Here is a 72,089-nt window from a genome sequence, read left to right as displayed (position 1 = left end):
AAAAAATCACTATAATACTAAGATACTAACAAACTATGAAGCTATAGTGTCAGCAGCTTTCTAATATAGGAAATACATGACATAGCAAGTTAAAGTACCATCAAACTATATGGTCATATATAGTACATGCTTATTTGTACTCTTCAATAGTAAGGAATATTCTACTTTGCTAGAATAATTTCAACACGAAAAGTATTCATTGTAAAGATGACATCCTAACATGAGAGCTGTTAGAAAGCACATATTTTGTCTGACCTGCGACAAAAGTCATTGAATGCAAGACAAAGGGATAATAATCCAATCATGTAATTGATCAGTGATTCAGATAAACTTTGCTTTGTCAAGTCAGTATCTCTGGTTCTATTAGACAGTAGATCAACTATATTTCAAGTATAGAATAATTGTAAAGGAAGTAGTTGTCGTTTGTTGGTGTGGTTCATAAGTGTTTCTTTTCTTGTTTTTGTCTCGCCTTGAGGGAGTCAAAAAGCGAGACATGGGTGTGCTGTTTCCGGCGATTATTTGGCTTTGAAACTTTTGCTTAGTTTACAGGTATTAGTTTGTGATTAGGTCAGTTTAAGGGGAACCATTAGTGGCAGCCAATGTTAACTTGTATGCAATTTTATAAGGATTAGCACATCTCATTTCCATGGAGAATATTTGGCTCTGCCTCCTCAGTCATGGTCTCTTGACTTCAATGCTTTTGCTGAGTTCACGTGTGTTAGTTTGTGATTAAATCAGATTAAGATGAACCCCTAATGTTAAGTCAATGAAATGCATATTTATTGGCATTTGCAAGTCTCGTTGCCTTGGAGATTAAATAGTCGCACCCCCTCATCATGGTTTATTGACTTTGAAACTTTTACATATATCTATAGTTTATAAGTTAATGTTTGTGTTTAGGTTTGTTTAAAGGGAACGACTTATGATAAGTCAATGGTATAGAGACTTGGTGTAGTGGTTAGTGCATCAGACTACTAACACAAAGGTTCCTGGTTCGATCCCGATTTGGGGAGAAAATTTCAGGAACTGAATTTTTCGGCTGTCCCTTGACACCATTTGCGAGTAAAGGTTTGAGAAACGATGATAGTCCGTCGAAAGGCAACGATAAATGGCTGAGACATCCATACCTCTTGCCCGTAAAGACACCCCTGTAGATTTCGAAAAAGAGCAGGCTAATACCGCTACAGGGCAGCTCTTGCACCTGCAAAGTGCATAGGAATTAATATAAATTGCAATATTTCCAATCCACTATGAATAAATATGTTTAAATTAAGTCAATGGTATTTCGTTTGCAGTTGTATAAGCATTGCCACAACTCATTCCCATGGAGATGGTTAGCCATGTACCGTCAGTCATGGTTCATGGACTTTGAATATTTGCAAAACTTACATGTTAAAGTATTGCTTTTTTGATTTCAACATTTGCATTATCAAAATTACAAAAAGGCGACCCATATCTCTGTGTTAACAGTTGATTTATAGAGATTAAACCATTGGTTTTCTTGTTTGAATGGTTTAACACTAGTCATTTTTGGGACCCTTTATAGCTTGCTGTTCCATGTGAGCCAAGGCTGGCTCCATGTTGAAAACCGTACTTTGACCTATAAACGGTTCTTCTTTTACAAATTGTGACTTGGATGGAAAGTTTTCTCCTTGGCACTCAAACCATATCTTATGTCTATGTCTGTTTTGCAGTTTTCATCTGACCTTGATATAAGAATAAGAAGATGTGGTTTGATTGTTAATGAGACAAATATCCACCAAAGTTAAAATAAAGTGGATGTAAGCAATTACTGTGAACGTTCTGTTATTCGTGGGGTTCCAATTTTTGTGGTTTTTGTGGATGACTTTATCTACGAATTTTAGTGCCCAACAAAATAAAACAATCATTGTCCAAATCAAGACATGGTAAGATCACCATCGGTAGGTTTGACTACTGATATGATCTAGAGAATATATTATTGAATAACGGGAAATCTGAGAATACTGTAATAACTTTTGATCTTTTAATTCTCATAAAAAATATTTTTAATCGATGAAAGTCAGATTTCCGGTATTGATATTCTGGTATGATAAAGTGTTCAAATTATATTCTCATAGTTCTCGTACATACGTGAAATAATAATTTCATGCTGGGCTTGATTTTGATAAGACATATTTGACAACTCAAGATACATTTATAGCATTTGTTTATGTTACTGTTTTCAGGTGACAAGTTAATGGCCTAATTAACACCTTTGATGGTCTTTATCATGCGTTAATTAGTGATATCACTACGATTTCCACGATTTACACGGGTCAATATTTACTTTGCAATTTCCTTCATCAGACTAGTTTGTAACCTTCGTTTCTAAAGATTTTAATTTTTCAATCATTCAGCAATGAGAATAGGCCCTGACATGAAATTTATGAAACAATTCAGTTGAGAAAACTAACAGCCTAATTTTCATTGTTGATACATGTAGGTCAATGTTAATTGTTTGTGTTTTTCCTCTATCGCTGTGTTCCTGTAAGCAGCAGGTCAACTATATTGTGTTTATGGGGTGATTGTCATACCTGTCAACCTGTGACGATGAATTGAAGAATGAAATCTCAGGTCATAATGCGTACAAACTTTTTCCAAACTGAATTTCAGTATTTAGGAACATTTTTCTTATAATATAAATCAAAATCTTCAAAACATGTTCACTTGGTTAGGTAATTTATTACTTTTATTGCACTTTTAGAAGCTTTTGATACATTTGTTTTACACTTAGTACCTTGTGTCTTTTTGATGTATTAAAACCTCATTTATCAACAATGAGATTGAATTTTGATATGTATAGTAATGAAGAGACAGACTCTTTTTATTTGGTCTATATTGGATGAACCAGACTAATTTATCTTTTCCTCTACAAATTAGAATATATATAGTAAAATAAAGTAAGACTTAAAAGAAGTATAAATATATATATATAGATGAAAAAAAATAATTTTTAACTTTTTTTTTTATAATTGTATTCAGGTGTAATACCACCAAATCATGGAACGTCACATCCGGTTGTATAGGAAAGTTGGTCGAAAAAAATATTCCCTTGAATTTGACAGTTGTAGGTAATTAATCCTACATTTTATTGCAGTAACACCATTTCTGTGTCATAAACATATGTCTTGGATATTTCAAAACATCATTATTTTTTATTTGGGATTTCTATAGAAAATTTTGTAATCTTGAGGTTACATGGTGACTAAACCTTGTACACAGATTAAATAAGGGGAGAAATTTGAATGGTTAACTTCCAATGATGGTTATTTTCTTATATGCAATGAAATGTTATGTGATTTTTTTCTATAGAACTGGACAGGATAAAACTTTACTCATGCCAAGTATTTCTTTATTTGAAACAAAGATAAATTCTGCACATTTTTTTGAAAAGTGCAAATTTAACAAAGACTAATAGGAGAAAATCAATGGTGGTATTACACCTACTATGGGAAGCTGTACATGCACTTTTGACCTTGTGAGTAATCTCATGTGTTAAAATTTCTTGCTATTTAAGTGAAATAATTCAAAAAATGAAATATCCTGAGTGAATTGAGTCTCCAAAACACATTTTATGATAAAATTGTCTTGAATGGCCTCTACCATGAATATTCAGTTGACAGAACAAGCCATACTAACAGGGGGAGGGGGGGGGGGTTGTCTCCTTATTTCTTATATTCTGCTATGATAGAACATTTTCCTAGGAAACAAATATATAGTTATAAGTAGATGAAATTATTTTTAATGCCATAACGACAAATTGTTTACTAAAAGAGACGCCTTTTATGTCCCTCTTTGGAATGCGGAGTAAATTTAATTTTTACGTAAGGACTTATTGAAACCTCCTTGGAGACAGGAAACTTTTATATGGATTGTTCATTCTGCTAAAATGCTTCAATTACTCATTTCTCATAACATTTCTACCATAACCGAGTGAAAGTTATCCCATCATTTTTATTTTTTGGCCTGAACATTTGAAATTTTGAGGAAATGAGAGGTATAAATTGACCAAAAGAGACCTTATAAAGAAAACAAAGAGGTCCATTAGTGGTATTTATCCTCCAAAAATCATCTTATGTATCATATTCAACTGTTTGTAGGCAGATAAGATAGATTATTGATCATTTATTGGTCCACACTCTATTCTATCTTGATGTGGCTTGGTTAGGATTTGTCGAAGAAATTTTGCTCGAATCACTGTAGATGTCGTCTTTCATTATACTAGATTTTTCTCAAACTATTGAACTGATTATGACAAAACTTAAAAGAAATGCTTGAAATAACTAGTATAATAAAGGAAAAAAAGTCACATTCAGTTTTTTGAACAAAAATGTCTTCTTTATGTGTAATACCACCAACTCATGGTACGTCACATCCGGTTGTATACGAAAGTAGGTCGAAAAAAATATTCCCTTGAATTTCACAGTTGTAGGTAATTAATCCTACATTTTATTGCAGTAAAACCATTTCTGTGTATTTCAAAACACCATTATTTTTTATTTGGGATTTCTATAAAAAAATTTGTAATCTTGAGGTTACATTGTGACTAAACCTTGTACACAGATAAAATAAGGGTTGAAATTTGATAGGTTAACTTCTTATGATGGTTATTTTCTTATATGCAATGAAATGTTATGTGATTTTTTTCTAAAGAACTGGACAGGATAAAACTTTACTCATGCCAAGTATTTCTTTATTTGAAACAAAGATACATTCTGCACATTTTTTTGAAAATTGCAAATTTAACAAAGACTAATAGGAGAAAATCAATGGTGGTATTACACTTAAGGTATGAAAAAAATAAAAAGTTAGATTTCAATATGTATTTAAATTCTATTTGTTATAGATTTAATCTTCTTTACCCCAAAAAATCGTAAAAATGGGGAACAATTTTGAATGGTGACAAAAAAAGGGGAAGTAACTCTAGTTGAAAAATGTTTGCAATACAACAGTAAAATTTATTTACGAACTAAGAGAAGGTAATTAGTGTTAATTAACAAGCTGAACTTCCTGTTCATGAAAGAATTACGAATTTGCCGGTATTTTAAATGAAAATCACTTAGGAAATAAATCTTAAGGCTAAGAAATCCAGGTGAAAATGGGTCATTTTTCGGATTTCCGGGTTATTCAATGACCCGGCGGGTGTCCCTGCGATCCCTAAGAATTGTGAAAATCTCGGGTCACACCCGCAGAATACGGGTCAGTTTTAAGGGATGGATTGTAAGGTTTACAAGTCTGTCTGGCAGGTTTCATCTGACTTTGATCTCATTTTCATGGTCTATTAGTTAATATTATGTTTTGATGGTTAAGTCCTTAGATACAATAAGCAAAAGTTTAACTATAATTGGTGTATAAAGATATGATAGGGAATAGCGTAACATAAACTTTTGGCTCAGTAGGTGGTCAATTGTCCTTGGCTGGAATTTGACGATTCAGCTGGTTTATCTCACAAACAGTAAAAGGGAAAGTGCCATAGTTTGTTGGACAAAAACCGAAAATTTGACCCCTTAAAAAATCATGAAATTACCTCCCAGCATCTTTCTTCATCTTGCCAAAAACAGTGTGTTCTTAAACAGCAATTGTACAAAGTGTACATGAACAAAGAAAAATACAAAAAAATTATCTGATGACTTAAACCATATATTCTTCTTCAAATTTTCTCTTTGGTCACTATAATCCAAATAATTATGATGTCTTGAAATGTTATTATGATACTTTGCTTAAACATCTAATCATAAATATTTGAACTTAGGTGGAGCAAATGGTTTTGTTTTCAATTTTGCAAATGGGCTACATTTTATTCTGTTTTGAAATGCATTTACATGATTTTATATCCATAAATGGCAGTTAACATTTATGAACCATTATATACCTATATGGAGTTATTTTCTTTCAGAACGTCAGGTCATTCTTTTTCAGAATCAACCCGGACGATACCATGTTTCAATGGTATATGCTCCAAGGCATAAAATAAATTAATGACCTGTGTAAGGTCATTATTTTCTTTGATAAACATGCAATCTATGATTTAATTTCATTCGTCTAATAGTTTTTTTGTTGCCGATTTGGAAATTTATTTTCTAAAGTTCAACCAATGATAGATGTAAAAGAAACCGTCATTGTAGACCCGCAATTTAATTTTAGAAACAAATTACGTGAATTAAGTTTTGTTGATTTATCGCTATAATAAAGAAACATTATCATATAGGTCAGATGAATTTTAATGTAGACTTTCATAAAATAAATCCAGATTTAACATTTTCGTGTGTAAGATTTTGGAAATCTTATTGAGTCAAAAGAATAGGTAATTGATTTTTGGTTGCTTGCTTAACGTCCAGTGGCAAATATTTCATGCATGTTTAGAACGATACACACTGAATAGGAAATCATACTGTGACCTACATGTATTTATATTCGTCTTCGTGTCAGTTCTTATATTTATAAAATTTATGTATACTTTTTACTCTATCAAATGATCAACTAATTAAATAATCTTATATTCTATCGAATAACATTAATATAACTCACGAAAGGGTCGGGTGCAGAGGGTATATAATTTTATCCTGTCCTGACTATCTTTTAATAAAATGTATTGCTATTCGAAAGACAATTTTTCTGATTTTTCATTCGATGTAAGTAAAATGGTTTAATAAATAACAACTTCTCCGCGATAGAAATAACATAGCAAATAGAAGAAAAAAAACATACCCCTCCCCCTTTTCCATAAGGTAAGTGGTACAATAAATAACTTACAATGTGTCTTGTATTTCCCATACACCGTTATCGGATGGTAACAATACATTTGTGTCTTACTTTATGCAGTTACAGTAATATTTTTATTGTGTATGGATAACAATTTTTAAAAGGTTTATATCTAAATTATTTAGTGAGTTTTATTTCACATTTCAAATGAGCCGCAGGGCGTATTAAAACCTGAACGCATTAGAAAGGAATATCCCACTTTAGTGTTGTCGGTAAAAAAGGATACTAAATTTTACAAATCTTTATAAAATTAATATTTTTTGACGGTATATAAGTCAGATAATGCATATTTTAAGGTTTTTCTTGTCGTAGAACACACCTCGGGTGTCAGGTTGTTCAAAGAAAGACCTCCCTCCGGTCGGTCTTTCATTTGATCAATCCTGACAACCCTCGGTGTGTTCTACGACAAGAAAAACCTTAAAATATGCATTATCTATAACAGAACAAAATTTGGACAACAAGTTTTCTCTCTTCATGCTCTCGTACAAGTAATGTATCATGGTCACTTGCCTAAAAGGCAAGTTGTTAAAAATGTCAGTTTCGAACCTTCTCCTGGTATATCAACTTTCAACTTTAACTAAGTATAAATCTTAAAATTTAGATGATTAGATCTATTTAAGGCTGACCAACAATGTTTGATATGCAGTTGTATTAGAATAAGCACATCTCATATACATTTGGCCTTTGTCTCCACAGTCATGGTCTGTTAACTTTTAAAAGTATGCATATAGTTTACATGTTAAACTTTGTGATTAGGTCAGTTTAAGATGAACCACAAATAGTAAGTCAAAGATATTTGCAGTTATAATAGATATCTGGTTCCTGATACAGATTGCTGTATTGGTATGGCTCAGAACATTCAGAACCTTCTGTTCTTCATTCTAATATATGATCAAACATGAGAGTTCCATGTTATAGCAACTCTCCGTATCAGAACACAGTTATTCCATAGTGCATTTTTTTAGAACAATACATGTCAATTAAAACAATCATGTTTTATCAATAAAGAGATTACAGTGTAGTGTACCACTTTTAGGTTAATTATAACCCAGCTTTAAAAAGGTGGGGTATACTGTTTTACCTCTGTCTGTCCATCTGTCAGTCCATCCATCAGTCCGTCAGTCCGTCCCATGAATATTGTTCGTTGCATCTTTCTCAGGGACTGCATAACAAGGATTTCTGAAATATGGTCTAGGGTTTATTATATAAGTCAGCTATACAGTGGGACGGGTTTTCAGATTCATCACTCAACAACTTTCGGTTTACCAAACACTTGCATCATTTTATATATGGCATCCAAACTGAAAAATGTCGTCCCATTTTTCTCAAAAAATTACATTACAAGGATATCTGAAATTTTGTTTCAGGGTTTATATAAGTCAATTTTACCGTGTGATGCGTTTTCATAATCAGCACTCAGAAACTTTCTGTTTACAAAACATTTTATCATTTTACCCATGCCATCCAAGTTGAAAATTTTCGTCATTTTTTTTCTCAGGAACTACATTACAAGGTTTCTGAAATTTGGTTTCAGGGTTGATATATTAGTCAGCTATACCGTGTGATGTGTTTTCAGATTAATCACCCAACAACTTCCTGTTAACCAAACACTTACATCTTACATCATTTTACACATGGGTTGTCTTCAGTCTGTCCGACCGTCTAATTAATATTTTCGTCGCTTTTTTCTCAGGAATTACATTAAATGGATTTCTGAAATTTGGTTTCTGGGTTTATATAAGTCAGCTATTCCGTGTGATGCGTTTTCATTATCATCACTCAACAACTTCCTGTTTACCGAACACTTAGAATTAAGTTAGATTGATAGTAACTACTTGTTATTTACAGTAATAGATCAATATTTTTTAGAAAGTTACATAACTATCAGCTCATATTAGTTTAAAGACTGTTTATGTACCATAGCCCATGTCGAAATTAAGTGATTGCCCTTTAATAAATATTTGTTATAGATATAAGAAGATGTTAAATGTATGAGTGTAAATGTGACAATTCTCCTTCCATGTCACAGTTTGTAAAAGTTAACCATTATAGTGTATTTTGGCAACACTTTAGTAGAAAGAGCGAAACTGTAAAAAGAAAAAACTCTCGGTCATATAAACTCAGAAAGAGATATTTTAGTCATGATTTATATTCTGGTCTATGATGTTAAAGGGTGTCCATTGTTGAAGATGCATATAAATCCAGGTGAACCGTACAGGTTATTTAGAGCCCCAAGATTTCTTTTTTAATTCAGTTGTTTAAAGTTCATCAAGTTTATCCTTTAACTAAATTTCACATTATAAAATTGTTTCCATTTACTCAGCCAGTAAGCTTCTGTTTCTTTTACAAAAAAATTTCTCCTCTGAAACTACTGGGCCAAATAAAATCAAACTTGGCCTCAATCATCCTCAGGATGTTTAGTTTGAAAAAATATCCGATTACCCTGCCCATCTAGCCAGATGGCGGCCATAGCTTAAATAGAACATGGGGGTAAAATGCAGTGTTTGGCTTATATCTCTGAAACTAAAGCATTGAAAGCAAATCTGACATGTATAAAAACGTTTATCAGGTAAAGATCTTCTGAATTGAAATTTAAGACGCATCAGACAACCTTTTCTATGGTTGCTGCCTTAGAATTGGTAATTTTATGGAAATTTTAAAAATTTTGGTTAGTATCTTGAATATTATAATGAATGGAGATAAACTGTAAACAGCAAAATAAGATCTACACATAAGTTCACAAGACCAAAATGGTCAATTGAATCCTGAGACAATTTAACCAACCTTGGCCAATATCAGCATCAAGGTATTTAGTTAAAAATGTGTCAGATAACCATGATAACCCTGCCTACCAACCAAAATGTCATTGCTAAAATTTAACATAGGGATCAACAGTTTTGTCTAGTTTTTTTTAACCGTTATAAATAGAGAAAATATGAAAGGAAACATATGTTCAGAATAAGGAGCTCTACCAATTGTCCATATACAAGTCTTTTAAATTGTTAGACAAATTCTTATAGAAGTTATTGCCCATCAATGGCAATTTTTTTTCCATTTCTATACGCCTGTTTATGGGACTTTTTATGGTATACTGTTGTCCATCTGTCTGTCCATCCAACTTCAACATGTTAGATATTAACTCAAAAACACTTTAACGAATTTGCATACGACTTTGATGAATTATTTATATCTATTGACATGAGCTCCACTTAGTTTGTTTTTTTTCATTAGAAAAAGATTGATTTTTCCAGTGTTCAGACAATAACTCAAGAATGCTTTCACCTGAACTTGCAAGCAATGTTAGTGAATTATTTATACCTATATCTATTGACATGAGCTCCCTTTCAAGTTTTATACATTTTAGATTTTATGTTTTCGAGTTACAGGGTTTTATTCATAAAATAGGGGGAATGTTCCAGTTTTTGGACAATAACTCAAAAATGCTTTCAGCAGTTCTCATAAAAATTTGGTAAATTGTTTAAATCTATTTATGTGAGCCTCATTAGTATTTTTATAAATTTTAGATTTTAATGTTTACGAGTTTTGGGGTTTTGTTCTTATCACAGGGGTGATTTCCCGGTATTTGGACAATAACTCAAAAATGCTTTCAGTAATTCTCATTAAACTTTGATGGATTATTTATATCTATTGATGTAAGCTCCACGGCCTCTACAATAACTTTTTTTTCAATTTGTCCAGTAGGACAAGTACATACCAAAACTTACTTGTCCGAATGAAATTGTTACTTGTCCAATTTTTTTTTATTACAAATACCCTTTTTATATTTTAAGTTCATTAAAGTAGAACAAAACGAATTCAAACAATAGAACAGAATTGGATGCATTTCTTTTGAAATACTCTTCAAAAATATGAGTCAGGTACAACTTGTTATGTCACAGTACTTAGGATCTAGTTTTCATCAATGCCTGTCTCATTAGACTCATGCGGCACCATCTGATAGGCCTTTACACTCATTGGATTTGTATCCTGTTTTTTTCAAGTTGAAAAAAGTGTATTCAAATGCAATTAATAAAAAGAAGAAGATATATATAAGGTCTGATTGCCAATGAGACAACTCTCTGCAAGAGACCAAATGACATAGATATTAATAACTATAGGTCACCATATTGCAAGTATTGTTTTTTTTATACTTATGATCAAATATGATTTTGTGAATTTTATGATAAATAATTAAAAAAAAAACAATATTTGTGTGAAAAATTACTAGTATGGTATTTCTTATTATAAGGAACAAAATAAGGTAGCAAAATGAAGTACTGATTTGTCTTGGTCCCGAAATGTCTCCTGCCTTGCCAAACAGTCTATCAATCATGTCTACTAAATATGTCTCATACGGTGCCTAACTGTCTGCTAAACTTGGAGCTGAATCTTTCCAAGTGACGAACTGTCCTGTAAAGTTAGGTCCTACTAAAATGCGCGCGGGAGCACCCGGGGAAAAGAAAAAGTGCCCGGGGAAGAAAAAATAGCGCCCGGGGAACAGAAAAGGCGACCAGGGAAAATGTATAGATATTTCATTGGTATGAGACAACTTTGTGTTGATGAAATAAGTTATGCACATTATTTTTTTTTAATTTTAGAAAAGTAATTTTCAAATTCAGATAGTAGACATTTGTTATAAAACAATAATGAATGTTTCAATTTTAACAATAATATAATTTATGAATACTATTTCGAAAGACTGATTATAATGGATCACAGTTTATGTGGAAGATTTATAAAATGTAAGACATCAAAAAGCATGTTTTTAAAAAACGATATCAAAATGAAAAATGTAAAAAAAACGGCGACTTAAATTTCACAGATAAATATTAATTTAAACAAAATTAAAAGAGTTACACATAATACATCAGCAAATAAAGCAGTACTATACATGTACCGTAGTTAAAACAAGGGGGTGAAAAGCAGGAGTTTGGTTTAAATTTAAAAATAAGCATTAAAACCCTGAAAAGCACAGCCATTGAAACAGTTTTAGTTTCATAAAAAAGATATAATAAATGTATATCAGCATCTGCATAAAAAAGTGTTCACCATGCAGTTGCGAAAATATTAGACTTCAGGCATCGTATCCACATGTATATTAAGGACAAAACAAGCAATGATTTTTTTGTTTTTTAATGAAAACATTTATTGTTATAAAATGTTATTATTTTATTCTCTCGGGCGCTAATTTTCCTTCCCTGGGCGCTTTTTCCTTTCCCCAGGCGCTTTTTCCTTTTCCCGGGCGCTTCTTCTTTTCCCATGCGCTCTCGGGCGCTTTTTAGTAGGACCTGTAAAGTTACCTTATCTACAAAGTGCATCATTGATTCGAATCAGTAAGACTGGTTTTCTAAAATAGTATACCTTTTAACTGTTAAAAAGTGCCTGACAAAAAACCAGTTAAAAATTATCCATTGCAAGTAAACATGCTGAAGAAAAATGTATTGCATTTGAATAAACAGAATACAGAAACATGTCAAATTATTTTTTGATTTTTGTTTAATATTATACTTGTTCATCAAGGTTGGATGAAATTTGTTTTCTGCAGAATAATTGTACTTGTCCCGACGGACAAGCGTGATACAGCTTTAAAATTTACTTGTCCAACCTTTTTCCCTCTGGTACAGGACAATCGGACAATGTTATTGTCGAGGCCTGAGCTCCCTTTTGATTTTCATAAATGTCTAATATGACATTGAAAATTAATTGAACTTAATTCTCTGAAAATGTGACGGGCACATCATGCGATAATAGCACACCTATGTATTGCCTTTTATCATGAAAAATATGATATTTAGAGAGAGACATGATTTTTAGAGAGAGAGACATGATATTTAGAGAGCGACATGATATTTAGAGAGAGACATGATATTTAGAGAGAGACATGATATTTAGAGAGCGACATGATATTTAGAGAGAGACATGATATTTATAGAGAAACATTTTTCTGTTAAGCCTCATTATGATTCAGTGTTGAAATCTTAGTTGACTTCTTATTACAGTCAGCGTAATTAAGTGTAATGACAATTTGTACCATTTTTGCGGTTTTGCCTCGACATATCTTAAAATCAACAATAAATATATTGAATCTTTAATAGAAAATAACTAGAAAGACAAGATCTACAAATATGTCAACATGACCAAAACTGTTTACGACTATTTATTGAAGTTATTGCCATTTAATGATGATTTGTTTGCACATTATTTGGTCTGTATTTCTGAAAACTGTAAAAAAAAAAGACCATACACTTTCGACCAGCAAGTAGAAATCCACAAATAAGCTAGAATGGTCTTTCTGTGGACTATTTTCCTTTAACATACATATGTAATGATATCATTACCATAGTTTTGTCAATTATCTTAAAAATTCTAACATATAATATAAATAGAAATTTGAAAAAGAAAAAAAGTTCAGCAGGATACGATCCACACATTTGTCACATGATTTAAATTATCATCTAATTATTCATAGAAATATTCATCATTAATGACGATTTGTAATAAACAATGGCCATTGTTGAAGACCATGCCAGGAGGGGAATCTAGTATAAGGCATTTGGCATGATAATATGTATGATCCTTTTTTTCCATAAATGATCAAATGTGTTTCCAGCATTTTTTAGCAGTTATTTTCTGCTATTGTGAAAATAAAGGGAAATAGATATAAAACCTATTTGCCTGTTTTGGAGAAATTGCACATAACATTTCTGTTTATCTCAATGTATAAAGGTCCACTATAGCGTTTTAATATCGAAAAAATGTCCTTTTGAAAATGCTAGATTTACAGTTTTTTCTTCTCTCAAACTTTATTAATCCATCTTTCTATCAGAAATAAAGTTCATACAAGATCAATAGGTAAAATATTGACGAAGAGTTTTCATTGGGGAAATATATACCCTGATAGTTTTTGTCCCGTATGTGACATGCTGCTGGGGACACAGAAATACCATCACACCTTACGTTCATCTAGAGCTTTCACAATTCTTGCTAAATTTTTATTAACATTATAATAAAGAATTATGTCATTGATATTTCAAGTGAATTTGAAAATCAGGGCAGATCAGTCATTTTTGTCGAGCCTTCGACTTTAGTCGAAAAAGCGAGACTAAGCGATCCTACATTCCGTCGTCGTCGGTGTCGTCGGCGGCGTCAACAAATATTCACTCTGTGGTTAAAGTTTTTGAAATTTTAATAACTTTCTTAAACTATCCTGGGTTTGTACCAAACTTGGACAGAAGTTTGTTTATGATCATAAGATAGTATCCAGAAGTAAATTTTGTAAAAATATAAATCCATTTTTTCCGTATTTTACTTCTAAATGGACTTAGTTTTTCTGCGGGGAAACATAACATTCACTCTGTGGTTAAAGTTTTTAGAATTTTAATAACTTTCTTAAACTATCCTGGGTGTGTACCAAACTTGGACAGAAGCTTGTTTATGATCATAAAATAGTATCCAGAAGTAAATTTTGTAAAAAGATAACTCCATTTTTTCTGTATTTTATTTTTAAATGGACTTAGATTTTCTTTTAGTTAACATTACATACAGTTTGCAGTTAAAGTTTTCAAAACATTCATTAGATTTATTAACTATCCTAGATTTTAACCAAACTTAGACAGAAGCTTCTTACAATCATAAGATGGTATCAAAAGAAAACAAATTATTGATTTTTTTCCTCATTTTTGTTGAGCCCGCGATTTACAGCAAAAGTAGGCGAGACACTGGGTTCCGCGGAACCCTTACAAATTTTTTAAAACGAAATATGCCCCTTAAGCTTGATCGACATTACGATTATATAGAAAATTGTATGGTAACCACTCTCATGTGTTCAATTCCTGCCATTTGTTTTTATCCAACTTACATCTTAGGTGTTTATCTGCAATGTCTCAAAACTGTTTGAAAATAGGTGATAATAATGGTATGGAAAAAAATAATTGTGAAAGTGTGCATGAGTACAAGTCTTTATCGAACTGATTTCAATTGATCAACTATTTCAAAAGAGTTTTTTCTTGTTGATTTTATTATATGGAATTTTTTTTCTAATTGCTTTTAAGATATCATTTCTTTTTAAATTTGAAAAAAAAGCATCCATATTATTTCCCTCGGTCAGATAAAACATGTTCATTTTTTTTTTTGGGAAGGGTGGATGGGTGAGTGATAATAATGGAACTGTGAACCAGTAAAAATATTTGTTTAGAGGCAAGCTGAAGCCGCCTCTGGTTTAAATTTTGGATTTTCTCACAATGTTTAAGACCCCTTGGTGGCCTCAGGCTATGTTTTCTGTTATTTTGTCCGATTTTTGTCTCTATTTCCCGGCTCAATTCTCTGTTTTCTCTTAATTTTACCTACTGTAAATTCAGAAATTAATGTGAGGTTTTTATTATTAGGAAAAATGCGAGTTAATTGTATGAATGAAAAAGGATTTTTTCTCAAAATCATAAAAATTAAAATCGCATTTAAGTAAAAAATGACGAAATGATAATAATAAATGCACGCAATAATTTCTGAATTTACAGTAGCCCAATCTCATGTAAAATAAGCAATAATCTAAAAGTCAATTGGTCCGAGTTATAGCACAGTTATTTCGTAGTGCATTTCTTTTAGAAAATAAATGGACATAAAACAATTCCCACCTGCGCCTTCTTAATAATATCTTTACAGTGTGGTGTACTACTTTTGGGACAAATTATAGAAAATTCATCGGCTCTAATGCAACATATGGACAATATTATGTTCAGGGGGTCTTGAAATCTTTTGACAGCTTCCAAAATGCTTATTTTTAACCTTTTTCAGCTGGACCAAATCACTACTTTACTTTACAATTAATGAATTCAATTTGTTCACAGTGTAATTTTATCCCACAACTTGCTATTTGAGGCATAAAACTTGAAGAAAAAAATTTGGAAGGGGTATAAAAAAGATTAGCAAGTAACACACTGTTAACACTAGAGACTATTTTCGTAGACAACGAAAATCAAGGGTGGATAACTGTGTACTCTGACCAATTGACCAATTGAAAAGGGCGAGACAAACTAATCTCCATTGAAATGAAATGTGCTAACGCTTATTTATTCCACATTAAACAAAAATGCAGATCATATGGAATATAAGTTATTGATTTAACTGAGTCTATTTTGGGCAAATTTGCGAAAAAAAATAGTTGTGTGGGAATCTCTGTGTAGTGATATTGGACATATGTTTCTTTTTTCAACAAGTGACTGAGCTTAACCATTTGTGTGGATTAAAAAAGTAGATGACCATATAATGAATGTGTAAAAACTTAAGTGGTATTATTATTTATATGTATACAAAGTATTAAATTATCAAAGAATTTATTGTGTGAAAAAAGGATTTCTTTTATTACAAGGAGACAAATCACGAAATTATTTTTGGAGTATGCTACTTTAATTTTCTGTTTGATTTTTTCACTAATTTTGATATGAATAAAAAGGACGAATCTTGCTGTATAGCTGTTTACTTTGTTATGATTTGTAAGCCCAGATAGAAAAGAAGGGAGCATTACGTGTTACTCATGTCCACCTGTATGTCCTAGCTTAAGTCTAGTTAAATATTACATTTTTTAACGAATCATGACAATTCCACTCACTAATTAGATATAGGAAGATGTGGTGTGAGTGCCAATGAGACAACTCTCCATCCAAATAACAATTTAAAAATTAAACCATTATAGGTTAAAGTACGGCCTTCAACACGGAGCCTTGGCTCACACCGAACAACAAGCTATAAAGGGCCCCAAAATTACTAGTGTAAAACCATTCAAACGGGAAAACCAACGGTCTAATCTATATAAACAAAACGAGAAACACGTATATATTACATAAACAAACGACATTTGATTCCTGACTTAGGACAGGTGCAAAAATTTGCAGTGGGATTAAAAGTTTTAATGGGCCCAAACCTTCTCCCTTTTTCTGAAACAATAGCATAACATCACAACATAGAAAAACATACGATAAAATATCAATTGGCAGACTTAACTCAATCAAAAAACGTATGATTACACAATGAACGAATAAATTTGATCTGCGATATCTGAATACAAATGCACAGTTAATTAAATATTAGAGACAAACATTCATGACCAAAAGGCTAACAAACAAATTCAAACACACTGAGAAATATTTAACCAATCAATGTTCACTTTAGAAAAAAACCGGTTTTTTATAATCTTGAAGTTTATACAAATGTTGTAAGAATAAGTGAAAAATTGAAGATATTACAAATAATCAAAGCTAGTATACAGACAAGATCCATATAAATAAAAAATGACAAAAAAGCATTATAAACAGTATCAACAGGTCAAATTAACGAGAAAATACGATTTGAGAGTACTCGCAGTTACTGACAGCTAGTTAAAAGCCAAAACCAATTAATAGTAAAAAATCATGCATCAGAGACTAAAATCGACTAAAACACATCACAGGGATTTAGTATTTTAACGTCATTAATAGTCAAAGAAGACATGACTTGTGCAATGCCAAAAAAAAATGTATCGACAGGTAGTAGTATAGTGAAGAGCGACTTCTATAGAAATAAAAGTTAACGTGGCTGTGTCCCCTATACATCTCGCCTCAAAAGATAATGAAATTTAGTTACGTTTTAATTTGCTAATGACAAAATCAATATTAGAGCCAATGTGAACTATATTCAGAGATCTAATTACAATATTGGTACGATAACCCTTACTTATAAGTTTGTTTAAAGGTTCGATGAGTTTACAAGGATCACATAGTGATTTCCTCGCTTTAAGTACAATATTACCATAAAATTTAGGATGAGAAATACCATTTTTAATAAGCTTTCTACAGGTATAGCCAAATTTACTAATCAAATCTTTGTATCTATGAAAGAATTTAGTAAAAGTTTTAAGTAATTTATGGTATCGAAATCCCTGACACAACAATTTACCAGTGATGCATTGATGACGTTCGTTAAAATCTATGACATCAGAACACACACGGGCAAACCGAACAAGTTGCGATATATAAACACTGTATGATGGAGCCAAAGGCACATCGCCGTCTAAAAAAGGAAAATTAACAATAGGAAATGAAAAATCGTCTCTTTTGTCGTAAATTTTAGTGTGAAGTTTCCCGTTTGAAATTGAAATGTCTAAATCTAGAAGCTTGATCGACATTATGATTATATAGAAAAATGCATGGTAACCACTCTCATGTGTTCAATTCTTGCCATTTGTTTTTATCCAACTTACATCTTAGGTGTTTATCTGCAATGTCTCAAAACTGTTTGAAAATAGGTGATAATAATGGTACGGAAAAAATTAATTGTGAAAGTGTCCATGAGTACAAGTCTTTATTGAACTGATTTCAATTGATCAACTATTTCAAAAGAGTTTTTCCTGGTTGATTTTATTATATGGAAAATTGTTTTCTAATTGCTTTTAAGATATCATTTCTTTTTAAATTTGAAAAAAAGCCTCCATATTATTTCCCTCGGTCAGATAAAACATGTTCATTTTATTTTTGGGAAGGGTGGATGGGTGGGTGATAATAATGGAACTGTGAACCAGTAAACATATTTGTTTAGAGGCAAGCTGAAGCCGCCTCTGGTTTAAATTTTGGATTTTCTCACAATGTTTAAGACCCCTTGGTGGCCTCAGGCTATGTTTTCTGTTATTTTATCCGATTTTTGTCTCTATTTCCCGGCTCAATTCTCTGTTTTCTCTTAATTTTACCTACTGTAAATTCCGAAATTAATGTGAGGTTTTTATTATTAGGAAAAATGCGAGTCAAAACGCAAAAAATTCAAACTCCCATTTTGAAATATTTTGTATAAATGAAAAAGGATTTTTTTTCTCAAAATCATAAAAATTAAAATCGCATTTAAGTAAAAAATGACAAAATGGTAATAATAAATGCACGCAATAATTTCTGAATTTACAGTAGCCCAATCTCATGTAAAATAAGCAATAATCTAAAAGTCAATTGGTTCGATTTATAACACAGTTATTTCGTAGTGCATTTCTTTTAGAAAATAAATGGACATAAAACAATTCCCACCTGCGCCTTCTTAATAATATTTTTACAGTGTGGTGTACTACTTTTGGGACAAATTATAGAAAATTCATCGGCTCTAATGCAACATATGGACAATATTATGTTCAGGGGGTCTTGAAATCTTTTGACAGTTTCCAAAATGCTTATTTTTAACCTTTTTCAGCTGGACCAAATCACTTCTTTACTTTACAATTAATGAAATCAATTTGTTCACAGTGTAATTTTATCCCACTACTTGCTATTTGAGGCATAAAACATGAAGAAAAAAATTTGGAAGGGGTATAAAAAAGACTCGCAAGTAACACACTGTCAACACTAGGGACTATTTTCGTAGACAACGAAAATCAAGGGTGGATAACTGTGTACTCTGACCAATTGACCAATTGAAAAGGGCGAGACAAACTAGTCTCCATTGAAATGAAATGTGCTAATGCTTATTTATTCCACATTAAACAAAAATGCAGATCATATGGAATATAAGTTATTGATTTAACTGAGTCTATTTTGGGCAAATTTGCGAAAAAAAATAGTTGTGTGGGAATCTCTGTGTAGTGATATTGGACATATGTTTCTTTTTTCAACAAGTGACTGAGCTTAACCATTTGTGTGGATTAAAAAAGTAGATGACCATATAATGAATGTGTAAAAACTTAAGTGGTATTATTATTTATATGTATACAAAGTATTAAATTATCAAAGAATTTATTGTGTGAAAAAAGGATTTCTTTTATAACAAGGAGACAAATCACGAAATTATTTTTGGAGTATGCTACTTTAATTTTCTGTTTGATTTTTTCACTAATTTTGATATGAATAAAAAGGACGAATCTTGCTGTATAGCTGTTTACTTTGTTATGATTTGTAAGCCCAGATAGAAAAGAAGGGAGCATTACGTGTTACTCATGTCCACCTGTATGTCCTAGCTTAAGTCTAGTTAAATATTACATTTTTTAACGAATCATGACAATTCAACTCACTAAGACTTCCAATTAAAACTATAGATTCTAACAAAACTTCTAAAACTTACATACAATGAAAACAGGCACTCTAAAGAATAGTTATATAAAATTGACAATGGAAATGTATATAGATGAGTAAAGTTATGCTATGCTTTAATAAAACATTTATGAAAAATATCGTTTTAGGTGATATGGTGCCAACTGAAATAAAATTAATGGCTGACAAAAGATCTATTGATTTGTACCTCAAATTACTTGAGTCAGGATCTGAGAAAAAGAGAGACATACGTTTAGTAGTTGTTGGAAAAAAAGGGTCTGGAAAGACATCATTGATTAGAAGATTGTTTGGTGAAGACATTACAGATGTTACCAGTACAAATGGAATAGAAATTCATAAAATAAAATGCAAAGCAATGTCTGATGATGGTATATGGAATAAGTTAGATGGTATGATGTTGATAATTAAAAAAAAATTGTTTGTCCTTATCTGGTATATATACTGATCATAATGGTCTGATGGTATAGTCTTGCAAATATCTATTGTTTTGTTTTTTTATTTCTGTAAAGTTTTGTTTTAAGACATTCCTGGCAGTCAGACAACGATTCATGTGACCTAAACCTCATCAAACCAAAGTACTGTGATACTTTAATTATTCCTCATAATATCTCTATTTCAGATGGGTCAAGATGTGCAATTCCTTTCAGGAATTTGATAGCCTTTTCTTGCATTTTATTCAGACTAGACATTTTAGTGTTTGCACTATTGTTAAAAGTTCATTTTACCCCTTAGCAAATTCCTTTGGATGTCAAAATTTACCCCCTTTTCATTTCTAACAACATTATTAAAGGACCCAATAAAGGAAGGAATTCTTTCAAATGGCCATTTTGTGCAAATTTAGTGTTTTTACCTAGACCACCTATTTATTTTCACCTCACCTGACCCATAGAACCATGTGCATATATCGTTTACAAGAATCTTCTTCACTGAAACTACTAGGTCAATCTGAATCAAACTTTAAATCAACAATTTTTGTCTCGCCTGCAACTTATAGGTTGCTTTTCGGGTGATGGCTGTGGTGGAGGCATCAACAATTATTATATTTCTGCTTAAGTTAGTTTGATTGCAACTACTAATTAAGAAAGATCATTGATATTTAATATTAAGTTGCATTATTATCAGTATATATCAATTTGACAACTATCATGAGTGACAACGTTTTCTGCTAAGTAAGTTTGATAGGATCTACTTGTGATTGATCAATGATAGTTTGTATGAAGTCGTATTACTATCAGTACATATCAGTTTGAAGACTTTTTTGAAGCTCTGTCGTCCAGTCACTTTGAATAAATTAGTAGTTCTCAATGTTAAGTTAGTTTGGAATAAATGTTTGATATGAACTTGTAATGTAAGACAATGATATTTTCTATAAAGTTGCATTACTATATCAGTACATCACAGTTTGAAGATCATGTTGATGCACTATCCTTTACCTTATGGTCCAGTAACTTTGAATTAATGTTGTTAAAGTGCAGGTGTCTTTTTCTAGGCGAGACATATCTCTCTGTCAACAGTTTAGTTTAGTTATTTACCGAAGCAACGATAGATAGACAGATACTTTTAACAGAAATAATTTCTACAAATTATTCATCATTGATATAGGAGTTATTGGCCTGGAAAGACAATGTTTACCTTTTGTTTTAGTATTTTCCAGAAAATGTGATAGTTATAGAGAGAAAATGCTCAAGGCATGTTGTAACATGCATTGATATACATAAAAAAAAATTCAATTGATGACTGAAAGCTGATGATAAACGCTTATATAGATAATCCAAGAAAGATCCAAACGTTGCAAAATGGGAAAATTTGTGAAACTGCTAAATTTTTAATACTGATAGTAAATATATAATATTTTTCAACGAAAATTTAAAAGGTGCCAAGTTTAATGCATTTTTTATTTTCTCTTAAACCATTTAGTTTTCTATGTTGTGTTTTCTTTCTTGTTGTTAGCCTTCTGTTGTTTTTTATTTGATTTTTGCACATTGTCATTTTGTTTTTTAATTTAGAAATTGCATATATCTTTGGTATCTTTCGCCGTGTATAACGCTTATTTTATACCTTTATCTTAAGCTTTTTTATACGCCCGTCAAAATTTTTACGGGACGTATTATGGTATACAAATGTCCGGTGTCCGTCCGTCTGTTCGTCTGTCCGGCGTAAACATGTCGCACCGTAACTTGAGAACGACTTATCCAAATTTCATGAAACTTAATATGGTTGTTTCTTATGATGGTCAAATGATCTGTATATTTTTTGGTGAAAATAAGATTAAAACTTTTTGAGTTACGGCACTTTGTAACTAAAACAGGGGTGTGTTTTTTTCACATGTCGCACTGTATCTCAAAAACGATTCTTGATTATGGCTTAAAACTTTAAACACTTCTTAGTTATATTAATCTTAATATCTGTTTACTTTTTGGTGATGATTCAAAATTTTATTTTTGAGTTATTGAGTATTTTGTAAAAAAGGGGGAGGTTTTTTTTACATGTCACACCATATCTCAAAAACGATTTATGATTATTGCTTAAAACTTTACACATGTCTTTGTTATATTAATTTAAAGATCTATATACTTTTTGGTGATGATTCAAAATTTCATTTTTGAGTTATTGAGTATTTTGTAAAAAAGGGGGAGTTTTTTTTTACATGTTGTGCCGTATCTCAAAAACAATTTATGATTATGGCTTAAAACTTTACACTTCTTTGTTATATTAATCTAAAGATCTGTATACTTTTTGGTGATGATTTAAAACTTTATTTTGGAGTTATTGAGTATTTTGTTAAACAGGGGAGGTTTTTTTTACATGTCGCGCCTTATCTCAAAAATAATTTATGATTATTGCTTAAAACTTTACACACTTCTTTGTTATATTAATCTAAAGATCTGTATACTTTTTGGTTTTGATTCTTTTTAAAAAAAAACAGGGTTGGGGGTTTTACATGTCCCGCCGTGTCTCAAAAACAATATATGGTTATTGCTTAAAACTTTCTCAGAAACTATTTATGATTATTGCATAAAACTTCCACACAAGACGTCGGGCGTATCATGCGCTCATGGCGCAGCTGTTTATTCTCATTTCTTTTTACACAGTATATTAGACAAAAACTAATATTGTTATTTTCTAATCATAGAAAACAATGAAGAAACTCAAGCAAGACTTTTTAAAGAATATATGGGAAAACTTCAGGACAAAAGAACAATTCAAGAACAAGTAGAATCCCACATAGCCATTAAGGACAACACACCAGTAACATCTGTTGATGATTCAAAGAAATCAGAGACAGCATCCAAGCAACTGGAAATAATAAAACCTCCAGAAGCAGCTGAACCTCAATCAGAACCTAAAGTAACTCCCCAGCAGCCCTCTGAACAAGCAGCAAGGGATTTCGAAACTATGCTAACCGCTAAGTCTAAGGTTGATGTACATGACAAAGAGGAGTATGCTACATTTTTTCTATGGGATTTTGCGGGAGATGAAGAATTTTACCACACTCATCAAACCTTTCTGTCCCAAGATGCAATGTATCTTGTTGTTACAAAACTCAATGAAGCTGATGACCCTAATGCACAAGGTAATATATCATATTGATCAATCAGTAAGTTATAAAATGATAGTTCATTTTTTGTCTTAGATTTAAAGATATATTTACCAAAACTCCTGTCCTCAAACAGACTGCAAATGTTTGCACCAGTCCTAAGTCAGGAATCTGATGTACAGTAGTTGTTGTTTGTTTATGTAAGTTATAAGTGTTTCTCGTTTCTTGTTTTTTATATAGATTAAACCGTTGGTTTTCCCGTTTGAATGGTTTTACACTAGTATATTTGGGGCCCTTTATAGCTTTTTGTTCGGTGTGAGCCAAGGCTCTGTGTTAAAGGCCGTACGTTGACCTATAATGGTTTACTTTTATAAATTGTTATTTGGATGGAGAGTTGTCTCATTGGCACTCACTCCACATCTTCCTATATCTATTAATAAATTATTTCATTTGTAATTATAAATTTTGTTAAATGTAATCTAGCTTCTGCATTATGGCCTGATATGTAAAGCCTTACTAAAGCGTCAAAGTGGTGGATTGTAATATGTATATTTGAAGGAGTAAAATGTGTATTTATCATCCATTTGATGATTCTATTCTATTTAAAATGGACATGACGTCACATGTGTGGCTCAAATTAATTACGTAACTAGCTGATGAGTTTTTCGTAACTTAGAAATCTGTAGTACATGTATCATGTAATTCCTTCAGTTGCTGTTTGTTACTTTGATTTGTCTCTTCCAAATCAGTTTACAGTATTTGTTTATCAGTAAACTATTGTCGCCTTAATTTGAAATAATAAATACTGGCAATCTTCATCACACTTGAATAAATGCTGATATAAAATCGTTGTACTTTGACTTTATAGCTTTATTCCGACTTTGGATTGACTCAATACATTGCTACAGTAGACTGGAAGAGAAAAATATTATATCTGATGACAAGACGACTATGTCAGGTGATCTTGATCCACCAGTAGTTATTGTTGGCACATGGAAAGATGCTGTGACCTCAGAAGCAGACACGGTATATGATGTTTACACATTCGTATAAATTTAGACACATTGCTATTGTTTCATTTGTTTGTTCTGCTCTTTATATGACCGCAAATTTTTTTTTGCGTTCCTATAATGCTATCATGTTGTGGTCGTCGTCCGACGACACATTTGGTTTCCGGACAATAACTTTAGTTTTAAGTGAATGAATCTCTATGAAATTTTACCAGAAGGTTTAACAACAGGAAGTTTGGGATTGCTTTTGGGGGTTGTGGTACAAACAGTTTAGGAATTAGGGGCCAAAAACAAGCATTTTTGTAGTTTCCGGACAATAACTTGTGTGTTAGTTTATGGATCTCTCTAAAATTGTACTACAAGGTTCCATACCACAAAGGGAAGGCTGGGATTTGGGTAATTACTCCAAGGGGGGGGGGGATTTTTGTTTTTCCAATTTTTTGGGAATTTATATTTTTTTTCTTCCTTATTTTTAAAAAGCTTCAAGCAGAAATCTTCAATTGCACAGTATTGCACAATAGCACAGTATTGGGCAATAGCATGAAATCTTCAATAGCACAGTATTACGCAATAGCAAGAAATCTTCAATTGCACAGTATTCTGCAATAGCAAGAAATCTTCAATTGGTAGATATAAGAAGATGTGGTATGAGTACCAATGAGACAACTCTCCATCCAAGTCAAAATTTATAAAAGTAAACCATTATTAGTACGGTCTTCAACACGGAGCCTTTGCTCACACTGAACAGCAAGCTATAAATTGAACAGTATTGCACAACAGCAATGTATTGCGCAATAGCAAGAAATCTTTAATTGAAAATAAATACAAATTTTTTAACCAATTTCAATGGGATTAATTTAAAGTCTTTAATTTTTGGGGGCTCTAACCTTGTATTACTATTTGGATATTGGCCCCATTTATATATTGGTCTACATTGAGGTCAAAAGGGTCCAAAATTAAACTTTGTTTGATTTCATCAAAAACTGAATTATTGCGGATGTATGATATGCTGAATCTTATTGTGCATTTAGATTTTTTATTGTGGACCCTGTTTTCAAATTAGTTTATATTAAGGTTTATAGGGTCCAAAATTAAACTTTGTTTGATTTCACCTAAAATTAAATTTTTGGTGTTTTTTTATATGCTGAATCTAACCATATTGTTAGATTTTGGATATCAGACCATTCTAAATAAATCAAATGTCCCATTTCAAATTTTTCAGATCTTTGACCACATTTATTTTGTGTCAGAAACCTATATTATGTCAAAAATTTGATTACAATCCAAATTCAGACAGTATCAAGCTTGAATATTGTGTCCAAACTTGACCCAACTGTTCAGGGTTTGACCTCTACGGTCGTATCAGGCTGCGCTCAGCGAAGCATTTTATTAAAGGATTATATTATTTTGTTTTTGAAGTGGAATCATACCAATATTATTTAAGAATTCTTTTTGTGTTTTTTTAAGGGTATACAAAAATATTTTGTATGAAGTGCAGAAGCAATAATCCTGGACCTGGATTTCCATAATAATGATTGCTAGGGATACTTATCTGTCTAGAAGGGTTCATCTGACCTTGCCACCATTTATATTTTTCATTGATCAATATTAAGTGATTGTTGTTTCGCCTATTTCTCAGATACTGTCAGGAAAGATGTCATATGTGGATAGGATTATTATAAGATGTACATGTCCCTCTGGCAAGGTTCATATTTCCTTGGACACCCCTTTTCATGGACCTTGCGATAGTGTTAAGTTTATTCAATAAAAGACAATATGTATCCCTATAATTTAACCTTAAACTTAAAGACTTTTAACATAAAAATTCAATCATGATCTGTAAAGTTGGTAAGATATCACAGCTAGAGCACTCTTGTTAAATATACCTTCATGGAAATTAAATACTTACACATAGTGTACTTAAATTACCTTTTTTACACACAGTGTACATACATTATAGTATTTCACCTTAATTACACACAGTGTACATAAATTATAGTATTTCACCTTAATTACACACAGAGTACATAAATCATAGTATTTCACCTTAATTACACACAGTGTACATAAATTATAGTATTTCACCTTAATTACACACAGTGTACATAAATTATAGTATTTCACCTTAATTACACACAGGGTACATAAATTGTAGTATTTCAACAAGATATAATATAACAGTATGTATTATTGTATTATTTTCATAATATTAAGCTGCAGTAACAGTTTTTATGCCCCCACCTACGATAGTAGAGGGCATTATGTTTTCTGGTATGTGGGTCCGTTCGTCTGTTCGTTCGTCCCGCTTCAGGTTAAAGTTTTTGGTCAAGGTAGTTTTTGATGAAGCTGAAGTCCAATCAATTTGAAACTGAGTACACTTGTAGCTTATGATATGATCTTTCTAATTTTAAAGCCAAATTAGACTTTTGACCCCAACTTTACGGTCCACTGAACATAGAAAATAAAAATGGGAGTTTCAGGTTAAAGTTTTTGGTCAAGGTAGTTTTTGATGAAGTTGAAGTCTAATCAACTTGAAACTTAGTACACATGTCCCCTATGGTATGATCTTTTTAATTTTAATGCCAAATTAGATTTTTTACCAAATTTTACAGTCCATTGATCATGCAAAATGATAGTGCGAGTGGGGCATCCGTGTACTTTGGACACATTCTTGTTTCTAATATTCTTCTTTAAAAACTTAAACTGTTAAAGCAATAGAAAACCACACAAAATACCAAGAACCTAAATATTATGTTTTGTAGGTTGAGGAGGCATGCAGAGAAAGTTTGTTGGTGTACACCGAGAATCTGGCAGATGATGAACGTGGACATGTAAGGAGTGAATACTTTATTTCTAATAAAGAAGATGATCACGGTGTATTCCAGCAAATAAGACGAGACATTATAAACTTAGCCAGAGAAATGCGGGCATGGAACAAAGATTATCCGTTAAAATTTATACAACTGGAGCAACGACTTCAAGAAAAGAAGAAAGAGTTACCGATTATCACCTATCAGGAAATGAAGAACATTTCTTCTGTTACACCAAAGCCTTTAACTGAGAAAGAACTGATATTATTTCTAGAATTTCACCATGAACTCCGATCTTTAGTTTATTTCAAAGATCTCCCAGAGAATATTATTTTAGATACACAATGGTTGTCTGATGCTTTTAAATGTATAGTAACAGCAAGGAAATTTCAAGCTAGTACTAAAAATCAAATAAGGTGGAATGAATTTTACCATACAGGTAAATTAAATTATGACGTTTTAGAAGATATATTTAAAAAAGAGACACACATGTTGTATGAACATAAAAACTATATCCTGAATGTAATGGAGAAATTTGATATCATTATACGTCCAAACAAATCAGGTGCTGATGCAAATCCTTACTTTTATGTACCTTGTATGGTTAAAGCAGAACCTGAGCATGACATTTATGAAATGTTTAATGTGCCAAAAGATATATGTAAAAGATCCACGTGGTTGTGTTTCAGATTTCGGTTTCTACCACCACATTTAATGAATCATTTGATAGCTTCACTGAGCAGGAAGTATACAGTTGCAGAAGTGATTGACAGTAAGAAGAAAAAAAGACAAATTGCTCTTTTTAAAGGCACTGCTGTCTTTGAGTTACAACATGAAACAACGAAATTAAGAAAATTACTTGTAATGACATGTCCAAATGTTATTCAGATTCAGGTTTGGGAATTTGGGGAAGACATTAAAAGCGGTTTGTACAAATACATTGCCGACTTTGTGACAGAGGAATTAAACACAATCATGCATACAAGATTCAAGATGTCAAATGTAAAATTTGAGAAAAAGTGGGAATGTGGCCTTACTGAGCCAAAGTGTGTGACAGGATCAAACATATTCATGGAAGAGCCTACATATCAATGTGACACATGTCAAATTAAACACATGTTCATAGACGAATGGTCAGATCAACAAAATAAAGCACCATGGGTAAGTGTAATACATAAATACTTCATAGACACATAAAGGGGTAGTGGTCAATATGTCAAGTTCCACATACTTCCTGTTTGTTCCAAAATTATCGAATGACTCCTCAAGGAGTTATTGCCCTTAAAGGATTATTTTTGTCCAGCCTTCGACTTCTGTCGCAGAAAACTCCACATAGGGATAGTGATCCGGCGGCGGCGGCGTTAGTTCACTTCTTAAAGCTTTATATTTTAGAAGTTGGAAGACCTGGATGCTTCATACTTTGTATATATATGCCTTATGTTACGAAGTTTCTGTCTGTCACATTAGTGATATTGTTTGCCTTAAATTAATGGAGAATAAAGGCTTTTCCCCTGGAGACAAATCCCAATTTGAAAAAAAAATGGCTTTAATTATTCTCAAGACAACTTTTTTCCCCAAACTGTGCAGTCTCAGTAGTAATTGTGCATGAATGTAAACTGAAAAACACTAATTTAAATATATTTTTCATGCCTAAAGTTACTACATGTATATGTGCAGATTTGAGGGTCTATTTATATATCATCACTGACAAAAAAGGGTCTTATTTTAAAGCAGGGTTTGACTCTTGAAATTGGGTCTATAAATTGAAGTTACAGTCAAATTCATGGTTTATTCTAAATTTCCCAATTTGGTGAAAATTACACATATTTTCCCAATAAAAAAGGGTAGAGGTAGTTTTTAAAAAACCCAACAATATCACTGCACATGTCCATTGTCCTTTACCTCATTTTCATGGGTCTGTTACTACTTGAAAAAAGTTAAGATTTTTTGTACTGTTAATTTCTCTCTTATTATGAGTAATAGGATAACTATATTTGATATGTGTGTACCTTGCAAGGTCCTCATGCCCATACGACAGTTTTTAATTGACCTCGACCCCATTTCAATGATCATTAAACAAGGTTAAGTTTGGTGGTCAAGTCCATATCTCAGATACTATTAAGCAATAGGTCAAGTATAGTTGATGTATGGAAGGATTGTAAGGTTAACATGTCCAACTAAGCAGGTGTCATTTTCATTGTTCAGTGGTCAAAGTTAAGTTTTTGAGTTTTGGTCTTTTTTCTAATACTATATGCAATAGGTCAACTGTATTTGGTGTATGGAAATTTTTTTTGATGTACATGTCAGTCTCGCAGGTTTTATTTGACCTTGACCTCATTTTCACGGTTCATTCCTCATTGTTAAGTTTTTGTGTTTTGGTCTGTTTTTCGTATATTGGTATCACGTCGTCAGCGTCGTCAGAAGACACATTTGGTTTCCGGACAATAACTTTAGTTTAAGTGTATGGATCTCTATGAAATTTAAACAAAAGGTTCAATACCACAAAAGGAAGGTTGGAATTGTTTTTGGGGGTGATGGTCCCAACCGTTTAGGAATTAGGGGCCAAAACAAGCATTTTTCTAGTTTCAGGACCATTACTTGTGTATAAGTATTTTGATTGCTCTGAATTGTACCACAAGGTTCAATACCACAAGTAGAAAGTTGGGATTCATTTTCGGGGTAATTGCCCAAACTGTTCAGGAATTAGGGGCCAAAAAGGGTCTAAAACAAGCATTTTTCTAGTTTTCACACAGTAACTTGTCTCTCAATTTGTACCACATTATACAAAAAGAAGAAAATTTCTTAAAAAAAAATTATATTTTGGAGGGGAAGAGCGTAAACATTTTTTTTGTTGGGGGGGGGGGGGGGGGAACAATTTTTTTTTGGGGGGGGGGGGGGTGTGCAGGCAAATTTTATTCCAACAAAATTGAAGAAATTGTCAATTTTCCAAAGAAAAAAATAGGGTTCACAATTTATTTTGCTAATCCTAAATATATAGTCTGAAAACAGATTTACTAAGTATTGCGCAATAGCACAGTGTATTGCACAACAGAAAGAAATCTTCAATTGAATATAAATTCAAATCATACAACCAATTTCAAGTTCTTTGACACATTTATTCTGTGTCAGAAACCTATAATTTGTCAAATATTTAATTACAATCCAAATTCAGATCTGTATCAAGCTTGAATATTGTGTCCATTTTTGCCGCAACTGTTCAGGTTTGGACCTCTGCAGTCGTATCCAGCGGCTCTTTGCGAAGCAGTTTATTCTTAAACTATATGCAATAGGTCAACTATATTTGTTGTATGGAAGGATTGTAAGCTGTATGTGACTGCCTTGCTTGGTTCATATTACCTTGACCTCATTTCATGGTTCATTGGTCAATCTTTAGTTTTCTTGGTTAAGTCTGTTTCTTAAAAACTAGAAAAGGTGTTCATGTATTTCTCGTTTGGTTTATTTTCTTGGATCATGTAAAATTTACAAATATATGTGAAATCGTATGTGATAGTTGTAGTAAAGCTTTATATTTAGGACTATCAACATAATATGAATGGTTAGTAAAGAAGGCGAGACATTTCAGCGTGTGCACTCTTGTTTGCTAATTTTCATGTTATTTGGCCTAGATATATAATATTAACTTAATCCATTTTAGATAGGTAGTATGAAAAAAGAAGATGTGGTATGATTGCCAATGAGACAGCTATCCACAAAAGACCAAAATGACACAAACATTAACAACTATAGGTCACCGTACGGTCTTCAACAATGAGCAAAGCCCATACCGCATAGTAGCTATAAAAGGCCCCGCTAAGACAATGTAAAACAATTCAAACGAGAAAACTAACGGCCTTATTTATGTAAAAAAATGAACGAAAAACAAATATGTAACACATAAACAAACGACAACCACTGAATTACAGGCTCCTGACTTGAGACAGGCACATACATAAATAATGTGGCGGGGTTAAACATGTTAGCGGGATCCCAACCCTCCCCCTATTTATTAGACACTGTTTAAGGCTAAAAAGTAATACAAGTTCTACAAAAATGCTAATATGACCGAATCAATTGGATGACTCCTTGAGAAGTTATTGGGTGCCCTTACTTGACAATTTTAAACTCATATTTAGTGTTTTTGCTTTTTATCTGAAAAGATATGATAAATAGATGGAAACTGCAAACAGCAAAAAAAAATCAAATAGAATAATCTACAAATATTTCATACAACCGAAACAATAAGGAGTTATACCAATATACGACAATATTTGTATATTTTTCGCGTCCCTTGTACAGTCAGGGGCATTACTTAAACAAGTAACAATTAAAATAACCTATACAAGTAATGTTGAAAACAAGGATATTCTAAATATTACTTATATAAGTAACTTTTCTGAATACTATTTTTATAGGCGTCCAATATTACAGATTTTACTAGCTTTAACAAATTTTCACAATCACAGTCATATGGTTATTTTTCTCACTAAATATAAAATCTAATCCTTCTGAACCACTAATTGTCTTGGGACTATTAAATTATCATTTTCCTCCAAAATCTTGATGGTAGACTGAAATAAATAGATAGAGACTAGTGAATTAATTAAGACTTGGAAGTTATTTATAGTTTGTAACTGAAGGAAATTATATATATATGTTCTTTAAATAGGTGATATTACTATTTTTTTCAAAAATGTATAACATTATATTATATAAACTTATTCAAGTAATATTTTTGTCATTATTTTTAAAGTGACCATATATCTTTATACTGCTCTCAAATCTAATAAATTCTTTATTTTATGATATAAGATGGTGTAAAAATTACTGAAAACTACATTTAGTCTATGCTTCTATTGAAATTTAAAATAACTCTATTAAGTAATTTCATGATTTTTACAAACAAAAATTACTTATATAAGTAACTTAAAAAAATAACTTGTTTAAGTAACGCCCCTGACTGTTGTATACTTTTAAAAAAATCGTCAACAAAATCTCAGTTTTATATGACCTCTGGATTGTCAAATAATATTTACAAAATGATGTGTATGTGTATAACCATACATACAACTGGTTTTATTAAACAAAACTAGAACACTCCTGCGACATCGCGGGTCCGTGACAGAATTAAAGTACCAACGCCTTATTTTCAGCCTGGATTTTAAATATTCCAATTGTAATTTGATAAAGCTATGCTGATTATAATATGTTTCTGTTTGAATCCATCCTGATTTTCTTACTACAACCTGAATATCCTTGTAGATATATTTTTTGGTCAATGATTGAATTAAGTAGTATCAATCCCTTATACAATAATTTATCTGTATCAAATTCGATCCGAAACATGTTAATTATTGGTAATATTCATTATATGGAAAACAAAAGGGCCTGGAATGGTGTAATTTTTAATCAACACCATTGTCCTATATTAGTTATATATAAAGTTGAATTCTTTGTTTCATTGTTTTTACGTCATGTTGGCTAACAAATTGGACCTCGTTATTTTAGTAGTATAGATACATAAGCATGACAAGTAGTGCATGGAGTCCCGAGCATGGAGTATGTATCTAAAGTACAAATGTAGAATTATAAACAAAGGAAGATAGCTCAAATTCTAAATATTGCCTTTAGACATGTGAGAAATGTTATCAATTGATAAATACAAGTCAATGGTTGGTTTTAAGTTTACACTAAAAACATTTGGCAATCTTCATTCTTCAGTGCTCACAAGAAATTTTTTGTTTGCCTATTATCTTCAAATATTCAATGAAAGTCATAACATATTTACCACATAACACCAAGATAGAATATAAATCAGTTAAATACTAGTTAGAATAAAACAACTGTATTTAAACATGTTAAAAGAATGTCAATATTTTAGCTAAAAAGGAAAAGCGGCGGAAGATACCAAGCAGATATTAAAAACTCAAGTCATAAAAATCACACCTTTTTATATTCACATGTTTTGGTTCACATCAAGCCATTAAACATTTGAATCAAACTCCTCATATGAGATGTCAAAGTTTGCACAATGAACAAGATTACATGACATTGTATATATTGTTATATATTTCAATAAAGATCAAAAAGTTTTAGTAGAGTGATGGGCAATAAATAGGGCTAACTATTTTGTAAATTTCTTTAGCGGTCTCAGATGTCTGAAAAGACCCAACATGTTCCAGTATCGAGTCCTAGCATAGATAACAGCAGTCAAATCGTAAGTACATCCACATAGGTAACAATCTACTGTTAGAAACACACAACATGTACACAATGTATAAGCTAGCAGGTTTAAATATGATTAATATACATTATTTTAATATATACCTCAAGATTGGCTGGATAAAGAGGTTTACATCCAATTTATATGGTAGTTGGCAATCATTGTTATTGAAAAGCCTGGAACAGTATGGTGGAGAAAGAGTATTGCATTTTCCAAAAAAAAACTCAGAGAAATCTCTGATAGTCTTAGCAATCCTTTTTGGAAGGATGTATTTTTTAGCTTTCAATTGGAGCAAGGCCTGCTACCAATATTTCTGTTCAAGATATTTTGTCATTAGATATTTTAAATTTCGCACCTCTAGTAGATTTTCCGTACTTTATTCAGTGGCAGAGAAGGGGAGTGCAGTCTTTGTTTGACCTTATTAACTTAGAGACTAAGGATTTTTGTAATTTTGATCAGATAGGACCAAGACTTCAAACAAACAATTTTTTAAAGTATTATGGTCTCATTGCTAACATTCCAAAGTATATGAGAGAACATATTAAAGAAAACATTGCTCATGTAAATTTTGTAACTTTTAACTGTATTGATAATTTTTTGGAAAGATTATTGTGTAACAAAAAGGCAAAGTTTGTATACAAAGATCTTGTTGACAGAAATGTGCAACTGCCAACAGAAAAGTTCTTACAATGGGAGGAATTACTAGGTATTGAAATTGCAGATTGGTCAGACTATTATATTATTTTAAGAAAATCATGTAAAGACATTGAAAGACACTTATTTAAAAACTTTTCAATACAAATTTTTACACAGAATAATTGCAACTAATACTTTCTTGTTTAAAGTAAAACTTAAAGATTCAAAGCTCTGTACTTTTTGTAAGGTTTCTGATGAAACCATGGAGCATTTATTCTATGAATGTCCAATAACAAATTTTATATGGAAATCTTTTTTTACAAAAATTGAAAAGATATTTTGTGAACTTTGGCCTTTTTAACTTTTTTGGTTTCGAGCGTCATTGATGAGTCTTTTGTAGACGAAACGCGCGTCTGGCGTATATACAAAATTTAGTCCTGGTATCTATGATGAGTTTATTTACATTATTTAAGAAGCACATTTTTCTTGGTTTTCAAAATGAGAGTTTACTGTTGAATTTGATCATTATTATTGCAAAAAACTATATATACAAATGTAAATAATATGAAACCAAGTATTATAGGGCTATTAGCAAAAATAAGAAAATATCAGGAAAATAAACATTATCTAGCAAAGAAAAATGGTACCACACCTTATTTTCATAAATTCTTGGCCCCAGTAGATTACATTTTTTACTGATTAGTCACCATTATTTTTTATTCAAATCATATAAAATAAAAAATGAAACTTACAGTTCATAAAGAGCAGATCTTTACAGAGATAACATTTTTCTTTACAATACACAAGTTGATATATGTTATGTTAATGCAAGTGCGAGAGTGTGTGTATGTGTGTGTGATTGTTTCTTTCCACTTTTTATTATAATGTTGATATTTAAATAATATATTTTCACAGTAGAAGAAAAAAAATATAGTCAATTTTTTGTTGTATAGATATATATCAAACCCCTTAACACCATAGTCAGGTGATGATGTAAAGGGATTGTAAAAGCCTGACTACTGAAAAACAAATTAAAAAAAAATTAAAAAATAAGCTAGTGTCATGGACATTTTTGTAATTTTGTATAACTAATATTAAATATAACCAAATGATGTAATAGAAAAACAAAAGATATGGTGTATCCCTCCATGACACAAAATCAGTACATGCACAGCAAAAAAACACAAAAACAAAATCAATATTAATACCGATGAAATGGATATTCAAAGATCTAATTACAGTGTTGAATTGGTAACCTTTTAGCAAAATTTTTTATTTAAAGGATCGATAAGTTTACCCGGATCGTTTCAAACGTCAGGGCTCGGTAAACAACATCTCTCTAGAAATGAGGATGTACTATCCCATTTGAAATAAGTTTTCTACAGGTACAACCAAACTTCAAAACCAAATCTTTATATATATAGAAGAATGAAGTAAAGGTTTTAAGTAATTTGCAGTAACGAAATCCCTGACTTAATAATTTACCAGTATTATACATAGATTAAATTCATTGAAATCCAAAATGCTACAACGAACACGGACATAGCGAACGACTTGTGATATATAAACACCGTCAGATGATGACAAAGGAACATCACCTTCCAAAAAAGGACATTAAACAATAGGGAACAGAAAATCGTCCCTTTTTGTCTTAAATTTTATTGTAGAGTTCACTGTGTAAAACTGGAATATCTAAATCTAGGAAAGGACAGTTATTACTGTTTGTAGTTGATATATTTACAGTCAGTTCCTTTGGGTAAATTTCGGCAGTATATTTAGAAAATTCTTGATTATTTAACAATAAAATATCATCAATATAACGGTAAATTTTGTTGAATTTATCAAGTAAATGCAATTTAAGTGGGTCTTTACTGATTTTGGTCATAAACTGTGATTCATAACAGTACCAGAACAAGACTGCTATTAAAGGGGTGCAATTGGTGCCCATGGGAATACCTAAAACCTGTCGATAAACTTTATTGCCAAAACGTACATAAATATTATCAAGGAGAAACTTAACAGCTTTAATCTTGTCATCACACCTCCAGTAAAAGAGAGGCGAAAGATACCAGAGGGACATTCAAACTCAAGTCGAAAATAAACTGACAACGCCATTGCTTAAAAAGAAAAAGACCAACAGAGAAACAATAGTACACAAAACACAACATAAAAAACTAAAGACTAAGGTCACATTTTCGAGTTATGGGGTTTTATTCATTTAAAAAGGGGGAGTTTCCAGTTTTCGGACAATAACTCAAGAATGATTTCAATAACTTGCAAGAAATTGTGGTGAATTGTTTATATCTATTGACATGAGCTCCCTGTTGATTGTTATAAATTTTAGATTTTACATTTCCAAGTTACAGGGTTTTATTCTTTAAAAAAGGGGGGATTTTTCCATTTTTCGGACAATAACTCAAAAATGCTATCAGCAATTCTTGTGAAACTTTGGTGAATTGATTATATCTATTGATGTAAGCTCCCTTTTGATTTTCATAAATTTCTGATATGACATTGAGAATAAATTAAACTTTATTGATCTTAATTCTTTGAAAATGTGACGAGCGTATCATGCGCTCATGGCGCAGCTGTTTATTTTGATATTTGTTAATACAAAAGTTAGTGATAAGTTCTTTGATAGTAGTTAAGAAACTAGTTAAAATCTATTCAAAGCTGTGATAAAATTTACCATGATAAATTAACACACTAGAAAAAATCTGTAATTAAGCATAAAGAAAAATATTTCCTATAAATGGAAAGTTTTTTTTTTATTAAGTACATTTGAACAAAGGTTCATATCTAAAAAAAACTCTCAAAGCTGCAGTGTTAACTATTCATGTTATGATACGGTCTGAAAATGAAGGAATCAACATATAGGCTTACCGTGTATAATCCCTCGTATTATTAATGTTACTTGTAAGCATAAATGATATTTGTTAATTTTCATGATAGTTTCATTATCATGTCTGTTACCATAAAGTTAAAGAAGTCAATGCTAAATTGATCGGCCTTTCTAACAAATTGAAATTCTCGTTTTCTAGTGACATAAATTTCCCCGTCTTTAGTCCTAGATCCGCTCTTTTACAGGTTTTGTTAAGAAGTTATTATCCTGAATATCTATGAAATATTTCCCACTGGGCATTAGTCAAAAATTATTATATCAACTATCATCATGATTAAAAATTTGGAGATACATGTATTGTTACTGAAGTTTTTCTAATTCATATGAAAAACATAAAATACAAAACAGATATAATGCAAGAGCACGAACCCCTTCAAATTAAGTCATTATTTCGTTATAGATTAATCCTAAATTGAAACGTCATTCCTGTCTTTGGTACTTATAATGTGACATTATACATATGCTTTTCATGTCAAACCTAAATCTGGCCAGTCAGGTTTTCTCATTTCAATTGTTTTGCATCTTGTTATGTTGAGGACATTTTAGCTTGCTTTGCAGTTTTGGTTTCGCTCATTATTGAAAGTTGTATGGCGACAATTAATTGCTAACATATAAGTCATGTGGTTTCTTGTGGATAGTTACATGGGATATCATACCTTATCGCACCACGGGGAAATTATCACGTTGTGATTGGTTTAACGCCGTCACGTGGTGACCCTCTATGAGACCGTAGGGGGTTAGTAAGTTTCATAGGGGGTTCATGACGCGGTGATGGTGACGTCATATATTAATGTTGTTGTTTTTCGTTGTTTATTTTACAACAAAACGCAGCAGAAAAAGTCTAGCGTGCGATAAATTCGTTATACGGTTAACTACTGACCCCCTACGGATCCATAGAGGGTGAATAAAATCCATAGGGGACTCGGCCTCCGGCCTCACCCCCTATGGATTTTACTAACCCTTTATGGATCCGTAGGGGGTCAGTAGCGAACCATATAACTTATAATATCTCTTGAATTTATATTTAGTTAGCTCATATCATCTTCATTTGTTTATTGCCACCATATACATTCTGACTTTTCTCAAGGTAACTATGAGTTTCCGAACTTATTTGTTTTATCAAACCGCTGATAAAATTATATGTTGCATGCTTTATCAATATGTTGAACCCTGTAAATGAATTTTTACTCCTCTGTCCATGAAAAACAGGATGAATAGAAATAATAAGTATCATCCACATTACTTAGTTTTCTGTCAAAATTAAATAATTTCATAAGGGTTACCAATTTTATGTTGTTTTTATAACTAAACAGGATTTGTTGATTACAGGTGCGTGTCCGTGTCCAAGCTGGTAAGAGAGAGCAATCAAGTGGATGCAGTTTGAGAGAGGTATATAATATCACTATAATGCTTTTTGCATATAATAGATTTACAGTTAATGAAATAAAACGTTTTAAAAAAATTATGCTTTTAAAAAAAGTTGCAGGTTCAACATAAATGGGGGAAAAAATATTAAAAATTTTCCTCTAAATACTATTGTTTTATTGTAAGAAGCTTCTGTCCAAGTTTGGTAAAAATCCAGGACAGTTTATTAATCTAATAAATGTTTTAAAAACTTTTAACTGCAGACTGTATGTAATGTTAACTGGAAGAAAAACTAAGTCCATTTATAAGTAATATATGGAAAAACAGGAAATATTTTTTTATAAAATTTCCTTCTAGATGAAAGCTTTTGATCATAAACAAGCTTCTGTCCAAGTTTGGTACAAATCCAGGATAGTTTAAGAAAGTATTTTTTTTAAACTTCAACCACAAGGTGAATGTAATGTTAACTGGCAGAAAAACTAAGTTCATTTATAAGTAAAATATGGATAAAAAGGATTTTCTTATTGCATTATTTACTTCTGGATACTATCTTATGATCATCAACAAGCTTCTGTCAAAGTTTGGTAGAAATCCAGTTTAATTTAAGAAAGTTATTAAAATTTCAAAAACTTTAACCACAGAGTGAATATTTGTTGACCCTGCCGCCGCCGATGGAATGTACATACCTGTCAACTTACCCGGATCCTGCGGGTGTGACCCGAGATTTTCACAATTCTTAGAGGTCACCAAGGACACCCGCAGTATGACCAAATAACCCGGGAATTCGAAAAATAACCCGTTTTCACCCGGATTTTTAAGCTTTCAGACTGATTTCGTAAGTGATTTTCTTTTGAAATAACCGGTAAATTCGTAATTCTTCCTTGACAAGAAGTTCAACTACCTGTGTAAACTCAAATCAAGTGACCAATTTCAGTGCATGGCTTCACTTTGGTGTCAAACACACTGTTAATTAACACCAATTACCTTAGCTTTAGGTCGTAAATAATTTGTGTATTTCAAAGTTGTTTTTAAAACAACTTGAGTTACTTCCCCTTTTTTGTCATCTCACAATATTCTCCTAAAACTTATGGTTTTTTTTGTAAAAAGATTTGATCTGAAATGAATTGAATGCAAAAACATATCAGAATAATACTTTTACTTATTTTTCTGCCTTAGAACAATTAAAAATTTTGAAAATTACTTTTTTCATCTATACCTCTTTTAATTGTTTAACTTTATCTTTTTATCTTCAAATATCAACATTTGTTATGTTCACATGATAAATCCTGCAGAAATGTATGCAATGGACATGAATCATAAGTTAGAAATATAAAAAAAAAAGAAATTATGCCAACATAACATTCATCTATCAATTAATGGCCTTCAAGTGCATTGAAATAATATATACAATTTCAAATTACTTAACCCTGTGGATATGTTTTGGAAACTTTGATGTAAATTATAAGAAAAATGTCCCCTAAACACTGAAATTCAGCTCGAAAAGTTTGTACGCATTATGACCTGAGATTTTATTCTTCTATGCAGGTCATCACCTGCATTTTCATTGTCATAGGTTGACAGGTATGAATGCAGGATCGCTATGTCTTTTGCGACAAAAGTCTCAAGCTCGACAAAAAAGAGATGCTTGGTTAATATAATGGAAACTGACACACGTAGCGTCACAATCATAAAATGTGAAGTGTGGAATGTTCAACATTGGTCTAGCATCCACATCGTATGTCAATCTAAAACCAACACCTAAGGATCAACAGAGCTATGAAGTCGTCCACTGATGAGATACGCAAATTCATATGTGATACGGTTGAGTTTTTTTTTTAAATATCTAATTTTGATATTAACCGTAATTGAAATTTAGCACAGAATAATTTTATACATGTAGCTAATCAGTATTTTTATTTTGTTGTCAACATTGATGCATATAGCTTTTGTTCTATATATAAAGTTTATTATTACAGAAGGAAAAAACCTGGATAGTTCTTCTCTGTATACAGATGCATCATGTTCTGAAGTTTCCATCTGACATATTTCCATTGCTTTTCCTCATTTTTGTCGAGCCTTCGACCTTAGTCGAAAAAGCTAGACTAAGTGATCCTACATTCCCTCGTCGTCCGCGTCCACAAATATTCACTCTGTGGTTAAGGTTTTTGAAATTTTAATAACTTTCTTAAACTATACTGGATTTCTACCAAACTTGGACAGAAGCTTGTTTATGATCATAAGAAAGTATCCAGAAGTAAATTTTGTAAAAATAAAATTCCATTTTTTCCGTATTTTACTTGTAAATGGTCTTAGTTTTTCTGCGAGGAAACATTACATTCACTCTGTGGTTAATTTTTAAATTTTTTTTAATAACTTTCATAAACTATCCTTGATTTGTACCAAACTTGGACAGAAGCTTGTTTATGATCATAAGATAGTTTCGAGAAGAAAATTTTGTAAAAATAAATTTCCACTTTTCCATATTTTACTTATAAATGGACTTAGTTTTTTTGCCAGAAACAAAACATTCACTCTGTGGTTTAATTACGTTTTTAAAATTTTTATAATGTTCTTAAACTATGATCCTGGATTTCTACCAAACCTGGACAAAAGCTTGTTTCTGATCATAAGATATTATTCAGAAGTAAATTTTGTTAAAAAAAAATTGTAAGGGTTCCGCGGAACCCAGTGTCTCGCCTACTTTTGCTGTAGAACGCAGGCTGAACAAAAATGAGGCAAAAAATCAATAAAAATATTCCTCTTGATACTATCCAATGATTGTAAGAAGGTTCTGTCCAACTTGGTAAAAATCTAGGACAGTTAATGAATCTAATAAATGTGTTGAAAACTTTAACTGCAGACTGTATGTAATGTTAACTGGAAGAAAATCTAAGTTAATTTAAAAGTAAAATACAGAAAAAATGGAGTTATCTTCTATACAAACTAACTTATGATCATAATATGCTTCTGTCCAAGTTTGGTACAAACCCAGAATAGTTTAAGAAAGATATTCAAATTTTAAAAACTTTTACCACAGAGTGAATGTTATGTTTCCCTGCAGAAAAACTAAGTCCATTTAAAAATAAAATACGGAAAAAATGGAATTTTATTTTTACAAAATTTACTTCTGAATACTATCTTATGATCATAAACAAGCTTCTGTCCAAGTTTGGTAGAAATCAAGTATAGTTTAAGAAAGTTATTAAAATTTCAAAAACTTTAACCACAGAGTGAATATTTGTGGACGCCGACAACGACGGAATGTAGGATCGCTTAGTCGCTCAGCAATGAGAAAAATTCATAACATATAGTCAGCTATAAAAGGCCCCGACATTGTATACATTATTTTCTTCACCCCTGAAGGACTTTTATGATACGTTTGTGAGTGACTTGGTCCAGTTTATACACCAATAAATTCCTATAAAAAGGTGTTTAATCCTTATAGTTCTTTAAAATTTGAGATAAGGAATTTAATTTCCACACTCTTAACCTCTATCACACGTAAATTGTATATTTGTGTCATTGAATTGGCCTGGCGCTTAAAATTTTTTTTGGGTTAACGCCAAATAAAAAGTACTCAATAAAATTAGCTATCTGATGAAAAGTAAACTGCAAAAATATCTTATTATAATTCAATCTAAATTTAGAGGTTCCAAAATTGCTACAGAATCAGTGACCAAAAATCAATTAAAATAGGGAAATATCAAAAATTGTATATGAACAAATATGCAGTAGCATTTCTTTGTATATATACTGTCATTTAACAATACTATTGAACAATTGTTTTATTATTTCGATATTGTAAAAGATGAATTTTATATTTGTAAAAACGCTAATGAATGTTTTTGTGTTTGTTTTTTAATTTAATGATAAACACAAAGTGAAAATAAATATTTTTTACGTCAACGCCATCTTGATACATTGGTTACAAAAAGTAGTTCGGTCAACGTCGCCTATCGAAAAATAGACAACTTCAAAAGCCTCTACCGGAAGCCCTCTCAACCATTCATATAAATGTATTCCCTAATATGCAAATCATATAAGAATTATATTAGTATAAACAGTTCCATTTTTTATTCAAAATTTAAGGGAAGAAGTATAAATGACCAAAAGGGTGATGCAATGTTTATTCAACTGTTTGATGTGTTTATCATCTAAGAGGAGTATTTTGTATCCTATTCAACTGTTTGATGTGTTTATCATCTAAGATGAGTATTTTGTATCCTATTCAACTGTTTGATGTGTTTATCCTCTAAGAGGAGTATTTTGTATCCTATTCAACGGTTTGATGTGTTTATCATCTAAGAGGAGTATTTTGTATCCTATTCAACGGTTTGATGTGTTTATCATCTAAGAGGAGTATGTTGTATCCTATTCAACTATATGATGTGTTTATCATCTAAGAGGAGTATTTTGTATCTTATTCAACTGTTTGATGTGTTTATCATCTAAGAAGAGTTTTTTGTATCTTATTCAACGGTTTGATGTGTTTATCATCTAAGAGGAGTATTTTGTATCTTATTCAACGGTTTGATGTGTTTATCATCTAAGATGAGTATTTTGTATCCTATTCAACTGTTTGATGTGTTTATCATCAAAGAGGAGTATTTTGTATCCTATTCTACGGTTTGATGTGTTTATCATCTAAGAGGAGTATTTTGTATCCTATTCAACTGTATGATGTGTTTATCATCTAAGAGGAGTATTTTGTATCCTATTCAACTGTTTGATGTGTTTATCATCTAAGATGAGTATTTTGTATCCTATTCAACTGTTTGATGTGTTTATCCTCTAAGAGGAGTATTTTGTATCCTATTCAACTGTTTGATGTGTTTATCATCTAAGAGGAGTATTTTGTATCCTATTCAACGGTTTGATGTGTTTATCATCTAAGAGGAGTATGTTGTATCCTATTCAACTATATGATGTGTTTATCATCTAAGAGGAGTATTTTGTATCTTATTCAACTGTTTGATGTGTTTATCATCTAAGAAGAGTTTTTTGTATCTTATTCAACGGTTTGATGTGTTTATCATCTAAGAGGAGTATTTTGTATCTTATTCAACGGTTTGATGTGTTTATCATCTAAGATGAGTATTTTGTATCCTATTCAACTGTTTGATGTGTTTATCATCAAAGAGGAGTATTTTGTATCCTATTCTACGGTTTGATGTGTTTATCATCTAAGATGAGTATTTTGTATCCTATTCAACGGTTTGATGTGTTTATCATCTAAGAGGAGTTTTTTGTATCATATTCAACGGTTTGATGTGTTTATCATCTAAGAGGAGTATTTTGTATCCTATTCAACTGTTTGATGTGTTTATCATCTAAGAGGAGTATTCTGTATCCTATTCAACGGTTTGATGTGTTTATCATCTAAGGGGAGTAGTTTGTATCCGATTCAACTGTATGATGTGTTTATCATCTAAGATGAGTATTTTGTATCCTATTCAACTGTTTGATGTGTTTATCATCAAAGAGGAGTATTTTGTATCCTATTCTACGGTTTGATGTGTTTATCATCTAAGATGAGTATTTTGTATCCTATTCAACGGTTTGATGTGTTTATCATCTAAGAGGAGTTTTTTGTATCATATTCAACGGTTTGATGTGTTTATCATCTAAGAGGAGTATTTTGTATCCTATTCAACTGTTTGATGTGTTTATCATCTAAGAGGAGTATTCTGTATCCTATTCAACGGTTTGATGTGTTTATCATCTAAGGGGAGTAGTTTGTATCCGATTCAACTGTATGATGTGTTTATCATCTAAGAGGAGTTTTTTGTATCCTATTCAACGGTTTGATGTGTTTATCATCTAAGAGGAGTATTTTGTATCCTATTCAACGGTTTGATGTGTTTATCATCTAAGAGGAGTATTTTGTATCCTATTCAACGGTTTGATGTGTTTATCATCTAAGAGGAGTATTTTGTATCCTATTCAACGGTTTGATGTGTTTATCATCTAAGAGGAGTATTTTGTATCTTATTCAACTGTTTGATGTGTTTATCATCTAAGAGGAGTATTTTGTATCCTATTCAACTGTATGATGTGTTTATCATCTAAGAGGAGTATGTTGTATCCTATTCAACGGTTTGATGTGTTTATCATCTAAGAGGAGTATTTTGTATCTTATTCAACGGTTTGATGTGTTTATCATCTAAGATGAGTATTTTGTATCCTATTCAACTGTTTGATGTGTTTATCATCTAAGAGGAGTATTTTGTATCCTATTCAACTGTTTGATGTGTTTATCCTCTAAGAGGAGTATTTTGTATCCTATTCAACGGTTTGATGTGTTTATCATCTAAGATGAGTATTTTGTATCTTATTCAACTGTTTGATGTGTTTATCATCTAAGATGAGTATGTTGTATCCTATTCAACTATATGATGTGTTTATCATCTAAGAGGAGTATTTTGTATCCTAGTCAACGGTTTGATGTGTTTATCATCTAAGAGGAGTATTTTGTATCTTATTCAACTGTTTGATGTGTTTATCATCTAAGAGGAGTATTTTGTATCCGATTCAACGGTTTGATGTGTTTATCATCTAAGAGGAGTATTTTGTATCCTATTCAACGGTTTGATGTGTTTATCCTCTAAGAGGAGTTTTTTGTATCCGATTCAACTGTTTGATGTGTTTATCATCTAAGAGGAGTATTTTGTATCCTATTCAACGGTTTGATGTGTTTATCATCTAAGAGGAGTATTTTGTATCTTATTCAACTGTTTGATGTGTTTATCATCTAAGAGGAGTATTTTGTATCCTATTCAACTGTATGATGTGTTTATCATCTAAGAGGAGTATGTTGTATCCTATTCAACGGTTTGATGTGTTTATCATCTAAGATGAGTATTTTGTATCCTATTCAACGGTTTGATGTGTTTATCATCTAAGAGGAGTATTTTGTATCCTATTCAACGGTTTGATGTGTTTATCATCTAAGAGGAGTATTTTGTATCCTATTCAACGGTTTGATGTGTTTATCATCTAACAGGAGAATTTTGTATCCTATTCAACTGTTTGATGTGTTTATCATCAAAGAGGAGTATTTTGTATCCTATTCAACGGTTTGATGTGTTTATCATCTAAGAGGAGTATTTTGTATCCTATTCAACGGTTTGATGTGTTTATCATCTAAGAGGAGTATTTTGTATCCTATTCAACGGTTTGATGTGTTTATCATCTAAGAGGAGTATTTTGTATCCTATTCAACGGTTTGATGTGTTTATCATCTAAGAGGAGTATTTTGTATCCTATTCAACGGTTTGATGTGTTTATCATCTAAGAGGAGTATTTTGTATCCTATTCAACGGTTTGATGTGTTTATCATCTAAGAGGAGTATTTTGTATCCTATTCAACGGTTTGATGTGTTTATCATCTAAGAGGAGTATTTTGTATCCTATTCAACGGTTTGATGTGTTTATCATCTAAGGGGAGTATTTTGTATCCGATTCAACTGTTTGATGTGTTTATCATCTAAGAGGAGTATTTTGTATCTTATTCAACTGTTTGATGTGTTTATCATCTAAGAGGAGTATTTTGTATCTTATTCAACTGTTTGATGTGTTTATCATCTAAGAGGAGTATTTTGTATCCTATTCAACGGTTTGATGTGTTTATCCTCTAAGAGGAGTATTTTGTATCTTATTCAACGGTTTGATGTGTTTATCATCTAAGATGAGTATTTTGTATCCTATTCAACTGTTTGATGTGTTTATCATCTAAGAGGAGTATTTTGTATCCTATTCAACTGTTTGATGTGTTTATCATCTAAGAGGAGTATTTTGTATCCTATTCAACTGTTTGATGTGTTTATCATCTAAGAGGAGTATTTTGTATCCTATTCAACGGTTTGATGTGTTTATCCTCTAAGAGGAGTATTTTGTATCTTATTCAACGGTTTGATGTGTTTATCATCTAAGATGAGTATTTTGTATCCTATTCAACGGTTTGATGTGTTTATCCTCTAAGAGGAGTATTTTGTATCTTATTCAACGGTTTGATGTGTTTATCATCTAAGATGAGTATTTTGTATCCTATTCAACTGTTTGATGTGTTTATCCTCTAAGAGGAGTATTTTGTATCTTATTCAACGGTTTGATGTGTTTATCATCTAAGATGAGTATTTTGTATCCTATTCAACGGTTTGATGTGTTTATCATCTAAGATGAGTATTTTGTATCCTATTCAACGGTTTGATGTGTTTATCATCTAAGAGGAGTATTTTGTATCCTATTCAACGGTTTGATGTGTTTATCCTCTAAGAGGAGTATTTTGTATCTTATTCAACGGTTTGATGTGTTTATCATCTAAGATGAGTATTTTGTATCCTATTCAACTGTTTGATGTGTTTATCATCTAAGATGAGTATTTTGTATCCTATTCAACTGTTTGATGTGTTTATCATCTAAGAGGAGTATTTTGTATCCTAGTCAACGGTTTGATGTGTTTATCATCTAAGAGGAGTATTTTGTATCCTATTCAACTGTATGATGTGTTTATCATCTAAGAGGAGTATTTTGTATCTTATTCAACTGTTTGATGTGTTTATCATCTAAGAGGAGTATTTTGTATCCTATTCAACGGTTTGATGTGTTTATCATCTAAGAGGAGTATTTTGTATCCTAGTCAACGGTTTGATGTGTTTATCCTCTAAGAGGAGTATTTTGTATCCTATTCAACTGTTTGATGTGTTTATCATCTAAGAGGAGTATTTTGTATCCTATTCAACGGTTTGATGTGTTTATCATCTAAGAGGAGTATTTTGTATCCTATTCAACGGTTTGATGTGTTTATCATCTAAGAGGAGTATTTTGTATCCTAGTCAACGGTTTGATGTGTTTATCCTCTAAGAGGAGTATTTTGTATCCTATTCAACTGTTTGATGTGTTTATCATCTAAGAGGAGTATTTTGTATCCTATTCAACGGTTTGATGTGTTTATCATCTAAGACTAGTATGTTGTATCATATTCAACGGTTTGATGTGTTTGAGCTTTTAATTTTGCTATTTGATAAGGGACTTTCCGTTTTGAAATTTCCTTGGAGTTCAGTATTCATTTGTTGTTATTTTACTTTTTATGCAGATGAGATGAATATTTGATCATATATTGGTCCACAGGATATTCTGTCATGATGCAGATTATGCAAAATTATTTCAAATAACCAGATTATGAAAACAACAACAATGGTCAGCCTACAAGATTTTCACAAATGACAATTATAACCCAAGACAATTGAATGACCCTATAAGGAGTTGTAGGCCTTAAATGACTATTTTTGAGTAATTGTCATGTTTTTTTCTGTTTTTTGGAAAACTACAAAAAAATTAGACCAAAAAAATCATCAATACAAGATGTAGCGAATGTATATTATGTCTGAAACCATAGGATGTCTACTGAAGGAGTTATTGCCAATAAATGACGATTTTTCACAAAATCAGTGTTTTTTTGCTAATTCTATCAAAAAGAAAATTAGAAAGATCAAAAACTGTCAACAGCAAAAGTAATCTGATAAAACATCTACACAAATCTTCAAAACTCGAAAATTTCTCAGTTAAAACAAAACTAAATTTAATAACCTTAGTCATGTTAGTGGACCATTTCATTTTCAGTGGGAGGTTTTTGTTTTTGCTGATAGAATATTCATTATACCAATATGTGGAATGTACAATTACTCAGCCAATTCCGGTCAGAATGGGACATTAAATTCGATGCCTCATGAAAAGAGGTTGCCACGCTTTCTGCACGTTAAAAACCTTTGTTTCGACTCTGAGGGATGATTAGGTGGCATGTTGTAAGGCAAAATTTTTGTCCCAATCTAATATACTCTCATTTTCCATTGGCAGTCCAAATTGCCACAATCTTCATCTCGGAAGGCCTCTATTATAGGAACCATCAATTGCAGTTACTGTAAATTTGTTCTCGTCCAGAACATGCACGGAAATATTTGCCACTGGACGTTAGCAACCAACATCAATCAATCAATCATTTTCAAAATTCTTTTTTCACCTATTATTTCTTATTTGTCGAGCCTGTGACTTTTGTCGCAAAAGCGAGACATAGCGATCCTACATTCCGTCGTCGTCGTCGGTGGCGTCCACAAATATTCACTCTGTGGTTAAAGTTTTTAAAATTAACTATCCTTGATTTCTACCAACCTTGGACATAAGCTTGTTTATGATCATAAGATAGTATCCAGAAGTAAATTTTGTAAAAAAAAATCCTTTTTATCCGTATTTTACTTATAAATGGACTTAGTTTTTCTGCCAGTTAACATTACATTCACCCTGTGGTTAATTTTTTTTTAATTTTAATAACTTTCTTAAACTATGATCCTGGATTTTTACTTGGACAGAAGCTTGTTAATGATCAACAGCTAGTATCTAGAAGGAAATTTTGTAAAAATGTATTTTCTGTTTTCCGTATATTACTTATAAAAAGACTTAGTTTTTCTTCCAGTTAAAATTACATACAGTCAAGTTTTTAGAATATTTATTAGATTCATAAACCATCCTGGATTTTTACCAAACTTGGACATAAGCTTCTTACAATCAAAAGATAATATCTAGAGGAAAATTTTTAATAATTTGTTCCCCATTTTTGTTGAGCCTGCGACTAACAGCAAAAGTAGGCGAGACACTGGGTTCCGCGGAACCCTTACAAATTTTAGTACTTAAAGTCATAAGAAACCTCAAATCAAAAAAAAAATAATGCATATGTTTTTTATAACTCAATGGATAGTTTTCATTATAAAACTTATGTACATATACTTTTTTTCTGAAGAAAATTCTTTAATTTATTTATAGTAAGAAGAAGTTTACTTTATTTTAATTGCTTCCTTCCAGGACTGGCTTGGGACAGGCACAACCAGAATGTGGTGGGGTTAAACTAGTTTGAAGGCGCCGACCCTCCCCTACCTTAGGACAGTGGTGTAACAAACTATAAAAATCTTTTGCAAAGGCTTAACTAATCAGATGGATACAAAGCAGAAATACAACTTACAAAAACACAGAGTGGACGTGGCAGGATACTTACACGTCCCCAAAACAAAAAGACACTAATAACAGATCTGAGAGTAGCCTTATTCACGATTATGTTGGCCTTTTACATACTTTACGTAACAATTCTATACTTTTTTTCAGTTCACCATAGAGCAGATTAATTTTACAAAGATGGGAATAATTGTGCTTAATATTCTTGCTGATGCTTCATATGACCTTCTAAAACCAGATAAACCACATCTACGTCCGAGAAGCGATTGTGATACAACATACTTGTACAATGAGCACAGGAGACTAAACAAACATACTCCAACTAATGGATGGGGAGGGAATTGGCAAACCATTCAGGGTACAGACATAGCTGTTGGAGATGATATTGAGCGCATAAGACTTACACGGAATGAACTACAACACTCAACGGCAGCTGAAATTGGAGATACACGTTTCATTGAGTTGTGTAACATATTAACTGATCTTTTAAAACGGTTTGATCAACTCAACAAACCAACAAGTCTTTATACAGATCAACTTAATGAAATTATGGCTAAAACTATGTCTGCTCAGGAAGTTCAATCAATTGCAAATGAAATATTAGGTAAATATGATTTAAACAATTGGAATTCTTATCTTCTTTAAAACCAAAATGTGTGCTCAAAGTTCGTTATGGTTTTATTCATATTTCTTTGCCCCTTTTAAGTGTATGTATATAACCTTAAGTATTAAGCAGACAGTTTGTTTCCAGAAACGTGTTTAATTAGCTGATAATTATTACAGCTTCTTTTACTACTGGTCCAAACAAACTGGCTTTATCTGCAAAACTTGTAATTTTGAAGTAGAATTTCAACTGTAACTTATTTTATCTGTGCATTCTTGATTTATTTTATTTTTATTTCAGGAATGGATATTACAGTTGAAATAGTGAACCCGATGAAAGTTCAACCTTAATAAAGAATTATCTTCTCCTCACGATTTTTATTGCAAACAGTTATTTTTGGCACTTTATTAGAAATATGCATACTACTTACTACTTAGCATACCAACATATTGTCTGTAGATCACCAATCATTTATGACTAGAATGCCGTCTCTAGAGTATAGAAGTAATGCCGCCAATTATAGTTAGTTCATAAATTTTATTGATAGAAAGAAATTTCCAAGATGACAAAGTGAATCTAACTGTCTATTCATAGAGTTGAAGAAAGTAATGGCTGAGATAAAATAGTGGACCAATCTTAATATTCGTAGAATTATATAAAAGTAATGGTCAAGATGAGATAGTGGACCATATTCGAAATTGTGGACTAAATTTAAAAAGGGAACCGATATTGTACTGTTTTAGTATTATAATAATTTAATTACATGCAGCAAACATGTTATGTGAATATTATACAATTACCAATACTTAAATCATTATGTACATAACAATTAATATTTGTTTATAAATATGTTTTCTGTGTTATATTAATGAAATGAAATGTTCAGTCATAGGAAATGTGTATAGTACAGAGACAAAACAAGAACACGTTAAAAAAAACCATCCTGTTTATATTTATCGGAATTATATATAAATTATTTTAATGTTTTTGTTTTTTTCAGAATTTAATGTAGATAGTCGACCTTATAAGTCATCATTTAATATATTTACAGCTTTTGTAATCCTTGGCACGAATAAATGTATGTAGATAGTTGACCTCATTAGTCATCATTAGATATATTTATAACTTTTGTATACATGGTTAGTCTTCATTAAATATATTTACAACTTTTGTATACTTTGTTAGTCATCACTAGATATATTTACATCTTGTTTATACTTGGTTAGTCATCATTAAATACATTTACACCTATCGTATACTTGGTTAGTCATCATTAAATACATTTACACCTATCGTATACTTGGTTAGTTGTCATTAGATATATTGACAGCTTTTGTATACTTAGTTAGTCATCATTAGATATATTTACATCTTTTGTATACTTACTTAGTCATTAGGCAGCAACCATTTGATTTTCTGGGGGGGCTATGGATTTTTTTTTCGGGCAAACTTTTTTTTTCGCCTTTGGCGAAAAACAATCTATTTTTTTTCGCGACCAGTCGAAAACAATTTTTTTTTCTTTCAATTTTAGCATTACATATAGTGGCAGCTGAGGGTGAAACGAACATTTTTTTTTTCTCAGGGTCACAAACAAATTATTTTTTTCTCCAAAAACTGGAAACAAACTTTTTTTTCCAAAAAAAAACATAGCCCTCCCCCCCCCCCCGAAAATCAAATGGTTGCTGCCTTACTAGGTATATCTACAGCTTTTGTATACTTGGTTAGTCATTACTAGGTATATCTACAGCTTTTGTATAATTGGTTAGTCATCATTAGATATATTTACAGCTTTTGTATACTTAGTTAGTCATTACTAGGTATATTTACAGCTTTTGTATACGTGGCCCGAATAAATTATGGAGATAGTTGACCACATTAGTCATCATTTAATATATTTGCAGATTTTGTATATTACTTGGTTAGTCATCATTAAATACATTTACACCTATCGTATACTTGGTTAGTTGTCATTAGATATATTTACAGCTTTTGTATACTTAGTTAGTCATTACTAGGTATATCTACATCTTTTGTATACTTGGTTAGTCATTACTAGGTATATTTACAGCTTTTGTATACTTAGTTAGTCATCATTAGATATATTTACATCTTTTGTATACTTAGTTAGTCCTTACTAGGTATATTTACAGCTTTTGTATACTTAGTTAGTCATTACTAGGTATATTTACAGCTTTTGTATACTTGGTTAGTCATTACTAGGTATATTTACAGCTTTTGTATACTTAGTTAGTCATCATTAGATATATTTACAGCTTTTGTATACTTAGTTAGTCCTTACTAGGTATATTTACAGCTTTTGTATACGTGGCCCGAATAAATTTATGGAGATAGTTGACCACATTAGTCATCATTTAATATATTTGCAGATTTTGTATATTACTTGGTTAGTCATCATTAGATATATTTACAGCTTGTTTATACACAATGTTTGGTATAATTGCTAGACATTTGTCTATCTCAAGAGTAAATGGGGTATTCAAATATATTCTTTTCTGACAAGCAATAAAACCCATTCCATGTTGGGTCATTTGGCGGTGTGGGATGTATAAATACGCAGTCAGAATGGGGACATTAAACCCGTATCCTCGTAATGTTAGACTACCACAGTCTCTGCACGTTTAAGAACCCTTGCACTTTGAATTTGTACGTTCATAAGCCACACAAGGGTATCACATGTGCAGCAGGATTCCAAGCACCTGAGATCTGCACCTGTTTTTGGTAAAGTTGGGTTTTCTGAGTCTTGAGTTTTCTTTATAAAACTAAGGAGATGTGGTATGATTGCTAATGAGACAACTATGCAAAATTCAAATGTAGAAGATTTTAGCAATTATAGTCAATTTTACGGCCTTCAACAAGAAGAAAAACCATATCGTGAAGTCGGCTATAAAAAGCACTGACATGAAAAATATGAAACACTTCAATTGAGAAAACTAACGGCTCATATATAACAAAACAATTTGCGAAAAACAGATATGACAGACATAAACCAACAACAACTACTGAACTATAGGCTCCTGATTGGGGACAAGCACATACAGAATGTGGCAGGACTAAACTAATTTGCTGGCACCAAATCCTACCCTAACCTGGAACAGTGGTATAACAGTACAACGTAAGAACAAACTATAAAAATTAGTTGAAAAGTTTTGCATCGATCTGTCGGGTTAACAGATATAGGAAGATGTGGTATGAGTGCCAATGAGACAACTCTCCATCCAAATAACAATTTATAAAAGTAAACCATTATAGGTCAAGGTACGGCCTTGAACACGGAGCCTTGGCTCACACCGAATAGCAAGCTATAAAAGGCCCCAAAAATTAGTAATGTATAACCATCCAAACGGGAAAACCAACAGTCTAATCTATGTAAAAACGAGAAACTAGATACATATATGAACTACATAAACAAACGACAACTACTGTACATCAGATTCCTGACTTAGGACAGGTGCACCATCAATTCGATACAAGGCAGAAAACATCTAACGAAAACACAGACCAGACGTGGCAGATTATCTATACATTTCAAAACAAAAAAAGACGCTAATTAAAGATCTGAGAGTACTGGCAGTGTTACTGACAGCTTGTTCAAAGTCAATAATAACTAATTAAGAAATCATGTTTCCATTTTTTCTTCATTTTTGATCATTATCTTGATTACTATACAGAAAAACTTTTAAAGGCAAGAATCATGACCCAAGAACAGTATTTTGCTTTACAACAACAAAAAAATGAATATCATAAATTTCCGATTCAGGGCCAAGTGAGCTATTCATTCTCATCCATTGCCGTCCATCGTCCGTCTTACTCGATCGTCCATTAATAAAATGATGATCAACAAACAAGTCAGCATAGCAAAAATGTTAGTTGACTCCTTAGGCAGCAACCATTTGATTTTCTGGGGGGGGGGGGGGGGGGGGGGCTATGTTTTTTTTTTGGGGAAAAAAAGTTTGTTTCCAGTTTTTGGAGAAAAAATCATTTGTTTTTTACCCTGAGAAAAGGCGAAAAAAAAAGTGTGTCCGAAAAAAAACCACCATAGCCCCCCCCCCCCCCCCAGAAAATCAAATGGTTGCTGCCTTATGATGATTTTTATCTGTTTTGTTTTTTGGGGGGAAGGAGTGGGGGGAAAACTAGTATATACAGAGAAACTGTAAACAGAAAAAGTATCAGTAATGCCAGTTAAAAAAAAAAAATTTAGTTATGAATTATATCTTAGTCTAGAATGTGAGAAAGTGACCGTCATTTAAAATGTACATAGATCAAGGCCATCAACACAGTTTCTTTAGAGTATTTTTCATTTGAAACCGGTTGTATTGGATATTTGATAGATCTTGTACAACTACAGACACGCTTTATTCGGTAACACTTAATCACGATGTAGAATGGTAACGGACTTATCGGTTTTTTTTCGGCGTTTCCGCACTAATCGGGTTTAGCAACGGACTTATCGTGTTTTCAGGTGACAACATTTGGCGTAAGTGGTTATTTTTTAATTTGTATTAAAGCAGAATTGATATTTCCAAATAAGCTTGATGTCACGGAATGGGGAAATTATTTATTTTGCTGGATATCTAGTCATATTTTCATGGGAAGCTACGATTTATTCTAAATTGTTTCCACCAATGTTGTACCGGTACCACGATTTCCCGAGAACTACGAGAACAACATAATATCCCGAAAACAAGACTATGTATCCCGAGAACAAGATTTTTAATTGTGTTATAGGTGTTTTTATTGTGTTTTTACTACTTTTTACAATAATAAAGAATACTAATAAGAGATACTACTCGTTTTTATTCAATAAAAATGCAATTTTAGGTCAAAAATTCGATTTCTATGTCTTGTATGCAAAATCCTTGTTGAACACAATATGGCGGACATTCTTAAGGTAGACAACTTAAGAAAATCAAAGAATTAGAAGATCTTAGAAGAACTGACAGAAAAGAAAAGTATCAAATGTACTGAAAGAATAGATTTTATTAAAAAAAATGTTAAAAATTCATATAAAAACTGACAAAATATAACGTCCGCCACATTGTTTTAAGGAATAAGGAATTTGCCTCATACAAATCTATTTTCTGAAGATTGCGTGTACTTTTATTAATTATGAACGCCATAAACCTTAATCATTGTATGCTGTTACACTTATTTAAGCGAAAAACACATATAACACCATAAAAAATCTTGTTCTCGGGATATATAATCTTGTTTTCGGGATATTATGTTGTTCTCGTAGTTCTCGGGAAATCGTGGTACCCATGTTGTACCCCAACTTGAAAACAAACATTTTTCATGGAAAGATGTCCAATTGAAGCGTGTTTTAAGCTTGTTGTTTTCTTCTCCAAGTAAATATTTGGTAATTCAGTATTCTTTAAATTTAGACATTTTCCCTTTCGGAACTGTGTCATGCACTATTAAGGTCTTAAATGATAGTTAATGTGGAAAATTTGTGGCACCGGACTTTTTGTGTTTTGGCACCGGACTTTTCGTGCGCAAATGAATTTGGAAACTCACATCTTCTCAGTCAGTCTATGTTTTTACTCCGCCTGCATGGTTGTTCAACACTTCTTACTTTATACATTAATCACACATTACGCAATGATGTACTTTATTCATCCACAAGCAAATGTGTGGGATTCTATCAGTAGCTCTGCCTCATAGCAGGGAGGGTTCTAGTACAAATAATTATGACGTCTGGGAAGGCTAGTATACATGCTTTCTTTGACGCCCTTCTGCGACGATGTAAGGCGTCAAAGAATGCCTTTCAAGACGTGAAAGTTATTTGAACTAGTAGGTATAAAAAAAGAAGATGTGGTATGATTGCCAATCAGATAACTCTCCACAAGAGACCAAAATGACACAGTAATTACCAATTATATGTCACCGTACGGCCTTCAACAATGAGCAAGGTCCATACCTCATATTCAGCTATAAAAGGCCCCGAAATGACAATGTAAAACAATTCAACGAGAAAACAAACGGCCTTATTAATATAAAAAAATAATGAACGAAAAACAAATGTGACACATAAACAAATGACAACAACTGAATTACAGGCTCCTGACTTGGGACAGGCACATACATGCATACATAATGTGGCGGGGTTAAACATGTTAGTTGGGACAGTGGTATAATAGTACACCATAAGAACGAACTATACAATTCAGTTGAAAAAGGCTTAACTCATCAGATGGACAAAAATACAAGTGGACGTGGCTGGGTACTTGTACATCCCAAAAACAAAAAGACACAAGGAACTGACCTGCGAGTACTCGCAGTTAATTGACAACTCGTTTAAAGTTATTAACAACTATTACAAAAATCATGCATTTAACATGCACTAAATGGATTCATAATTTAAGTTGTCATAGTTATTCACCTGCTCCATCAACACTCGTTTTTCAGGACTGACACATAAAGCTTCACTCATACATGCATCATCATGAATATTTCTATTACGCCGGAATGAACGTGTCTTTTCGAAACATCCGTCAAAAGACCTTCACATGTTAATCTGGGATAGAGCAGAAATAGACCATTTGTGTTTTGTTTGGCATTGCATGTGATATTGCCCCATACCGATGTACTTTTACTTAAAGACAAAAAATTCAAGATTGCGGAAAAATACTTGTTCGTGAGAAGTTCCAGACTTGTATATTCTAGCTCACGATGTCAACTATATAGGGTTATTAAAATCTTTTATTTTTCATTTCCCAAACAAACAAAATTTACGAAAACATATTTTTTTTTTAAACCTGGTAAAACAATAAAAACACAATAAGTCCTGTGCTGAATAAACCTCAACAGTTCGGTGCCAAAAAACACGCCATTTTAGGGAAACCCGATTAGTCCGCTGCCAACCAATTTTGATAAAGCTTTAATATACGATATTTTTTAAGTTTTTGAATGCACACAAGTGGTTCTAATATGTATTTTGTATGAAATAAAGGAACACAAAATGTCCACATTTTAATATATTGTGTATTTGAGCGGTAAACACACCATTAGTAGCTGTGTTCGGCCTGTTGTCCTGTTAAGTGTGGAGCTTTTTTAAAAAGTCCAGAGTGGTACCGAAGCAAAATGATTTTTTTTTTCAAAGTTAGATCATCTGTGCCTTCAGTGATCATATAAACATAAACACTAACGACTTCTTTTCCTCTATTTGGCTCATTTTGTGTCACACTGTCTGAAAACAAAACGCGATAAGTCCGTTGCCGAACCCGATTAGTGCGGAAACTCCGTCAAAAACCTGATGAGTCCTCTACCATTCTACACCGTGTTAATCAGAAAATCGGGATCAAACATGTATACCTCGGATTCCTTAACTACAATTAGAATCTTAATGATTCTAAATACTATATCGAAATTTTTTTTTTTCAATTATCATACTTCTATAATTGTACGTATATAAATATATCATTGGGCTGTTTGTCAGTGTGTAACATTGTTATCAACGACTGTTTAATATACAATACGAAATTTTAAAATTTTACATCGGAACTCATCTTTAAAGAAAATCAATTAACATGTGACTTAGATTTTAAAATCATTGAATAAGTTAATCTCTTATACATTCTGGTTTTTATTTAAAATGCCTTTCAAATGATTTTCCAAAAAAAAAATCAAATAGGTCTGCAAATCAATTAAACAGTATCAGTTTCTAGGTCTCTTTAGGCATAATCATTTTTGATTTTTTAAGCATTTTTTGAAACACGCATCGAATAGAACCAAGCTTATTAGCAAGTTGCACACATGAAGCTGTGATGCTGTTGACTTTAGTAAAGACATTTTTTTTAAATGATTCATTTGTTGAATAGGTGAATAGATTTAGGAGAAAGTGTTCATATCTCTTTATTGATGGTTAGGATGTAGAATAGGTGAAGGAGAAAGTGTCTATATCTCTTTATTGATGGTTCCGGTGTAGAATAGATGTAGGATAAATTGTCCATATCTCTTTATTGATGGTTAGGATGTAGAATAGGTGAAGGAGAAAGTGTCCATATCTCTTTATTGATGGTTAGGATGTAGAATAGGTGAAGGAGAAAGTGTCCATATCTCTTTATTGATGGTTAAGGTGTAGAATAGGTGAAGGAGAAAGTGTCCATATCTCTTTATTGATGGTTAAGGTGTAGAATAGATGGTGTCCATATCTCTTTATTGACTGTTAAGGTGTAGAATAGGTGAAGGAGAAAGTGTCCATATCTCTTTATTGATGGTTAAGGTGTAGAATAGATGGTGTCCATATCTCTTTATTGATGGTTAAGGTGTAGAATAGGTGAAGGAGAAAGTGTCCATATCTCTTTATTGATGGTTAAGGTGTAGAATAGATGTAGGAGAAAGTGTCCATATCTCTTTATTGATGGCTAAGGTGTAGAATAGATGTAGGAGAAAGTGTCCATATCTCTTTATTGATGGTTAGGATGTAGAATAGGTGAAGGAGAAAGTGTCCATATCTCTTTATTGATGGTTAGGATGTAGAATAGGTGAAGGAGAAAGTGTCCATATCTCTTTATTGATGGTTAAGGTGTAGAATAGGTGAAGGAGAAAGTGTCCATATCTCTTTATTGATGGTTAAGGTGTAGAATAGATGTAGGAGAAAGTGTCCATATCTCTTTATTGATGGCTAAGGTGTAGAATAGATGTAGGAGAAAGTGTCCATATCTCTTTATTGATGGTTAGGATGTAGAATAGGTGAAGGAGAAAGTGTCCATATCTCTTTATTGATGGTTAGGATGTAGAATAGGTGAAGGAGAAAGTGTCCATATCTCTTTATTGATGGTTAAGGTGTAGAATAGGTGAAGGAGAAAGTGTCCATATCTCTTTATTGATGGTTAAGGTGTAGAATAGATGGTGTCCATATCTCTTTATTGATGGTTAAGGTGTAGAATAGATGGTGTCCATATCTCTTTATTGATGGTTAAGGTGTAGAATAGGTGAAGGAGAAAGTGTCCATATCTCTTTATTGATGGTTAAGGTGTAGAATAGATGGTGTCCATATCTCTTTATTGATGGTTAAGGTGTAGAATAGGTGAAAGAGAAAGTGTCCATATCTCTTTATTGATGGTTAAGGTGTAGAATAGATGTAGGAGAAAGTGTCCATATCTCTTTATTGATGGCTAAGGTGTAGAATAGATGTAGGAGAAAGTGTCCATATCTCTTTATTGATGGTTAGGATGTAGAATAGGTGAAGGAGAAAGTGTCCATATCTCTTTATTGATGGTTAGGATGTAGAATAGGTGAAGGAGAAAGTGTCCATATCTCTTTATTGATGGTTAAGGTGTAGAATAGATGTAGGAGAAAGTGTCCATATCTCTTTATTGATGGCTAAGGTGTAGAATAGATGTAGGAGAAAGTGTCCATATCTCTTTATTGATGGTTAGGATGTAGAATAGGTGAAGGAGAAATTGTCCATATCTCTTTATTGATGGTTATTAAGGTGTAGAATAGATGTAGAAGAAATTGTCCATATCTCTTTATTGATTGGTTAGTTGTTGTTTACTTAACGTCTAGTATCAAACAGAGGGGCCTCGTATGCCGATTGGTGTAATCTAATCAGTCCAACTACTGTATCACTAGCCTGCCAATACTGAGGTTGTGAGTTCAAACCCCACTAGTGGCTGATACGTTAGACCCCCCCACAAAAAAAAACCAAGAAAAAAATCCAACGCCACAAAATAGACAAAGAGACAATAGTGCTGAAAGTGGCGTTAAACGACAATCAATCCAGTGGCAAATATGTAATGCATATTCAGTACAAGGACAAAAATGAAAAAAAGAAAATTCTCTAGAAGAGGGAGAAGATATAAAGGAGCCACTCAATAACCGCTAGACGAAGTTAGATAAAAACATGGACAAACCGACAAATGAAGAAAATACAAACAACAGTCAACGAAAAACAAATTTGAATTTGACATGTATACAAAAATATTTTAAACATATTTTGACATAATGTATTATCTATGTAGGTGGTGATGATATTTCAGTGGCTTCTTATTGAAAGGGGTGCTCCGGAAGGGTAAGCAGATCCTGCTCCAAGTATCAAATTGGTATCTACTGATTGACAGTTCTGTGTAATTTTAGATGTCTCAATCATAGGCTTCCTATTGAAAGGGGAGCTCCGGAAAGGTAAGCAGATCCTGCTCCAAGTATCGAATTGGTATCTATTGACTGACAGCTCTGTGTAATTTTAGATGTCTCCATCATAGGCTTCTCATTAAAAGGGGTGCTCGGACTGGTTAACAGATCCTGCTCCAAGTATCAAATTGGCATCTATTGATTGACAGCTCTGTGTAATTTTAGATGTCTCCATCATAGGCTTCTTATTAAAAGGGGTGCTCTGGACTGGTTAGCAGATCCTGCTCCAAGTATCAAATTGGCATCTATTGATTGACAGCTCTGTGTAATTTTAGATGTCTCCATCATAGGCTTCTCATCAAAAGGGGTGCTCCGGACTGGTTAACAGATCCTGCTCCAAGTATCAAATTGGCATCTATTGATTGACAGCTCTGTGTAATTTTAGATGTCTCCATCATAGGCTTCTCATTAAAAGGGGTGCTCCGGACTGGTTAACAGATCCTGCTCCAAGTATCAAATTGGCATCTATTGATTGACAGCTCTGTGTAATTTTAGCTGTCTCCATCATAGGCTTCTCATTAAAAGGGGAGCTCCGGACTGGTTAACAGATCCTGCTCCAAGTATCAAACTGGCATCTACTGACTGACAGCTCTGTGTAATTTTAGATGTCTCCATCATAGGCTTCTCATTAAAAGGGGTGCTCCGGACTGGTTAACAGATCCTGTTCCAAGTATCAAACTGGCATCTACTGACTGACAGCTCTGTGTTATTTTAGATGTTTCCATCATAGGCTTCTCATTAAAAGGGGTGCTCCGGACTGGTTAACAGATCCTGCTCCAAGTATCAAATTGGCATTTACTGATTGACATGCAGCTCGGTGAAATCTCCTCGGACAAAGGCAACACAACTTCTTACAATAAAGTCTGAGAAGCTCCAGTGTCCCTTAAAATCTTAATAGGCTGAGGAGTATAGTTATCAACAACAGAAACAAACCCATTAGACATAAAGGGTTTATAATCCTCCATGTAATCACAAAAGCTGGACTTAAAAGCCTGACTCGCAGTACATTCCAACTTATTAGTAACAAGGGATGTCGTACAAGCACTGGTCTTGGGCTTCTTGTCTCTTTCATTCTTCTTCTGGTGTTTAAAACATTCAGTTAAACCCCAATCAGGAACACCTAGACAAAAAAGTTTAACCTTCATTAGAAACACTTTAGACAAACCAGAAAAACATTTAACCTGTATCCAGAACACTATAGACAAAATATGTTGCCGTCATCAGGAACACTTATGACTAAACTTTTTACTTCAATCAGGAACACTTAGACAAACAGTTTACTTCCATCAGGAACACTTATGACCAAAAGTTAAACTTCCATCAGGAACACTTTAGACAAAAGGTATTGCCGTCCTCAGGAACTTATATATCTAAACGTTTATCCTTCATGAGGAACACTTAAGACAAATGTTTTTAATTAACAGAAACACTTGTGACCTTATTATCTATCTACACAAGGAACACTTTACACAAAAACTTGTTCGTTCATCAGAAACACAAGTGACCAAACAATTAACATCAATCAGGAACACTTTAGACAAGAGTTTCCTTCATCAGGAACACTTGTGACTAACGTTTTACTTCCAAAACACTTTTGACTAAAAGATTTAATTAAGTTCAACCTCCATCAGTAACATTTTAGACAAAATGTTTTACCTTCATCGGGAACACTTTATACAAAAATGTTTACGTTCTTCCGGAACACTCGTGATAAAAAGATGTACCTTCTTCAGGAACACATTAGTCAAGATATGTACCTTCATCATGAATACTTGTGACTAAAGGTTAATCGTCCATCAGGAACACTTTAGTCAAAATGTTTTTCTGTCATCAGGAACACTTGTGATTAACATTCTACCTTCTTTAGGAGCACTTGTGATACATAGTTTTACCTCAATCAGGAACACTTTAGACAAAAAGTTTAACCTCAAACAGGAACACTTTAGACAAAAAGTTTAACCTTCATCAGGGACACTTTAGACAAAACGTTTAACCTCAATCAGGAACACTTTAGACAAAAAGTTTAACCTCAATCAGGAACACTTTAGACAAAAGTTTAACCTCCATTAGAAACACTTTAGACAAAATCTTTAATCTCCATTACAAATACTTTAGACAAAAAGTTTAACCTTCATCAGGAACACTTTTGACTAAAATTTTACTTTCACTATAAAAACATTCAACCTGTATCCGGGACAGAATAGACAACAAAATATTCACGTCATCAGGTACACTTATGACTTAACGTTTTACTTCCATCGGGAACACTTAAGACAAACAGTTTACTTTCATCAGGAACACTTATGACCAAAAGTTTAACTTCCATTAGGAACACTTTAGACAAAAGGTTTTGCCGTCCTCAGGAACTTATATATCAAAACTTTTAACCTTTTTGAGGAACACTTTAGACAAATATTTACAGAGCATTTGTGACCTTATGTTTTATCTCCACTAGGAACAGTTCACTAAAAAACTTGTTCATTCATCAGGAACATTAGTGACCAGACAAAAACCTCAACCAGTAACACATTAGACAAGAGTTACCTTCATCAGGAACACTTGTGACTAAAATATTTAATTTGGTTCAACCTCTATCAGAAACATTTTAGACAAAATGTTTAACCTGCATCAGGAACACTTTATACATGTTCAACAATGTTTACGTTCGGCAGTAACATTTAGATAAATAGATGTCCCTTATTCAAAATATGTAGCTTTATCAGGAACAGTTGTGACTTACGTTTTACCTTCATCAGGAACACTTGTGACTAACGTTTTACCTCCATCATCAGGAACACTTGTGACTTACGTTATACCTTCATCAGGAACACGTTGGACAAAATGTTTTACATTCATAAGGCACACTTGAGACTAAGTGTTTTAATTTCATAAGGAATACTTGTGACTAAAGGTTAATCGTCCATAAGGAACACTTTAGTCAAAATATTTTTCTGTCATCAGGAACACTTGTGACTAAAATTTTGTAGTCGTTGTGTTCCAAGTTTGCTGTCATTTGTATTAAATGTATACAATCCATCCTAAGTGAAACAAATTACTGATTTATTTTGCGCTACATAAATGTTCGTAATAAAGTGCAAATATTGTCAGTTTTGGTAAATACGGTCACGTATTTTTGTTATACGAGCCAGTCTGAGTTATCCAAACTACTGATTATTTTTGTGACGAGTCAATATTTAGAATAAACATAAGACATACTGGAGGTCAAAAATTTTGTACTACGAGCCAGTCTGAGATATTAGAATTATTGATATTTGATATTCGACAGATCTTAAGTTCGTTAGTTTCAAAAGCAATGATGAAGAACGGACGTTGACCTCTAGATTTCTTTGGTTCGTTAGTCTCCGGAACATTGATGAAGAACGGACGTTGACCTCTAGATGTCTTTGGTTCGTTAGTCTCAGGAGCAGTGATGAAGAACGGACGTTGGCCTCTAGATGTCTTAGGTTCGTTAGTATCAGGAGCAGTGATGAAGAACGGACGTTGACCTTTAGATGTCTTTGGTTCGTTAGTCTCACAAGCAGTGATGAAGAACTGACGTTGACCTATATAAATGTTCGTAATAAAGTGCAAATATTGTCAGTTTTGGTTAATACGGTCACATATTTTTGTTATACGAGCCAGTCTGAGTTATCCAAACTACTGATTATTTTTGTGACGAGTCAATATTTAGATTAAAAATAAGACATACTGGCAGTCAAAAATTTTGTACTACGAGCCAGTCAGAGATATTAATATTACTGATATTTGATATTCGACAGATCTTTAGTTCGTTAGTTTCAAAAGCAATGATGAAGAACGGACGTTGACCTCTAGATTTCTTTGGTTCGTTAGTCTCAGGAACATTGATGCAGAAAGGAAGTTGACCTTTAGATGTTTTGACTCGTCAGTCTCAGGAGAAGTGACGAAGAACGGATGTTGACCTATAGATGTCTTTGGTTCGTTAGTCTCAGGAACATTGATGAAGAACTGACGTTGACCTTTTGATTTTTTTGGTTCGTTAGTCACAGGAACAATGATGAAGAACGGACGTTGACCACTAGATTTCTTTGGTTCGTTAGTCTCAGGAGCAGTGATGAAAAAATGACGTTGACCTATATAAATGTTCGTAATAAAGTGCAAATATTGTCAGTTTTGGTTATTACGGTCGCATCTTTTTGTAATACGAGCCAGTTTGAGTTATCCAAACTACTGATTATTTTTGCGACGAGTCAATATTTAGAATAAAAATAAGACATACTGGCAGTCAAAAATTTTGTACTACGAACCAGTCTGAGATATTAAAATTACTGATATTTGATATTCGACAGATCTTTAGTTCGTTAGTTTCAAAAGCAATGATGAAGAACGGACGTTGACCTCTCGATGTCTTTGGTTCGTTAGTCTCAGGAGCAGTGATGAAGAACGGACGTTGGCCTCTAGATGTCTTTGGTTCGTTAGTATCAGGAGCAGTGATGAAGAACGGACGTTGATCTTTAGATGTATTTAATTGTAAGTCTCAGGAACATTGATGCAAAACGGACGATGACCTCAAGATGTTTTGATTCGTCAGTCTCAGGAGAAGTGATGAAGAACGGATGTTGACCTATAGATGTCTTTGGTTCGATAGTCTCAGGAATATTGATGAAGAACTGACGTTGACCTATATAAATGTTCGTAATAAAGTGCAAATATTGTCAGTTTTGGTTAATACGGTCACATATGTTTGTTATACGAGCCAGTCTGAGTTATCCAAACTACTGATTATTGTTGTGACGAGTCAATATTTAGAATAAAAATAAGACATACTGGCAGTCAAAAATTTTGTACTACGAGCCAGTCTGAGATATCAAAATTACTGATATTTGATATTCGACAGATCTTTAGTTCGTTAGTTTCAAAAGCAATGATGAAGAACGGATGTTGACCTCTAGATGTCTTTGATTCGTTAGTCTCAAGAATATTGATGAAGAATGGACGTTGGCCTCTAGATGTCTTTGGTTCGTTAGTATCAGGATCAGTGATGAAGAACGGACGTTGACCTTTAGATGTCTTTGGTTCGTTAGTCTCAGGAACATTGATGCAGAATGGACGTTGACCTCTAGATGTTTTGATTCGTCAGTCTCAGGAGAAGTGATGAAGAACGGATGTTGACCTTTAGATGTATTTGGTTCGTCAGTCTCAGGAGAAGTGATGAAGAACGGATGTTGACCTTTAGATGTCTTTGGTTCGTTAGTCTCAGGAACATTGATGAAGAACGGACGTTGACCTTTTGATTTCTTAGGTTCGTTAGTCACAGGAACAATGATGAAGAACGGACGTTGACCTCTAGATTTCTTTGGTTCGTTAGTCTCAGGAGCAGTGATGAAGAAATGACGTTGACCTATATAAATGTTCGTAATAAAGTGCAAATATTGTCAGTTTTGGTTAATACGGTCACATATTTTTGTTATACGAGCCAGTCTAAGTTATCCAAACTACTGATTATTTTTGGCACGAGTCAATATTTAGAATAAAAATAAGACATACTGGCAGTCAAAAATTTTGTACTACGAGCCAGTCTGAGATATCAAAATTACTGATATTTGATATTCGACAGATCTTTAGTTCGTTAGTTTCAAAAGCAATGATGAAGAACGGATGTTGACCTCTAGATGTCTTTGGTTCGTTAGTCTCAGGAACATTGATGAAGAACGGACGTTGACCTCTAGATGTCTTTGGTTCGTTAGTCTCAGGAGCAGTGATAAAGAACGGACGTTGGCCTCTAGATGTGTTTGGTTCGTTAGTCTCAGGAACATTGATGCAGAAGGGACGTTGACCTCTAGATGTTTTGATTCGTCAGTCTCAGGAAAAGTGATGAAGAACGGATGTTGACCTTTAGATGTCTTTGGTTCGTTAGTCTCAGGAACATTGATGAGAACGGACGTTTACCTCTAGATGTTTTGATTCGTCAGTCTTAGGAGAAGTGATGAAGAACGGATGTTGACCTTTAGATGTCTTTGGTTCGTTAGTCTCAGGAACAATGATGAAGAACGGACGTTGACCTCTAGATTTCTTTGGTTCGTTAGTCTCAGGAACATTGATGCAGAAAGGAAGTTGACCTTTAGATGTTTTGACTCGTCAGTCTCAGGAGAAGTGACGAAGAATGGATGTTGACCTATAGATTTCTTTGGTTCGTTAGTCTCAGGAACATTGATGAAGAACGGACGTTGACCTTTTGATTTTTTTGGTTCGTTAGTCACAGGAACAATGATGAAGAACGGACGTTGACCACTAGATTTCTTTGGTTCGTTAGTCTCAGGAGCAGTGATGAAAAAATGACGTTGACCTATATAAATGTTCGTAATAAAGTGCAAATATTGTCAGTTTTTGGTTATTACGGTCACATCTTTTTGTTATACGAGCCAGTCTGAGTTATCCAAACTACTGATTATTTTTGTGACGAGTCAATATTTAGAATAAAAATAAGACATACTGGCAGTCAAAAATTTTGTACTACGAACCAGTCTGAGATATTAAAATTACCGATATTTGATATTCGACAGATCTTTAGTTCGTTAGTTTCAAAAGCAATGATGAAGAACGGACGTTGACCTCTCGATGTCTTTGGTTCGTTAATCTCAGGAGCAGTGATGAAGAACGGACGTTGGCCTCTAGATGTCTTTGGTTCGTTAGTATCAGGAGCAGTGATGAAGAACGGACGTTGATCTTTAGATGTATTTAATTGTAAGTCTCAGGAACATTGATGCAAAACGGACGATGACCTCAGGATGTTTTGATTCGTCAGTCTCAGGAGAAGTGATGAAGAACGGCTGTTGACCTATAGATGTCTTTGGTTCGTTAGTCTCAGGAACATTGATGAAGAACTGACGTTGACCAATATAAATGTTCGTAATAAAGTGCAAATATTGTCAGTTTTGGTTAATACGGTCACATATTTTTGTTATACGAGCCAGTCTGAGTTATCCAAACTACTGATTATTTTTGTGACGAGTCAATATTTAGAATAAAAATAAGACATACTGGCAGTCAAAAATTTTGTACTACGAGCCAGTCTGAGATATTAAAATTACTGATATTTGATATTCGACAGATCTTTAGTTCGTTAGTTTCAAAAGCAATGATGAAGAACGGACGTTGACCTCTAGATGTCTTAGGTTCGTTAGTCTCAGGAACATTGATGAAGAACGGACGTTGACCTCTAGATGTCTTTGGTTCGTTAGTCTCAGGAGCAGTGATGAAGAACGGACGTTGGCCTCTAGATGTCTTTGGTTCGTTAGTCTCAGGAGCAGTGATGAAGAAATGACGTTGACCTATATAAATGTTCGTAATAAAGTGCAAATATTGTCAGTTTTGGTTAATACGGTCACATATTTTTGTTATACGAGCCAGTCTAAGTTATCCAAACTACTGATTATTTTTGGCACGAGTCAATATTTAGAATAAAAATAAGACATACTGGCAGTCAAAAATTTTGTACTACGAGCCAGTCTGAGATATCAAAATTACTGATATTTGATATTCGACAGATCTTTAGTTCGTTAGTTTCAAAAGCAATGATGAAGAACGGATGTTGACCTCTAGATGTCTTTGGTTCGTTAGTCTCAGGAACATTGATGAAGAACGGACGTTGACCTCTAGATGTCTTTGGTTCGTTAGTCTCAGGAGCAGTGATAACGAACGGACGTTGGCCTCTAGATGTGTTTGGTTCGTTAGTCTCAGGAACATTGATGCAGAAGGGACGTTGACCTCTAGATGTTTTGATTCGTCAGTCTCAGGAGAAGTGATGAAGAACGGATGTTGACCTTTAGATGTCTTTGGTTCGTTAGTCTCAGGAACATTGATGAGAACGGACGTTTACCTCTAGATGTTTTGATTCGTCAGTCTTAGGAGAAGTGATGAAGAACGGATGTTGACCTTTAGATGTCTTTGGTTCGTTAGTCTCAGGAACAATGATGAAGAACGGACGTTGACCTCTAGATTTCTTTGGTTCGTTAGTCTCAGGAACATTGATGCAGAAAGGAAGTTGACCTTTAGATGTTTTGACTCGTCAGTCTCAGGAGAAGTGACGAAGAATGGATGTTGACCTATAGATTTCTTTGGTTCGTTAGTCTCAGGAACATTGATGAAGAACGGACGTTGACCTTTTGATTTTTTTGGTTCGTTAGTCACAGGAACAATGATGAAGAACGGACGTTGACCACTAGATTTCTTTGGTTCGTTAGTCTCAGGAGCAGTGATGAAAAAATGACGTTGACCTATATAAATGTTCGTAATAAAGTGCAAATATTGTCAGTTTTGGTTATTACGGTCACATCTTTTTGTTATACGAGCCAGTCTGAGTTATCCAAACTACTGATTATTTTTGTGACGAGTCAATATTTAGAATAAAAATAAGACATACTGGCAGTCAAAAATTTTGTACTACGAACCAGTCTGAGATATTAAAATTACCGATATTTGATATTCGACAGATCTTTAGTTCGTTAGTTTCAAAAGCAATGATGAAGAACGGACGTTGACCTCTCGATGTCTTTGGTTCGTTAGTCTCAGGAGCAGTGATGAAGAACGGACGTTGGCCTCTAGATGTCTTTGGTTCGTTAGTATCAGGAGCAGTGATGAAGAACGGACGTTGATCTTTAGATGTATTTAATTGTAAGTCTCAGGAACATTGATGCAAAACGGACGATGACCTCAGGATGTTTTGATTCGTCAGTCTCAGGAGAAGTGATGAAGAACGGCTGTTGACCTATAGATGTCTTTGGTTCGTTAGTCTCAGGAACATTGATGAAGAACTGACGTTGACCAATATAAATGTTCGTAATAAAGTGCAAATATTGTCAGTTTTGGTTAATACGGTCACATATTTTTGTTATACGAGCCAGTCTGAGTTATCCAAACTACTGATTATTTTTGTGACGAGTCAATATTTAGAATAAAAATAAGACATACTGACAGTCAAAAATTTTGTACTACGAGCCAGTCTGAGATATTAAAATTACTGATATTTGATATTCGACAGATCTTTAGTTCGTTAGTTTCAAAAGCAATGATGAAGAACGGACGTTGACCTCTAGATGTCTTAGGTTCGTTAGTCTCAGGAACATTGATGAAGAACGGACGTTGACCTCTAGATGTCTTTGGTTCGTTAGTCTCAGGAGCAGTGATGAAGAACGGACGTTGGCCTCTAGATGTCTTTGGTTCGTTAGTATCAGGAGCAGTGATGAAAAACGGACGTTGACCTTTAGATGTCTTTGGTTCGTTAGTCTCAGGAACATTGATGCAGAACGGACGTTGACCTCTAGATGTTTTGATTCGTCAGTCTCATGATAAGTGATAAAGAACGGATGTTGACCTTTATATGTCTTTGGTTCGTTGGTCTCAGGAACATTGATGAAGAACGGACGTTGACCTTTTGATTTCTTAGGTTCGTTAGTCACAGGAACAATGATGAAGAACGGACGTTGACCTCTAGATTTTTTTGGTTCGTTAGTCTCAGGAGCAGTGATGAAGAACTGACGTTGACCTATATAAATGTTCGTAATAAAGTGCAAATATTGTCAGTTTTGGTTAATACGGTCACATATTTTTGTTATACGAGCCAGTCTAAGTTATCCAAACTACTGATTATTTTTGGCACGAGTCAATATTTAGAATAAAAATAAGACATACTGGCAGTCAAAAATTTTGTTCTACGAGCCAGTCAGATATATTAAAATTACTGATATTTGATATTCGACAGATCTTTAGTTCGTTAGTTTCAGGAACATTGATGAAGAACGGACGTTGACCGCTAGATGTCTTTGATTCGTTAGATTCAGGAGTAGAGATGAACACCGGACGTTGACCTCTAGATGTCTTTAGTTTATAAGTATCAGGAGCAGTGATGAAGAACGAACGTTGACCTTTAGATGTCTTTGGTTCGTTAGACTCAGGAGCAGTGATGAAAAACGGACGTTGACCTTTAGATGTCTTTGGTTCATTAGTCTCAGGAGCAGTGACGAAGAACGGACGTTGACATCTAGATGTCTTTGATTCGTTAGTATCAGGAGCAGTGATGAAGAACGGACGTTGACCTCTAGATGTCTTTGGTTTCTTAGTCTCAGGATCAGTGAAGAAGAACGGGCGTTGTCCTTTTGATTATTTTGGTTTGTTAGTCACAGGAACATTGATGAAGAACGAACGTTGACCTTTAGATGTCTTCGGTTCGTAAGTCTCAGGAGCAGTGATGAAGAACGGACGTTGACCTCTAGATTTCTTTGGTTCGTAAGTCTCAGGAGCAGTGATGAAGAACGGACGTTGACCTCTAGATGTCTTTGGTTCGTTAGTCACAGGAACATTGATGAAGAACGGACGTTGACCTCTAGATGTCTTTGGTTCGTTAGTCTCTGGAGCAGTGATGAAGAGCGTATACGTTGACCTTTAGATGTCTGAGTTTGGTCGTTTGATTGCTGTCTCATACACTGTCACCTAACATTTACTTGCATATATAATATGTAACGGTAAACATCACATTTCAGTTCTCAAATTCTTGATTCTAACATTTTGTGAGTTTAAATTTCAATCAGTTATTGACAGTTGTTAAAAGGGTAATATGCTAAAATGTTCTCTCTGGATTTGAAGTATATGTTTCCGAACAATTTTTTTTGTTTTATTTTAATTTTGTTTTATTATTTTTCGTTTCCATTTTGAAATTTCTTGCTTCCAACTTGACATTTTTTCAGATTAAACTTTATCGATTTTTTGTGACACGAAACCCTGATAGTTCCATCTGCATTAAGAACTCATCGTGTTATTGCATGGCATGTTTGTCTCATCCATGACTGATCACTCTGCATTAGGAACACAGTAAACAGACAACCGATACAGTTCAGGATAATGCAGATGGAGCTGTCATAGATGAGACTAACAGCCCGTGCAGTAACACGATGTGGTCCTTATGCAGATGGAGCTGTCATAGATGAGACTAACAGCCCGTGCAGTAATACGGTGTGGTCGTAATGCAGATGGAGCTGTCATAGATGAGACTAACAGCCCGTGCAGTATCACGGTGTGGTCCTAAAAGTGCAGATGGAACTGTCATAGATTAGACTAACATCCCGTGCAGTAACACGGTGTGGTCCTAATGCAGATGGAGCTGTCAAAGAAGAGACAAACAGCCCGTGCAGTAACATGGTGTGGTTTTAATGCAGATGGAGCTGTCATAGATGAGACTAACAGCCCGTACAGTATCACGGTGTGGTCCTAATGCAGATGGAGCTGTCAAAGATGAGACTAACAGCCCATGCAGTAACACGGTGTGGTCCTAATGCAGATGGAGCTGTCATAGATGAGACTAACAGCCCGTGCAGTAACACGGTGTGGTCCTAAAAGTGCAGATGGAGCTGTCATAAATTAGACTTACATCCCGTGCAGTAACACGGTGTGGTCCTAATGCAGATGGAGCTGTCAAAGATGAGACTAACAGCCCGTGCAGTAACACGGTGTGGTCCTAATGCAGATGTAGCTGTCATAGATGAGACTAACAGCCCATGCAGTAACACGTTGTGGTCCTAATGCAGATGGAGCTGTCAAAGATGAGACTAACAGCCCGTGCAGTAACACGGTGTGGTCCTAATGCAGATGGAGCTGTCATAGATGAGACTAACAGCCCGTGCAGTAACACGTTGTGGTCCTAATGCAGATGGAGCTGTCATAGATGAGACTAACAGCCCGTGCAGTAACATGGTGTGGTCCTAATGCAGATGGAGCTGTCATAGATGAGACTAACAGCCCGTGCAGTGACACAGTGTGGTCCTATTGCAGATGGAGCTATCATAGATGAGACTAACAGCCCATGCAGTAACACGGTGTGGTCCTAATGTAGATGGAGCTGTCATAGATGAGACTAACAGCCCGTGCAGTAACACGGTGTGGTCCTTATGCAGATGGAGCTGTCATAGATGAGACTAACAGCCCGTGCAGTGACACTGTGTGGTCCTATTGCAGATGGAGCTGTCATAGATGAGACTAACAG

The 72,089-nt window shown here is 33.0% G+C and overlaps 2 protein-coding genes across 2 annotated transcripts in view; both read left to right on the top strand.

Annotated features, from left to right (window-relative positions):
* The window catches only part of LOC134700551 (ankyrin repeat domain-containing protein 40-like), a 15,447-nt gene extending 13,220 nt beyond the window's left edge, over positions 1-2,227 (top strand). Inside the window, exon 6 of the mRNA XM_063561931.1 lies at positions 2,208-2,227. Coding sequence (XP_063418001.1) covers positions 2,208-2,227 — 20 coding nt within the window. The remainder of the gene's footprint in view (positions 1-2,207) is intronic.
* Positions 2,228-19,968: 17,741 nt separating this feature from the next.
* LOC134700550 (uncharacterized) lies at positions 19,969-50,271 on the top strand. The gene is made up of 8 exons (XM_063561930.1): positions 19,969-20,224; positions 22,969-23,409; positions 24,242-24,399; positions 27,146-28,354; positions 33,336-33,407; positions 38,281-38,340; positions 49,468-49,921; positions 50,222-50,271. Exons 1-8 carry the CDS (start codon positions 19,969-19,971, stop codon positions 50,269-50,271), a joined length of 2,700 nt encoding a protein of 899 aa, XP_063418000.1.
* The last annotated feature ends 21,818 nt before the right edge of the window (positions 50,272-72,089 follow it).

Source organism: Mytilus trossulus, unplaced genomic scaffold, assembly GCF_036588685.1.
Source record: "Mytilus trossulus isolate FHL-02 unplaced genomic scaffold, PNRI_Mtr1.1.1.hap1 h1tg000158l__unscaffolded, whole genome shotgun sequence".
In the NCBI taxonomy this organism is placed as follows: Eukaryota; Metazoa; Mollusca; class Bivalvia; order Mytilida; family Mytilidae; genus Mytilus; species Mytilus trossulus.
The sequence above is the reverse complement of the archived record's forward strand: the minus strand, read 5'-3'. Positions and strand labels throughout refer to the sequence as shown.

Excerpts from the sequence above, each read along its gene's own strand:
- LOC134700550 (XM_063561930.1), top strand. The coding sequence starts at position 19,969 with ATGGTGCCAACTGAAATAAAATTAATGGCTGACAAAAGATCTATTGAT. Across the intron at positions 33,408-38,280 it reads TAGATAACAGCAGTCAAATC|GTGCGTGTCCGTGTCCAAGC; the intron begins GTAAGTACATCC and ends TGTTGATTACAG. Across the intron at positions 38,341-49,467 it reads GTGGATGCAGTTTGAGAGAG|TTCACCATAGAGCAGATTAA; the intron begins GTATATAATATC and ends ACTTTTTTTCAG.